General features: G+C 37.3%; 1 protein-coding gene across 2 annotated transcripts; it reads left to right on the top strand.

Annotated features, from left to right (window-relative positions):
- The first annotated feature begins 10,204 nt into the window (after positions 1 to 10,204).
- fhip1aa (FHF complex subunit HOOK interacting protein 1Aa) lies at positions 10,205 to 68,847 on the top strand. 2 transcript variants are annotated; one of them, XM_015344732.2, is made up of 14 exons: positions 10,205 to 10,574; positions 11,749 to 11,787; positions 39,345 to 39,440; positions 44,103 to 44,311; positions 46,847 to 47,503; positions 56,768 to 56,926; positions 57,922 to 58,008; positions 58,624 to 58,791; positions 59,105 to 59,184; positions 59,589 to 59,791; positions 60,322 to 61,317; positions 61,978 to 62,156; positions 64,076 to 64,196; positions 65,774 to 68,847. In XM_015344732.2, the coding sequence occupies exons 4-14, from the start codon at positions 44,207 to 44,209 to the stop codon at positions 66,004 to 66,006; spliced, it is 2,988 nt and encodes a 995-aa protein (XP_015200218.2). In that variant the 5' UTR covers positions 10,205 to 10,574; positions 11,749 to 11,787; positions 39,345 to 39,440; positions 44,103 to 44,206; the 3' UTR covers positions 66,007 to 68,847. The 2 variants fall into 2 exon arrangements, with proteins under 2 accessions (XP_015200218.2, XP_015200219.2); XM_015344733.2 differs by lacking the exon at positions 11,749 to 11,787.
- Positions 68,848 to 70,900: the final 2,053 nt, after the last annotated feature.

Below are 70,900 nucleotides of genomic sequence, written 5' to 3'. Positions count from 1 at the left end.
TGAATCACAGGTAAAACATGTTTTCCTTGCTTGTTCCATCCAGAAATTGTGAGCATGTACAGACTTGTATTTTTGAATTACCCATCCCTAATTCTTTTTAAGGGCTGCTTGCAAAACACTTGAAATAATTCACTATTTGCAGTGGTACCGAGTAGTTTATTCCTCTTAATTTAATTTAATGTATATGCAGCTTCTTAGAAAGTAAGGTGGTCTATTCAAACAATTGTATCATGAAACCTCCACAACCGTCATGTGGAACACCTACTGTAGAAGTGGCACCATAAGGAACATGGATATTTCATGTGTTTAAAGACAGTTTACATCTGAAATAAACAATTCAGTGTGATTCTGTATGGCATCTTAATGAGGCAGATATTGTTTGATACTCAACAGGTTTGAGGCAGCCCCCAGAAATGACATGTGTCAGATCTAGAAATTGTGGTGGGCACATTTGAGGGTATTGTTATCTGAGGATACAATGATTAAATTAATGTGAAAACAGCTATTTCAGCGGCTGTTCAGTCTGACCATGTGGGTTTAGGTTCACCAACATCAGCTATCCATCAAGTGTTGTCCAAACAAGGAACTATAACACAAAGTCTTGTCAGGATTGTTGATGCCCAGGTTGTCATCCAGCACGGATGTACATCCATCCATTTTCTAACTTGCTTATTCCAACACAGGGTCACAGGGAGCCATAGCCTGTCTTGGCAAGCAACGGGTGCAAGGCAGGATACACTCTGAACAGGATGCCAGTCCATCGCAGGGCATTCACAAGACACAGTAAAGAAAAAATATTGACAGAGAAGGAGGGGTTACCAAGCCATGCCAGGATTTTGTAAAGGTGCATGAAATGATTTAGGATATAGAGTTGTCCTTGTCTCCTGAGGTTTATCCATAGAACTTTCTTTCCCATTTAAGAAAATACAGTTTATGATTTCCCTAATAAAACAGGCAATAATATAGAAAAGGACTCACAAGAAACTCACAATTCTCATTTTGGACATTTATTTTTATTTATTTCTGGTCCTTTCTTCTTTTAATATTAAACCTGTTGACTTGGATACATACTAGTCTAAAAAAAATGCATGCAGAGAATACTGAGAATTTCATGAAATCAGGTGGGTTATCTTGCCAGGTAGAATCCTGCCCCAGGCCAGGGTGGTAGGCTGGATTTTAGCAGTGTCCTCAGAACTGCAAAGGAACTGCAGTGGATTAGGGTCTAGGGCTAGGCTATAGGTAGGCAGGACAACAAAGGACAGAAATAACAAAATAGAAAATTAATAAAATCTCAAACATGTCCTGTAGGACATGTGCGATGGCTCTGTGGCTAAGGATCTGTACCTGTGGCTGGAAGGTTACTGGTTTGTATACCGTGGCCAGCAGGGGAACTACTCCTACTCCAGGGGCGCCCTATGAATGGCTGACCCTGCACTCTGACCCCAAGATTCTCTCCGTCGGTGTGTCTGTGTGTCTCATGGAGAGCAAGTTGGGGTATGTGAAAAAAGACAAATTCCTAATAAAATAAATTGTATGTGGCCAATAAAGTGATCTTCTTAAAGTGATAATTCTCACAAAGGCAGTATTATATTTTAAAGACATTCTGAATATGAATGATGAAATGTAGTCCTTTAGAATGAACCATGTTTTCTGAATTTTCCATTCCTAAAGATAATAATTCCATTCAGATTTTGTTTGTAAATACACAAAATAGAATTGATTAAAAATATATGTATCCTCTTTATTTTTCCAAAGAGAATGTATTTTGTCTGGATCCAAAAAGCTTAACTTCTCTTGTAACTGTATGAAACTGGAGTAAAAATCAGCTTGAATATATGTTTGTTGTTTTTGATTCATTATGAGAACCCAGTCTGAATTGAACACATTTTGTAAGATGTAGCATTATATTGTTCTTTAGTTTCTACTACTGCACCCAAAGGAGGCATGTACATATATAAATCTTTATTTAGGATAAGGTCTGTTTCCCTCCATTCCCATCCACAGCTCACCTTGGAAACAAATGTTAATTTAATGCACCCAGTTAAATAAAAAGGGTAGCATTGGATCTCAGAATGACACTTTCAGTAGGCATATTCAGTAAGGAATGCACTTAACCCAAGGATTAAAGCTAGTGGATTCTGTAAGGACTGATAGTTATATAATAATCAAGGCAGATCAAACTGACCTAAGAGTATTTCATTAAAGAATTTAAAGAATGGCGTGATCATCTGTATCAAATACAGCAGTCAATTCCAACAAAAAAACAGCTATTAATAATTGAGGTAAAACACTCCCTCTGGAATGGGAATTTTAGACAACTCTGCAAATCTAAGAGCAAGCACGGGCAGTTTGAGATGAGTTATGAAGTCTTAGAATATGTCTTAACAAAACAAGCTCAGAGATGACTAAATTAGATAAAGGAGGTTAAGACTTTGTAATGTAATCAGTGAAATCAAAGAAGCAAAGAGACTTTTGAATACTGCAGAAAATGAAGACCTCCCATGTTTCATGACAATCAAAACAAAAATGTTTTTTTCCTGAGGATTCAGCAATCTCTTGAGTCTTCTGTATAGTAGATCGTGGCCTGTTGATAGAGATAAAGAACTAGAAATTTAATAGGAACAAGTTATAGGTTTATTCCATGCTGAAAAGAGAAGAAAGAAAACACAATGTTTCGGCCATGGAGCCTTCTTCAACAAATTCTTGTTTTAATTGGTGACCTGGATATGAGGCTACCTAATGCTGTGCACCCATGTAGAATATGTTAATTTACTTGAGTGTGTTTTTGTTAATAGTTTACCAAGGCAAATTCATTTTAATTCTAAAGATTCTCATATCTTCAACCACCACTTGCAGTGCGTCGTGCTGAAATGCTGTAACAATTATCCATCAGATTGTGTAATGCCATACTTTTTTTAAAACTTCAACGTGCTACTTCGAAGTAACGGTGACAATGGGTTCCTCAGAAAGAATGTTTTCTGATTTTTTAAGTAGAATGCTGTAGCAGTGTTTGCTGTAGAGTACGTGCTCATCAAACACAGCTAAAACCACTAGCTGGAGTCTGTAGTTTAAAATGTTATCCATGAAGAATCTCTCCCCTGTTGGTAATTGTCTCTGCCTGACCTAAGACCAAAGGCTTGTTCCCTCTTCACCAATGCCTGAGCTTTTAATCAATACTATGTCTGAAGTTGCAATCAATATTATAATGGAGTTCTTTTCATTGCATGAAAACAAGGCATTTAAAACATCTATGACTTCTTGGTTTGCAACTGAGAAGTGCTTTCGTACTGAGTGCTTTATTGGTTGCACACCATTGATGGGAGAATTCGTCTTTAATTAAGTTTTACTTGTTTTAATTTTGTCTTCCAGGAAAATGTGAAGTGTTGGCACACTAAGGCAGCAGATTTTTAATCAACTTCTGCACGCTTATTTATGTCACACTGACTGTTGATTCAAAATAATTTGAATTTGATAGTTTGCTGTGAGCATGAAAGCCATTTTGGAGGTGTATTCAGTATTTTCATGAAGTACTACCTCTTTGTTGATAACCAGACAGCACTGTAGCATTGCACTGTATATCACAGCATGACCATATTGTCCATTAATAGTTATATGATATAACATGCAGTGGTGTAACACTGTATCTAATGTTTATTCTCATTGGATCGAATCAAATGTAAGTTTAAGGACCATATTGAAATATTGGTGGATTTTATGTTGTGGTTGGTTTGTAAAAATGTTACCTCCCACAGATGGAATGTGTAGAGCATAGTTTGGATATTGAAAATGGAACTTTATATCACCTTTTTATCTATGAAATACAACATCAGCAAAAATATCTGACATCAGTACCACATATCAGCATATCCTTTGTTGATATCTGCCATTGTAAATGACACCACTGTAGTATAAACAGCCATTAACAATTCATTTTTCAATAGTGCAAAAATGGCTTTTGTTTAAAATCTTTCCAACTTTTATGAAATAGAATAAAAATATTCTTATTACCATAAAGACAGGGCAGCCTTCTTATTACAAGTGCAGTAGAGAAAAACATCTGATCACAAAATAAAGGTGTTTTATTTAGCAGGGTAACACTAGATGTCACTATACACTTAGATTCTCCACTGAAATACAAGATCAGCTTGAGATTTATTTCATGCTGCATTAAGATGCGATACAATGTGTATTTTCTTTTTTTAATAGTGATGTATCCTGTTTAAGTACTTTTACTAGCCCTATTGTAAGAAAGTGATTGGTGTTTTTATGTTATAATGTAAGCACAGATCAGTATAAGTTTCCAAGAAATGCAGTGAACATTGCTAATAAGACCTGAGAGGTGGCCATTACATTATAATAAGGAATACAGATATTCCTTATTTATAAAAAAATAGTTGGTAAATGTAAGAAATGTTAACGCGCAGAAGGAAACAAGTTGATCCTGCATAAGCACAACATGAGTGAATGAATATGAGATGGAGTGAAAGGAATGGGGATGAGAACTTGCTATAACTGATCTGACTGGGAGACCTTATTAGACTAGTACTGTTCACTGCTTCCCAAAACCTTAATTAATAGCACTAAAGCTTAATTATAAGTGATATTATAAGTAACGTCTTATGCTTTGTATATTCCTCAGATTTCAGAGATCCCTGTTAATTTCTTAGAAACATAAATATACAGTGCCTTGCGAAAGTATTCGGCCCCCTTGAACTTTTCAACCTTTTGCCACATTTCAGGCTTCAAACATAAAGATATAAATTTTTTATTTTATGTGAAGAATCACCAACAAGTGGGACACAATTGTGAAGTGGAACGAAATCTATTGGATTTTTGAAACTTTTTTAACTAATAAAAAAATGAAAAGTGGGGCGTGCAAAATTATTCGGCCCCTTTACTTTCAGTGCAGCAAACTCACTCCAGAAGTTCAGCGAGGATCTCTGAATGATCCAATGTTGTCCTAAATGACTGATGGTGATAAATAGAATCCACCTGTGTGTAATCAAGTCTCTGTATAAATGCACCTGCTCTGTGATAGTCTCAAGGTTCTGTTGAAAGCGCAGAGAGCATCATGAAGACCAAGGAACACACCAGGCAGGTCCGTAATACTGTTGTGGAGAAGTTTAAAGCCGGATTTGGATACAAAAAGATTTCCCAAGCTTCAAACATCCCAAGGAGCACTGTGCAAGCGATCATCTTGAAATGGAAGGAGTATCAGACCACTGCAAATCTACCAAGACCTGGCCGTCCCTCTAAACTTTCAGCTCAGACAAGGAGAAGACTGATCAGAGATGCAGCCAAGAGGCCCATGATCACTCTGGATGAACTGCAGAGAACTACAGCTGAGGTGGGAGAGTCTGTCCATAGGACAACAATCAGTCTTACACTGCACAAATCTGGCCTTTATGGAAGAGTGGCAAGAAGAAAGCCATTTATCAAAGATATCCATAAAAAGTCTCGTCTAAAGTTTGCCACAAGCCACCTGGGAGACACCCCAAACATGTGGAAGAAGGTGCTCTGGTCAGATGAAACCAAAATCGAACTTTTTGGCCACAATGCAAAACGATATGTTTGGCGTAAAAGCAACACAGCTCATCACCCTCAACACACCATCCCCACTGTCAAACATGGTGGTGGCAGCATCATGGTTTGGGCCTGCTTTTCTTCAGCAGGGACAGGGAAGATGGTTAAAATTGAGGGGAAGATGGATGCAGCCAAATACAGGACCATTCTGGATGAAAACCTGTTGGAGTCTGCAAAAGACCTGAAACTGGGACGGAGATTTATCTTCCAACAAGACAATGATCCCAAACATACAGCAAAATCTACAAAGGAATGGTTCACAAATAAATGTATCCAGGTGTTTGAATGGCCAAGTCAAAGTCCAGACCTGAATCCAATCGAGAATCTGTGGAAAGAGCTGAAAACTGCTGTTCACAAACGCTCTCCATCCAACCTCACTGAGCTCGAGCTGTTTTGCAAGGAAGAATGGGCAAGAATTTCAGTCTCTCGATGTGCAAAACTGATAGAGACATACCCCAAGCGACTTGAAGCTGTAATCGCAGCAAAAGGTGGCTCTACAAAGTATTAACGCAAGGGGGCCGAATAATTTTGCACGCCCCACTTTTCATTTTTTTATTAGTTAAAAAAGTTTCAAAAATCCAATAGATTTCGTTCCACTTCACAATTGTGTCCCACTTGTTGGTGATTCTTCACATAAAATAAAAAATTTATATCTTTATGTTTGAAGCCTGAAATGTGGCAAAAGGTTGAAAAGTTCAAGGGGGCCGAATACTTTCGCAAGGCACTGTATTCATAGCCTAATGGAGCACATTCAGTTTGGTCAGGAAAATGTCTAGCTTTCGGGACACACAGTAATTTATCCCCTGCCCCAGGAAACATCCCTCCTTCTTTCAGAATACACATTCAAGAAACAAATCAATAATGTATTCCAAAGAGAATTGAAAATTCAACAAATGTTACTGGTAACAATACTCATATGTTACAGTGCTCAATATCACCTGTGATAGATCCCTGTTTCAGGGACATTTATACATGAAACCACTCCACATTAACATGAACATGAAAAATTTAAGTTTTATTCTGACTTTCATAACCACGAAAATAAAACAAACATCAGAGCTCTAACAAGATTTCTTATTTTTTCTCAATCTATTATTGCAGCCAGACAGTCAGTTTAGACAGAGATCTCCATCTAGTCTGAATCTACTGCCATATCATACCCTTTAAAAACATTAAGAAAATGTGTTATTAAAGTAAACTGGCTGAGCCTTGTGTTACAAGAATTTCTATAACCAGAGTGCTTGAGAAAGGATTTTATTATTAAAATTCTGCTCTAACACGGGTAGGCAGGTATCATAGAAAAAGTAAATGTTTTGCATTGCCACATCAGCTGTCAGCTGGGAATTTTGAGGATCAGGTTATTTCAAATCAACACATGTTTTTTTTTTATCATAGCAGGCCCTGGCCACCATATTTTCAAGATCTGAATCCTTGTACCTTTTTTTTCTGTGGGGCAGATTTAAGGCAAAGCATGCAGGAATAACCTGCCCACAGACAACTGAAGATCTAAAAAATGAAACATCCTAAACTGAAATGGGCCTTTCAAGTGAACTGCTGGTTGTAGAAATACAGAACATTAAGACAAGATTCATATAATAATGTTCTGAAACATTATTGTATCTTCCTATCTAATTCATTTGAAAGAATCTAGAAAAATACTCTCAACTTATGACCCTATATCTGTCTTAGGTTTAGTCTCTTCCTTACTAAGTTTCAGTGGCTCTGTTTATTTTGCAGGAGAAGTTTTTTTTTTGGGGGGGGTAAATTTCTGTTGACACTGACCTCCTTCTTAAAGTTAATGGGTAATTAGAGAACAACAGTTGTCCATTGTGCTGGACCATAGCTTGGATCCTTTGTCCACCACCAGATAAACTGTGGCTGTCCTAACTTGAGAAAAGTGGAGGCAGCTGCCCGGGTCATCATAGAACATGTGTTCACAAGATTCTGCTGCCCTCAGCGGTTTGCACACAAGCTGCCTTACCCAACTGCTCAAACACCTGCTGACACTCACTGCATGCAGGCCTTTCCCTCCCACTGGGCACAGGTCAGGCCATTCTTTTTCACCATGGGAAATTCTTAGGCATCCTCTCATCGGAGCAAAAGATTTATTCACATTTGATTGGTTGAACCACAGCCTACTCTTCTTTCCCTTTTATGTATTGAGCACAATCAGTTGTAGCCGTGATTATCCATTTGGAAATCTTTGTGTTCATAAACAAATCAGAACCCGACAAAAAGTATCAGAATGATGAAAATAAACTAAATAGCATATTTGATTAAATATCCCTCCATCCGCCCATTTGATGGATGTAGGTTATCCCGTTGACTATAGAGGGTGCAAAGGGGGACACAAAGCACACCATTGTTTCCCTCTGCAAAGAACACTTGTCCATTGCAGGTTATTTGTTAAAACTAAAAACAGACTAGTTAAAATGTTTAGGGAGTTACAGAAATCAATATGTAAGAACTCAGCACACATATGCAATCACATTTGCATTAATACTTCAGTTTAAAGCAGAAAAAAAATGTCTATAGTTGGGCTACAATTCATTTAAGTTAGCATCATAAAAAAAACGTTTTAGTTTAACAAAAGGCTGAGAAAATGGTCTGAAGACTTAAAGGATTCCCATTGCTCTGGTTTGTACCCAGGTGGTAGTTGTCAAGGTCAGATAACATTGTGAAGCTGGGAGAGCTTAAGATGTTACAACAATGAAACCCAGAAGAGACAACAAAAGCATCTGTAATATGCACTGCAGGAGATTTTTCACTTGCACAACCTGTTGAACAAGAGTATCCCAGAGAACATCTGAATAACACTAGATAGCACTGAATATCAAATGGTAATATAATGTCCATTTAAATACCATTGTGTTAAGTTGAATAGTGGTACTAAATTACCCACCACGTTTTGAAAATTAAGTCAGATCCTTAGGCATTAAATGCTGTTTAGGATTTTGAGTCAGCTGGTCGTGTTTTCTCATTTGCTGTATTTTATTTTTCCTTTCCCCTTTAGCTCGGGAATATAGCTAATGCGGACAAGAGTATTTCCAGTTCAAGATTTTCTCATTCAAAAGGGACTATTGCATCATCAGCTATTTCTTCTTATTGATAATTATAACTTATAAGATCAGTTAATTAAAAGCTTCGGTATAGGTTTTTTTTTTAAATAAGCCACTGGGTTCCTACAAGAGGTTCACTTGACACGCTAGCATTCTCGTTGTTGTTTTTTACTTTAGAATTGCCAATTATTTTTTGTTATACCCACTCCAATAAAGTTATTCATATTATTTAAACTCCAGGTCCTGTTTAGACGAAGTACTTAAAAAGCTGATATGTCCTTTATAAGGACTGGAGCCTTTGGCAGAAGACTTCTGTCAGATGGGCACTACACTGACAGCTGACCCAGGGCATGTCTCCATGTTTTGCCAAATAACTCTTTCATTTATGTTCTCTGATAATTTGTTCATGTCAATCAATATTTTTTTCTTTCAGTTCATGCCATTACATTTAAGAGATTCTTTCGCGTTTCCTTGAAAAAGACGCTTTGCTTAAAGCAGTTTAGAGAGCGCGCTACAGATCTCGCACGCCAACTGGTTCCTCTCGTGTTCTCGCTTGTCCGTGGAGAAACAAAATCGAAAGCAGGAAGGAAAAAATCATACATGACGTACTGTACCTAAAACTTGTGGCTACAGACACATAGACACATAGTTGTACGTATTGCAGAGCGTTCTTAGTACCACAACAGACATCATTCTTCCCAGAAATATTATTGAGGACATCTGTTTCTTTTTAGTAAAGTTCTTTTTTTTATATATAGCTGAAAATGTTACTAATTTATGTTCAAATGGTTTATTTAAATTACATGATATTCATATACTCCTGTTGAACAAAACAAAACGTTTGTCAGCCCAAAACCATACGATGATTTTTAAAAACGTTAACATTCATTAAGTTTGTGTTTTAAAATATAATTTAATTTTTTTAACATTTAGTAACAATTGTTTGTTGGTCGATGTCTAGAAGTTGAACTGCACCATGACTAAAGGTAAACTAGCGATTTTTAAGTACTTTAATGTAAAGATATCTTTGATTTACGCAAAACATAACATGCCTTGTCGTTTCCTTAATAGTAATACAATACTCCTGGGTATGATAATTCCAGCAATGCCCTTGTTTTGTGAGTGTGTGTTTGGGAAGGTGGTCGCCATTCTATTAAGACAGTACTAGTATGGTATCCATGCTTTTCCACATCCTCTTCAATTCCTAGTGGGATTTTCATTCATCTCGGGAGGGTCTTCAAATCTAAATTATAACACAATGAGCCGACACTGGTGCAAAGCAACACAAACGTGGTGTCCAAGGCGGTTTATAGATGGTTGGCCCTAAATAGCATCAAGGTATAACTAGGTATTACGTTGTTAGACAAGGCGATCAACAACGATAATTTACGATATACTTTTCTAAAATACAATATCACAGACGTAGAACCCTTCAACTCCATGTTCCAGGAGTTGTGTTTCTGATCAAGCACAATAACAGACAACGCCTTAATTAATAGACCCTGCCGTCTAAGGCTTTGAAACTCGAACATTAATCCCCACTTCCCTGTACTAGGGCGGCTGAAAGGAGGGAGGAGCGAAAGGCTGGACTCAAAACTCACCTTATACTGTGACAGAGCAGCCCAGGTTACTGCGATAAACTGTTTATTTATCAAAATCAAACCTCATTTTTTTCCTAAATGCGGGAAACCGACAATCGAGATAAAAGGTTCCACCTTTGTTCTCACAATTATTTGGGATTTACAGTGTTTTCCAAGGGAAAGAAAGAATTGTGGCTTGCGGAGAATATCTTCGGTTTTTAGCAAACAATAGCTTCAACTTGTGACACCTGGTGAACAGTTTGACATGTTTCTTGCATAATATATTTTTCTTTAAATAAGGCGTCTAAACTGTTGGAGAGTATACAAAGCGTTCAACTGTCGGATTCTTACAGTAAGTAGACTTCTTAATTCTTTACCGCCTTTATTTTTAACAGCTTAGTAACATCTGTTTAGTTAGGGAATCCACTTAAAAATACATTTAAACTTCGTCTCTTAGTGTAATTGATAGTGTTATATATATATATGAACTTAGCTTATATAAAAACTTGCTTACGATAAGAATGAAATGAAACCCAACGGAACTGCACCGCTTTTTAAGCTGCGTGATACTGTAAACCTCAGAGAAACTGCTCGCCTGGAGGCCGACAGAAAACTAAACGTTTTGTCTGCTGGATTTAAAAAGCATTTTACTAAGTGCATGTTTCATCTTATTTTTTTACTTTAATTGTCATCCCATCTGAAGGAGGTGTAGCAGCGACCTTCTCTGTAAAATCCGGTTGTTGTACAGTATATAAACAAGCCTGAAAGGGATCTCCCTTCGGTGCCATGGAAACTCAAGACACATTGATACTAGTTCACCTGGTGGCAGTGAGCCAAGAGGTGAATAAGACAAGAGCTGTTGTGTGACTTGGGGGAAATACCACACTAAATACTAAGCCTTGTCAAAAGGTTGCTGCATTATTTATTAATCATAATTTGACATTGAAAAACAATATGTATTGTAGCCACTTACATTTGTTACATTTCTAATGCTTTTCAGTATATAATACATTTTATTTATAAGTGATTTTCAGAAAAACTTAAAGCACTGTTCAGTAGCACACATGTAATACTCATATCAGAAGTAAAAATTCAAAAGTACTGTATTCAGGGTGTATAATGGATTTGAGGAATGTGTTCCACAGACAAGGTGCTGCATATGAGATTGTTTTACTTTTCATTATGTGGAGCCTTGTCTGTGAGATAAGACCACCTGAATCAGCAGATTTTAGATGAAGTGTTAGACTTAACTCGTGCAGTAAGCCCTTAAGATAGGGGTGTCAGATTCAATTCGTGGAGGGTATAGTGCCTTCTAGTTTGTGTTCCACCCATGTTTGTGATTACAAAGGTGTTTTTTTAATTAGCTGTATAATTATTATACATCTAATCAGGTTCTGTTGTCAGTTCTAGCTATGTTTTTAATGGAGTGAACATCACATACAAGCTTCTGTGAAAGACCTTAAGAAAAATCCTGTATTTGTCTTGTGTATAAAATAATTAGGTTAATTGTTTAATTGACTACTCAGGTTGGAACAAACACCAGAAAACAACTGACCTTCCAAGAGGTGAGTTTGAAACCCTTACCTTAAAATAGCGTGGAGCTAGGTCATTCACAGCAGCAGGAGATCCTTCATGTCCAGTCTAAATTTCACAGAGAGTCTACATTTCACATGCAATTTGCATAAGATAGGAGTTAAATGCTAATGCAGAGTAGATATAGGTAGCACACAAGCTGTAGAATTCTAGACATAGTCAAGTCCAGTTAGTAGCCTGGCAGATGCCACAGCAAATTAGGGGATGAGTTTAACTTTGATTAAATGAAAGCATGTATCAATATTTCAGTGCTGGACAGACATAACATAAGCATGTGTTGCAGATGGAAAGACAATACCTTTGTGACTTTTCTAGTGAGAGTTTCAAATGACAAACACAAACACAGGACTAGAAGTAACACCAAGATATCTTACTTTTGTCAAGGTATTCATTTCTGGACCAACAACAACAACAACACTGGAATCATTAAACTTGCAAAACTGATGTTGGGAGCCTGGGAGCACTCCCCTCAGAGATTTGAAAAGAAAGTTATTTTGCTTCCATATCTGAATATTGGGCAGACAGCTTCTTAAAAGCATCAGCAGTAGTATGTGCATTGGTCTGCAAGTAAATCTGAGTGTCACCAATGTAGCAGTGCAACCCAGGTCTATAATAAGTAATCTACTGACAATGTAAATAGTCACGGGAAAGTTCTTGCACATTTGCTCTGTGAAACATCTTGAGCAAATGGGATAACAACTGATTTAAAACAGTCACCATTTATGAATGGAGCTCTTTTCACCTGATGGGAGCCCAGCCAATGAAGGGTAGTAACACCTGTCTCTTGGTAAATGTCTGTGTGCTTCAGTAGGTTGCAGTGATTGACAGCATCAAAAATGCTACCTGATATATACCAAGCATCAAGGGACACTTATCACTCTATTTATGCAATGTGTTTTAGAAAACTTAAAGTAGGCCTACATGAATTTTATATATTATATGTTTTTGGCATCATTTATTAAATCAATTATTAATGAATGACCATGATACACATGAGTAACCTCACTGCGTAAGATTTGGGATAATTTAACATGCTGAATGTCAAGCCAGGCAAAAAATTAGAATAAAGTATAGAGCGGAACTAATGTGCCTGTCTAATTAAGTGGACAACACCTGCATGCCATCGGTATGTTGGAAGCTAGACCAAGTTTGAGCATAGTTTTTCACTGTCTGGGTTTTCAATGCCTGGCGCAGTGTCAGATACCAGATACAGTCCATCAATGACAGGTTGCAGTCTGAGAGATCACCAGTCACAGAACCTTGCCAAGATCAATAGGCAGAACTAAGTGTGTCTGGCTAGGGGTGTCTGGTCATTACAGAACTCCATTTCTAGTGATTAATAACAACCTGACCTCACTCGCTGCCTCTTCTATAGGCTCATCCTGATGCGATATCATTCCAATAGGACAATGCATGTCCTCACACAGCCCCATTGAACATTGGTAGGTTGAGCTGGAATGATACAGTATGTGATATGTAGGACTCAGAGATCAGTGAACGGGCAAATGTTTGTCCAGGATCTACAAGATGTCAAGATCCAACAAGGCGGCACCTACAATGTGGTCCAAAGCATGCATTGCTTCCAACACAGCTACTTGCATTAGCAGCCTGTGACTCTAATGGTATGGAAATGACTGGCTGTTTCTCTGTTTTCAACTATCATTTAGTATAGATATATCAAAAGTTTGCTGAACCAATCATATAGCAACTAGCATACATGAGAACATTTTAATTGATCATTGCTTCCATACATTTTTAGTTCTTATTTTATTACTTTTTTAAAAACTTGAATACACTCAGTTCAAACCAAACCTGGAAGTAGGCCTTTTCACAATTAAGCTGAAAGGAGCTAATCTGCTGAGTTTAGTTTGTTTGAATGCATAGAAGCTCTTTAAACCCTTAAGGACACAGGTGAAAGCTGAGCTGCAGGGAAATAGAAGCCATGTGCTGGTTTCAGACATCTCTGTACCTCTGTTTTAAATTACCTCAACAACATGTTTACTGCAATAAATTAGCCTAATACTTCAAATAATTATTACTTGTTTCTTAACATTAGTAGAGATAAGTTTGCAGTGATTCACTGAAGGTCTGAACCAGTACACTGACTAGATTTTACAGACCCTAGTGCATTTTGGCAGATGTTGATAAATTGTTCTTCTGTATTGCTATAGAGTTTCTAATTAGAACACACATGCAGGGATTTTATCTTCTAACAGAAGATGAAATGTATGATTGTGTAAGTAAGAGACATGATGGCAAAGTATTGCTGTTTCATCTTCTTGTGCAGGCAAAGCTTGCCTCTCATCTTCTGATATTAAGCAGCAGCTACCCCTTCACTATAAGTACCACACACAGAACAATTGCCGCCTTGTGTGTCCCAATCAACTGGTGTTTAAGCCTCTCACAAATCCTGGCTTCAGCTGCAGCCTGTAATTTAAACTGCTGCGCGCAAATATATCCAAGGAACATGATTCATCTACAACAGCCTTTCTATTCAAAATCTCAGAAGCTTGTAATGTAATAACCTGGGGCACTCAAGTTTATAATCTGCATGAAACAGTATAGATTTAATGTTGGTGATTTTTCAATATATGTGATGAATGTATACGGTACACAGAACAGTCATTAGTCACTGTGTCAGAACCATTTTTGGTAATTAAGCTACAGTATATGGTGGAGCAATGGTTAACATTGCTGCCTCTGAATGCTGGGGTTCTGGATTCAAATCCCGAGGGCCCACCTGCATGAGGTTTGTATGTTCTTCCCATGTTCATGTGGGTTTCCTGCAGGTGCTCCAGTTTCCTCCCACAGTCCCAATGAAACTATACTGGTTGTTTCACTGGCTTCTGGGAAAAGTGCTCGTGGTGAGAGTGTGTGTGTCTGTGTGTGCACTGTGGCGTCCTGTTTAGGGTCTACAGTATTCTTGCACCTGTTGCTTGCTGGGATAGGCTCTGGCTCCCCTGTGACCCTGAGCTGGATGAAACAGTTATAAAATAGGTGGATGGGTTATTGGTGACATGGGTAGTTTCTTTTTAAGTCCCTCTGAGTCTCTTCACAAGAAAAGTTAAATGTTTTCCTGTCACATAATGTACAAAATAGGAAAAAAAATGAAATTCCTATTATCCTCATCAGTGGGACTTTTTAAAATAAATATTTTTTTTATTTTGTAAACCATTAAAATAATTTTATTCTCTTAACAAATCCCAACAATCCTGATCATTCATATATATATATACATTTATGGAATTTTAGTAAACTGTAAATTACAGTGGTAGCTTATCCCTGTGAAGACAGGATGTGGATGGAAAGGCGAGGAGAAGTAAATTTCAGGAAATGGTCAATTTGTTACTGTTTAGGAGAAAATAGCAACCTACACGTGCAGCCAGTCAATCATCCCCTCTCATAGCCTCTGGTCTGGATAATTCACAGTATCACTTTTATCTCTTTCAATTTGGAACCAGCCTCAAAGTTCACTCAAAACACCCATGGGACCTTTCAAGTCAAATTATCAGTGTGCAACATGCTACCAGTCAGCTGTCTCCCAGCCAAGTAATTGTGACGCAAAGTCAGATTCGAATTTAGATTCTATTTGCTATAACAGGGGTCATGCCAGCCTGGAGGGTCTAAGGAAACCCATTTCAGCCCCATGAGAATGATTTAACATATTGCAGTACTTTAATCCACATAACCATCTCTTTGCTGGCTAGAGTTTAAATTGGTTTTATGTATTTCCCACATTTCCCACAAGATGTAGTGTTGTGAAACTGTGTTTTCTCCCTTTCAGGTTTTCAGATTTGTTGCATATTTTCACCATTGAATGTTATTTGAGCTCCATGTGCACGTCCTAGTGTGCTCCATATTTAAATGGAGTTTTAATGAACAAATAAAACCAGAGTCTGGTGCTTGCTTAATGTATTTAGTAAACAAAGTCATCCATCATCCAAGGCCCCTGTGTAAAAAAATAATGTCCCCATAGTTCCGTCAGTTCAATTAAAGGGACAACAAGGGCCAGCTGCATGAATACTTTATTAAACAATCAGGGCTGATGTTGCCCATCTCTGCCCTACATATAACTCACAAACATTAGCTCTCTTCATCACAGTGAAGTCCTCACCACAGGCATCCAGAGGCATGTAATGCCTCGTTCAAACGATATCACACTTGACTTATATTTAACTGTAGCTTACTAAAAACCAAATATACTGTATGCATCCAAAGTAAAAATGAAGGGTCTATTTAAGGCCTCTGATTTAAAGATAGCTGAATCCGTTAATGACTTTAGCGATGTGTTCTGTACTTTTACTACACCATATCCTCCTATAAGGAGTCTTGCTCACTGAAAGTATGAGCAAGTACACAGAGAAAGAAGCCTTTCGTAGGAATGTGTGCCTTCTTTTTATATGTATGGTTAGTGCTGACTGGCAGTGCTTTCTGTGCAGGGAAGGGTTGAGCACTTGTTGAGCCTGGTAACCAGGATCCTTATTTGTCTGTTGTTGGCCTTCCTCATATTTGTTTAGAAAAACCCCAACCTTTACTACAAATAGAACGGCTCCTGTTTGCAGACTGCCATTCTCTAAAATGCCATAGGATCTTTGCTTCTTGTTTTCAATAATTATTCAGAGAAAAAAAGAAATGGACAAATTCCATTAAATACTAAATGCAGGTAAAGAAGATGTTTGTTTTATAAATATTAGTTTTAATTGTTAATTTGCCTGATTATTATTAACAGCTGTTATAACTAATGTAGTAGGTGTACAAACTGTAAGTACTGCTTTTTTAATTAAGCAGTAGTCAAATCTGTTTGTCCTGCGTTAGTAAATAAGAGGACACCCATTCTGTCAAGAAAAAACAAGTAATTCTTATAGGGCTAGGGTAAAGCCGATAAGTGTGCTGAACAGAGATAGTTAGCTGTCATATTCCCCTTATTGGCTTTAATGGTTGTGGTTAAGGGTTTTAACCTTGCAGAGGAAATCACGTGGTGCCATAAAGCAGATATTCATCTACAAGAACAGTGACAATAATAAACTTTATTACTCATCTGAATGCTTACTTACTATAAATACTTTTCCTTGAGTTTATAGTTGTCAGTTTTAAAGTATTTCAGATTAGTAGACCGCCTAACAAATAACATAATTAACCATTATTAATTTATTATTTATAAATAAAAGGCTATTTGATCCATCTAACCCATTTGCTAGTCACTAGTTTGATTGATTCAAGGTTCTAATCCAGCTGTTTCTTGAAGGAAGCCATAGTATCTGCTTCAACCACAAGGCAATGTAGCTTGTTCCATATACTCACAACTCTGGGTAATAAAAATGCTTCATGTTTTCATTCTTAAATGCACTTCCACATAGTTTCCACCTGTGTCCTTTGGTGTGTTTTCACTGATTGAATTTGATTGAATATCTATGTTAGGTCCCCTCACAATCTTCAGTACTAAAATGATTCAGTTCTTTCAGCTCTGTCAGTGTAGGATATTCCTAAAGTCCTGAAATACATCTCATTGTTCATCACTGAACTGATTCCAGAGCAGCGATTCCTTTTTTTAATATGGTGACCAAAGTTGTGCATACAGTAGCAGTCTAAATGAGGCCTCATAGAGCATTGTACAATTTTTACATAATGTCTCTCTCGATTTGAAAGCTGCACTTGTAACTATATGGCCTAACATTTTACCTTTTTTTTACCTTTTATTGTTTCCCCACTGAAGAAAGGTGTTCCCCACATACTGAACATGAAAATAAAATTATCACTCAATTGGTGTGTGTGTTTGGACAAATAAAGCATATGGGTTTTTTAAATATTATTCAAAACAGGCTGTGATTAATTCAAGTGACCGTGAAACACTACTGAGAGAGAAAGGAAGAAACAAAAACCACAGGAACCAATATGTTCCATTTATGAAGAGAACATTGCATTCATGTCCTTGGTGTGCTGAAGGCTTGACTGTGTCGCTTGATGTCTGGGTTGTTCATAGCCAGTTTCTGAGATCACAAGACATTAAATTCAAGCACCATCCAATAAGCAAATACAGTTGATAAACAAATTGCGGTTCAATTATATTCCTCTGAGAGATAATAAGTCATGACACCTCACCAAGACTGGGAATTAAAGTGATTAATAGGCTCATCCTGACGTAATGATAGCCAAGCAGGACAAGCTGCATCCTCTTGCTGCTCTTGTGACAATGACTAGGTCCCATCTGAGAGATTACCAGTCACAAAATCTTACCAAGATCTATAGGGAGAACTAAGTGTGACTGTCTGGCTAGGAGTGTTTAGTTGTTACAGAACTCCACTTCTAGTGATTAATGGCAATCTGACCTCACTTGCTGCCCTTCCTGTAAGTTCATCCTGACATGACATCATACCACAAAGACAATGCATGTCCTCACGCTACTCTTGTAATCATGACTTTCATAAGATGAGGTTGTTACAGTTATGTTGTGGATGTCCTACGCTTCCAATCCCTTTGAACATTTGTGAGATGAGGTTGGATAACATGGAATCTTGGGATCAGTAACCCGTGAACAAGTGCATGCTTAGAGGAGTTGGTCAGAGTCCAACAAGACAGCATTTTACAATCTTTTGTTGGAACAGATAATTCCATCTGTGAAAGGCATGCATCACATATACACAGTTTGTATTAATTGCACACATGCTACTATGCCTGTATCTTTCACAGGACTCTGTTAATGCTAAATGCAAATTATGGTACAATATAATAATACAATAATCATTTATCACCAAGCAGCTATGTTTTACTCACATAGAGACTTTCAAAACATACAAACATTACAAATAAACATTACATTAAAAATCACATTCCTACAGGAATCCACACAACTTTCCAGAACCTGTAGGTCCTCCACTTAGTCACCTCAAGCCCCTATAATTGACCAATACACTTTCACTTTTGCATGTAACCACTAATTGCATTTATTGTGAACTCATTTATTGAGTAATTTGATTGAATATGTAATAAAATAATTCCTCATTTTGTTATGTTTGCATTGAGAGACTCTGAAGCTTCTGTTTGAAGGCATCAGTTGGTGTTCCTTATGCAGAACATGTGAAGGATCAGTGGAGATGCTAACAGCTAGTGTCAACATACTCTTAATAGAGGCATTTTGAAAGTTCTCTCAAGTGGCTGCCCACTATCTTAGAACGCGTCCTTAAGAGTTTGGACATCTTGGGTTTCTGTTGCACAGGAAGATTGCTATACCATGCAGTTATTTGTCATACCTGGTAAAAAAGCTAATTTAGTTAATTGGAAAACTGAAGTTAATTAGCAGTCACTAAAATCAGGTTTCCTGATTGAGGACATTCCTGTCATTCTCTTCATACTGTCCCAGAATCTTCTAGGGTTATTAGCTTTAAATGCTTCCTCCAAATGTGGCTGATGTGAATTTCTTGGTGTTTTCACCAAAGTCCTTATTCTTGAAAGTGAACTTCCTCAGATTCATGGTGTGTTTAATATTCCTTGTTATATATGCCAACATATTATTTACTGTATGTGATTAATTACTGTCAGCTAATCAATGATTAGTCAGCATCTGTGACACATCTGTTCTGTAAAATGTCAATGAATTTGCAACAAAAAAGATTTTCATTTCATTGTAAATACATTTTTAGATGTGGGAGAAGGTAGTTTTGATTACCTCAAAAAAGGGCGAGGCCCAAGTTTAGCACACGATTAAAAATAAAACGTGCCAGAGCAGAGGTCACAGCATTCTGACACTGGCTAATGATCAGAAGGGATTCAGTGTAGGATGCTCTTTCACACTGTTTCCCCAATGTTTGCTTTTTAAAACCAAGCAAATGACAGAACATAGCGACAACAACTGGAGAATGAAGCTGTCAATACAAGCATGAGGACTGTAGTATATGAAAAGGGCCTGTACTCACAAGTTCATTTTAATGGTGATTTCAGTGGTAGATTTGCTGGTTGTCAACGTATCTACTGGTTTCCCATTCAGAACTCTCTACTCTTCAGTGTCCCGTGCTTGGAATTAAACTCAGCCTGGCTGACCTGGGGGTCACTGAGCACAAAGCAGCTATAGAGCAAAAAACAGTTGTGAGAGATATTAAGAGATTGTTAACATAATCCTCTGTGCTTTTGCGTGCTGTTGCATGGGAGAAGAAGTACGTTTGCATAAATTTGTGAGGTCTCAGAGTGCTGCAGGCACTTCTGTGTCATATTTAGAAGCTAAAATCTCATTCTGTCATGGCTTACACAGCATAGATGCATAACAGATTTATTATAAGCAAAGCAAACACCTCATGCAGCCTTGAGAATTGAATTAAGCTGTTTTTGTGATTTTCCCTTCCATTTTTTGACATTTAAAAGTGGAGGTTCAGTCTTTTAAAATCCAAAAGGTGACGTATAACTGCTCAGTTTGTCTTGTTAAAGAGCTGTACTATTCATTCCATTTTATTCTAATGAATAAAAAATATATTACTTCGCATATCATACTTCCTATTAAGTCTCATATCTTAGATTTGCTTGAACAGTGGCATTAATTATAGGTTTGGTCTTGTGAGGTAGGATTTTCAATAGGATTCCAACATGACTGGCATAAATTCTTAAATTCTTAAAAGGTCTAATAGTCTCATAGTTTTTATAGGTCTAACGGCAAAGTAGGTACAGTCATTGTTATTTGTTTTCAGATTGAGAGAAAGTAGTTGTACATGATTTGTATATGTTTTTTTCACTTTTTCCATTTGAAAAGTATTTGAAATACTGCCTGCGTTAGACACATTCAACACAATGTAATTAAAGAATTTGTAACAGTGAAAAAAGGCCTATTTCCTTTAAACTATTAATAATTTTCATCATGACCGTTACGATTTACTGCAGTTTCCATTTTCCAAAAAAAGAATATGAATAACTGGTGTGTGTGTGCTCACTCCTTTCAGAAGTATAAAGTGTCTCTGTAAAAATGAATTCTTATGCCAATATTCTCCTCAGTCGGAGTACTGTAACTGGGCAGCACAGCTGGGGGATCATAGCTCAGCAAGTGAAAACTGGGGCAGTAACATTTATCCGTCTTGGACTGTTGCTGGACAAATGTTGGTGCCCCAGTTTTGGCTAGGTATAATGGGTAGGGCCCTGGCCTTCTAACTGCAAACGTGGGGTTTCAGTTCCCTGTTAGGGCACTGCTGTTGTACTCATAAATAAGGCATTTTTCAGATAGATTAAAATAAAAATAAAATAAGTGTATACAGCTCAGAGTCACAACTCCTCTCTGACAGTAAACAATTTTTTTATGCTGGCCAGTTCCGATGGCCAGGCTATGGTGGTTGCTTTTTTTCTTAGGGTTTGTCTGGGTTTTTGTCCCTGATAAGGTGTTCCTGCTATGCATGGCATTTTACTGGAACAATTAGACTAAAGTATTTTACAGCAGTGCTCCACCCAAGATTGGAACCCACAACTTTCCATGTAGGTGTGAGTTTCAGGCTTTAATCACCACCCTTTTGTTTGAATGAGGAATGTGTTAAACACCCAGCTGTCACGGATGTCCAAAGGGACTAACCGTGGGGAGCAGGAGAGCAGAAAAAGACCCATATGCGTAGCGGCGAGACGGGAAAAAGGCCCGGGCTCATAATGCAAGTTCAGGAATGCCGTATAGAAACCTATGCCCTCAGGGAGCGGACGTGGGGCGCCCTGGTGCTAGGCGGGTCTCAGGACATCCGAACCTCAATGCTGAGCGAGGACAGAGTGCAAGACCCAGAAATATATAGCCCAAGGAAGAGAGGGACAGGAAGGACAGCAGACCGGAAACTAGGGACAGGACAGAGAAGGAGCGCCCTCTGCCTGCAGAGGGCGTGACACCAGCACTACTGTAAATATCCCAGATAATGTATTTCAGTGTTTTTAGAAATGTATGCCGAAATTATCTTTTTCCCAGATGATTCTGTGAAATCCGCTTTATGTACTTGGTGTGTATTGCTTTCCACTGCTACGTGATGGAACAGCAATAGCTCCTGTTTAAAACAAAAACAGCTGCAACAAAACCATTTACTTGGAAAAATGTTAATTTTCTCAACCGTCACCTCACACAGAACAACATTTCGTATGAACAGCTGTATTCTTTAAAATGTAATTCCCTGTTAATGCAGCTGATCCTAGTGCCTCCTCTGATCATTAAGCTTAATGTGCTGAACTCAGCTGTTTTCAGTGGCAAGAATGTAGTCGAGTTGCAGTAGGGATGTGCAAGATACACTTTAAAGATGACATGGGGAATTTCTCATTTTTTTCTCCACCTCTTCAAAAAAATAGAAGAAAATCGGTATCACAACAATCACATTTGTAAAACTGTAAAAAATATTGTGCATTTTTTAATTTTTATATCCTGTCATTTAGCCTCTTAAAAGATGTTTTGCATATTTGTTTTCTTTGTACACTATTATACATTGACTGCACACACAGGAAACTAACACCATGCATGATTCTAGCTGACAACAAGAGACGCAGGTGCTGAATGCTGTTCATAGTAGTGCAGCAAACAGAAGTGAATCAAATTGATTAGCTGTTTAACTCTCCTTTTGTTGCTTTTCAGAGCAATATTTAAGAGTCAATGCAGCTAATCACCTCTTCTGATTATTCACTCTTGTTTCTTCTGGTATATTTGAGAAATTGTTTTAAATAATGGAAGTGATGAATATTGTTGTATTCAGTTGAGTGGCTGAGATGAACAGATAATTTGGCGTTGACAAAACACTGAAACAGCAAGGAGCAGACACAAACCCATCATGCTGGCTTGGTGCTGTGCATTTAGCAGGATGGACTTTATAACCTATAAAAATTTAAAACAAAGTATTTTTAAAAAAAAAATTAGAAGAGTTAGAGTTATTGATGAAAGTTAAAAAAAATTAAGAGATCTCAGGCTGAAGGTTTCCGCTGCAGTTAAATCAATATGACACAAAACAGCCCAAGACCGACAAATCAACTTAAAACACTGACGTAACAGTATTGTTTCATCATTTCTGAAGAAGTCTGAGGGTTTTACATGTATTAAAATCATCATGGAAATTATTCTCAAATTGAGCGCTGTTATGGAGCTGCCCACTACAGATTCATGTTACCATAGCAAGAGTGTATTAGGGAGTTCGAGACACAAAAGCAAATTATGTTTTTGTATAATGGTTGTACGTAATGGTAAGGGAGTGCGACTTCTGTTGGAACTGTGCGATACTGTACATGAGTCTGAAACCCAGTCCGGCTGAATGCTGATCCTTTTCTGATGGGGGGGTGGAAGTGGGAGGGGCGAGAGAAATCCTCTAGCTTGGCTTAGACCCTGGCATTAAGGTCCATTGCAGAGACAGATGGCATGCACAGGCAGTAGAGAGACTGACACGTGTGGGGCGGCTAGCCTGAAATCCAGAGATGACCCCCATCCAGTATAGCCACAAATGTCACCACAAATACCCGGAAAAGGTGAACTGATGTCATTTTTATAATCGTGAAGGCTGTTCTGACCCTGTCCTCCTGGTGCTTGTTGGTATTCATCATCACGTATGATTATTCCCATGTGATGGAAATATGCACATTTGATCCTTCAATTTTATTTATTTGTACTCATGAGAGAAGTATTTTTGGAACTATATGTACAATATAAAATATATATATAAGTATATATGTAGATTAAATTATAGGAATTGACCTTGTGTAATATTTTTAAACATTGAAATAGGAATTTATATCATCTGTCGTGTCACCTAAATGTGTTTATAGGTTTGGGATCACATTTTGTAATAATAAAATTCTTCACATACAGATTTGGAAAATGGATCTTTGCTGTTTTGCATTTAGAACCTAACTGAATACTTTTAGCCATCAAATGAAAAGAGATGATTGATCTCTTGGAATCTAAGCTTCTCTTCCATTTAAGGCACATCAGCAGTAATCACACTTTCTTCACCTGCCTTTTGAGTGCACAAAGTACATTTACTGTAGGAGGGAAGTAGCAGTATCCTGTCAATCAAGCTGCATCGTGTGCTGTTCTTCAAGCTGCAATTTCCGTTTTTTCAGATCTGTGACCACATAAATAGCATTTTTACTGGAAAAGATATTTAATCTGTTTGTGGTAAAAACAATGCACACTGTTTTTAAACATTGTTTTTTTTTCCCTTGAAATATCTTCTTTTTAGGAGCATTTTAGAAAAATAGGCTCAGAAGTTTTATTGTGCAGCTGTTGTCAAGAAGAGCACTTTTATTCGTATGATCCGTATGGAGTTGATATTCCTCTTTGGAATCTAGCTGTAGACATTTTCTTTGAGTTGTACATATACTGTACATTGATCAACAATAAAGTAGTCTTGGTTAGAAATCAGTCTTTTTTGTGCTCTATGCAATAATTAGATTCTTTGCAGAATACTAATCCTTGTAAGTGTAATTACAGGAACTCCTGTGCTTGATCTATTAACTAACACATCATGTACTTTCTTTCTACTTTCACATCCTGTTTGAAAGAACTAGGCCTGCCCCCAAGTGTTTCACGGGGCTTTCTGACTTTGTAAGCTTAGCAATGTGTGATCACGTCATGGCTGTGACTTTGGTAAATTGTAATATGTAAAATATCCATCCAATCTCCAACTGCTTCTACCGATTCAGGGTCACAGGGGAACCAGAGATGATCTCAGAAAACAATGGGCTCAAAGCAGGGTTCACCTTGGATGAGAGTCCAATCCGTCGCAGGTCAGACACACTCCCACTTAGGACAAGTTTTTCTAGAAGCCAGTTAACCTAACAAGATCATGGAAGAAAACTGGAGGACACGCAGGAAACCCACACGAACGCAGAGAGAACATATAAACTCCATGTGGATATGAACACAGGGTCCCAGCTCTGCAAGGCAGCAATGCTATCCACTGCACCACCAGGCCACCGTGTTTAAAATTTAAAATCTACTTCCTTAGAGACAGGTATAGAGTAATTTCAAACTGTATGGCTCAGAGACCTTTAACACTCAGCAGGAAGAAATGATGGACCAACTTTAAAACATGATTCGGTCTAATTGTTTCACAGGTTAAACTTCCAAAGTGATTAGTTAATTTATGTGATTTTTAAATTAAAGTAAAATCAATTTTTTTCACCATTTAATGCCTGACCATCTATAACCTGAATTACAATAAAATGCAATCCGCTTAATACTGAAAAAATGATCATCATAAATCTAAAGGAAATCAGATTTTCAGCAAATGAAAAAGGGACCACTGACATTCCTAGAGCCTTCCTGACTCCAGATTTATATTTAATCCTGTATTTAGGAATGAGGGGGATGATTTTGTAGGCTTGATGCTCTGTTCAGTGCATGCTGTGAACAGGAAGAGGCAAATTCCTCTGACATTTCCAGTTTTGTTTCCTCTTTTAATTTTAAGATATATATAATTGCACTTTGCTAGTAATCTACAGCCAATCTGATAGCAAGGCAGATTGAAAATTGACAAGTTTCTTTCAATTGCAACAGGGTTAAGACATAGTATGAGTATATTCCTCTGTAATTTTGCTTTAGAGCATTTTCAATATCCCAGTTAATCAATTTATTTGCTTCCTCTAATGCATGATGAAAAACAAGTTCTTGACAGTGACTGCTAAAACAAGTATTAGAGACACCAAAACTTCAGTCGTTCTTTCCTGTACATCGACAGAAGTTCAGTCATTAAAACTAAAACCTATTTGTAATTCTCTTGCTGGGTAATTTAAGAAAATAGAAGAATATAATAAAAAGTTACACAAATCCTTTTAATTTTTCCTGTGATTTTTTCCTCTTATACTTGTAACTAATATACTTTAAACTATAGGGAAACTGATCATGTAGCTTTGTCAGAAGCATATTCTCAAAGCCTGTCACCAGTGTGATTTTCATAACTTTGCATCTCTTGCAAAAATGAATTCAGTCTTATCTTTTAAAAGTGAAACGAAGCACTATGAAATAAAGCATGGAGCTCTGTAGATCAGCATCAGATACAAGGATGTTTTTAACAGAAGACAATAAGTGAATAGACCATTGTGAATATCACATAGGATATATATTTTCCACATCGAAATAAGATGGCTTTAGTTGGTTTGCATGTGTTCACATTTGAATTTTCCATGAACAGTTTACACGGTTTACCTGAAAAGGCTGTTCTTTTCTTCACTGATTTTCACAACCACACACTTGTGAACAAAGAACGCTTTCCTTAAGACTACATTCGTTTGACCTTTATAAAAAAACAGTTCCCTTTGCAATTTTTTCCAAGAAAAAATCTGTAATACAAATGTAAGCATATTATTTTTTATTTTTCAATTGTTAATATTTTCTGCAGAGGGGTTTAACCCTTTTCAATAGAAAGAAAGGCTCATGAATTTAAGATTGTGCAGTCAAACATGTTTTAACTTTTTTATACATTCTCAAGTATCCATATACTTAAGCAAAAAATATTACAATGAAATGCAAATCTTTATGTTCATACAGTTGATTACAATATGTGTGACCTAACAACTAAATAAGTACTTTAGAAAAAACTTGTGGGTTCTGGAGGCTGAATGTTATACAATGCTCATAAAAGATGGCAGAGATATTCTGAATATATTTAGGTATTACTAAGAATGATCATACTGCTTTTGTATTTGCTATCCGAGCAATAGGAAACAGGAAATATAAAGAAAAAAATGCTAAGTATGAAACTAAGAGCCTTGCTAACTGAGAAAGGCAAGGAATTTGCCCTCTTATTTTAATTGCAATCAACTAAGCGGAGTGAAGTATGAGCTACTGCTTATAAAGGCTACATTTATGCAAATAAAGTAGTAACTAGGCAAACCAAGGACAGCACAACAAACTAGAATTTTCACTTGCAAGCAATGTGTGGTCAAACAAATGCAAGTAAGCATGCACAGAGACTGATAAATGCCATCCCTTGGAACTGCATTTCTAGGATCTCAGTTTTTTTTAATCCCTGATATAGGGTATATATAGGGAGAGAGCTTGTGCTCTCCCAGTCTTGATCCAGGATGAGCACTTGGAATATTAAGCAGAAGTGACCTACAAGAAATATTTAATAAATATTTGCTAAATTGAAATGAGGGGAGAAGAACTGTAGATAAAAATCTAGTGAATTAATTATACACTTTAACGTTTCAGAATAATACGTATGAAATAGAGCAGTTTCATTTTCTAATGTTTGAAACGTCTGTTACTTCCTTCTTTAGTTGCTATTATTGTACTTCTCAAAAGTCTTTTAGATTTTATTCCGATGGTTACATAACTTTTGATCATTTCAGATATGTTAATCCTTTTCTTAAATGATTTAAGTATTTAATCCTGTATTGCTGTGCATATTTTTTCTATGCTTTAAGAACCTAATAACTCTCACAAGTATCAGAAGGAGTTTTTCTTATGCCTTTCAATTCCCAGTTGGATTGTTTTCATGGGACTTGCCCAGTTTGACCAATCAAATGCAGTTGTTTATAATTCAGAATAATACTTATGAAACAGAGCAATGTTTCATCTGAACTACTGTGTGAAGAAGCAGCTTCATCTTAAGAACATAAGGATGATAAATGCACTGTGCTTTGGTTCTTATGAAATGGATTTTGATCCCATTGGGAATGTTGAGGGAGGGACAGTGTTGCAGTGGTTGGCATTGGGGCCCTAGGTTCAATTCTGGACCTCAGATTCTATCCGCGTGGAGTTTGTATGTCCTCATGTGTTCACATGGGTTTCCTCTGTGTGCTTTGGTTTCCTCCCACAGCACAAAGACATACTGGTGATCAAATTGGCTTCTGGGAAAATTGACCCTAGGTGTGAGTGTGTGCATGTCTATGTGCCCTGTGAGGGACTGACTCCTCTGCGACCCTAGATTGGATGAAGCAGTTAGAAAATGGATGGATGGGGATGTTTGTCTTCTTTTTAGTGCGGAAATAGCTCACATAACTAAAAATTCTTTGGTCTCTGTATTTGCTTATGCAAATAGAGTGGATTATCCTGTCTGCTGCAGTTCCTTCTCCTCTCAGAGCTTCATTACTAATTTCTGCCACCAGAAACAGGCCACAGTTTTAAAGTGCAAACTCTGGAAATGGCAACTAGTTACTGCAACCTGTATTATATACATATATATAATCAGTGTCTTCAAAACGTATTCAGCCCCCATCCCTTTTTTTCACACTTAATAATCTCACGGCCTTGAATTATTATTTCGAAAGTTTCTTTCAATTGCGATATTATTTTTTTAGAATGGGAATTTTTATTTGTGAGTCATGCATTCATCTTTACAGAGTCAACCCAAAGAAAGATAATAATAAGTTAATTACAAATAAAAAAGAACTACAATCTCATACTTTATTAAGTATTCACCCACCTTGGTCAATATTACCTGGCAGCTATTACAGTTAGTAGTCTTTTTGTTCACCTAGTTGAAGCAATATTTGTCCTTTCCTCCTTGCAAAATGGCTCAGCCTGGGTCAGGTTAGTTGGGGAGCGGCGATGGATAGCACGTTTGAGGTCTTGCCACAGATTTTCAAACGGATTAAGGTCAGGACTCTAAACTGGGCCAGTAAAGAACATTTATTTTTTTCATTGTAAGCCACTCCAGTGTTGCTCTTGCAGTGTGCTTTGGACCATAGTCCCATTGAAAGACAAACTTCCTCCCCAGGTTGAGCTTTCTGGGAGAGGCATTTGTCTGTAATGTGCACCATTCATCTTCCCATCAGTCCTGACAAGATGGCCAGTCTCTGCTTCTGAAAAGCATCCCCATAGCATGATGCTACCACAGCTGTACTTCACGGTGGAAATTATGTTACCTGGCTGGTGTGCAGTGTTTGATTTGTGCCATACAAGTGCTCCACTTTAGTCTCGTCAGACCACAAGACTTTCTGCCACATCTCTGCAGTTTTTCTAGATGCCGTTTTGCAAACTCTTTTTTTTTTAGCCAGGGTTTCTTCCTTGCAACCCTCACATAATGACCCGTTTTGCGGAATGCCTTGGACTGACTTCTGTAGCTCGTTTACAGTCACAGTTGGCCTTGCAGTAGCTTCTCTGATAAGTGCCCTTCTTGTCCAGCAACTATGTTTAGTGTGGGGGCCTGATCTAGGGAGGATGGGTGTAGTTTCATACTTCTTCCATTTCTGTACAATGGACTGCACTGAGCTCCGAGGGATGTTCAATGTCTTGGCATTGGTCTCGTACCCTTTCTCAGATTTGTGCCTCTCTATATTCATATATCTGACTTGTTTGGAATGCTCTTTGATCCTCATTTGGAGTTTTTGTTTTTTATAGTTTCTACCATACTGTAGGGGTATTTATTTATTTATTTATTTATATTTATTTATATTTCTAAAAGAACTGATTACAGATGGTACACTAATTTCTTACACAAGTGGAGTCAATCAACAAATTGTGACTTTTGAGGTAATGTATAGCACCTGTGCAAATTTGAGTTTGCAATTACAAGGGGTATGAACACTTTTTAGATTCCATCATTTCTGTTCATTTCTATTTTTCATTTATAATAAACTGTGGAAAGTTTTTGGAACATTTATTTTGTATTTACATGGTACTCAATACTTTCTAGATCAGTGCCAAAAAAATCCTACCTCAGTGTAATTCAACTTCACAATCACCGGCAACAAAATGTGAAAAATGTGTTGGGGGCTGAATACTTTTTCAAGACACTGCATATATACGGTATGTGTAAATTCTCCATATCTCACCTTTTTTAAGTTAGAGTCAAGAAGTACTGTGTAGATGAATGTAAATGGTCATTAACAAAAATTGTAACTTTCATTTCTTTTGTTCTCTAGTGTTGTTTGTAGAACAATTTTAAGGTTGAGAAGCGTGGAAGGTTGTACAGTAGGTTCAAGTCCTAGGTGGTTCCCCTCAGAAAAAGGTATTACACTTTGACTGTTTCCATTCAAAAATACCCTTTTGTATAAATTGATTCAGATGTAAATAGCTCTGGATAAAACTGCCAGATGAAAAAAATAAGAATAATAAAGTAGTGACAGCTGTGTAGTTACTGCTGCAAAATAGAGGTTTAGAAAAGATATGTTAACACGAGGCTGTGGGAGTGTGGACTAAGGTACCCAGCCATGTTGTTGAATTCGATACTTTGGCATCATTCAAGAAACAACTGGATTGGATCCCTGGATCAATTAACTGCTAATTACCAAATGAGCTAGAAGGGATGAATGGTTTCCTCTTGTTTTGTTACCTTTCTTATAGTCTAATGAACTGAGACCCTAATAGAAAATAGAAAACAATTGCTTCTCAGTGCTGTACAATAGCAGTTTTCCAAGGTCTGTTACTTGTGAATACTTCGATATGGTGATGCGAGAACACAGCTTTACAAACCGGAACAGTGCAGGACTGAACACCGTTTCTTAGGTGAGGAGGGTGATGTGTCAGTCTTGTTTGCCACGTTTGCTTTTTCCTGGCCTCCTCGGGGCGTTGTGGTTTCCATGAAACAAGTGGGCTCGTCTGCAGGACTGTGGAGTCTTCCGCCCGAGCAGCTGCAGCGGCGCGCGTGTCTTCGCAGGCCCAGCGTCGCTGTGCGGGAGGCATGGAGCGGACCTGGGGCCCAGGAGCTGGAGGGGCTGCAGACTCATGCCGCTGTCGAGCACAAGGCTGACGCACTGTCTCCTTGTCAGTCAGACTCCCTTTCTTACTCTGGCGGCAGCTTTTTCTATAAAATGTTCTATAAAAGCTTGAAATATGGTGTAGGGGAAGAACTCATAAAGAAATACATTGACTGTTTTAGTTTTAGCTCGTTTAAACATTTCATTAATGAAAGGGAGCGTTTATATTCAGTGACAGAGTAGTTACATTCCCGTTTTCTAAAAAGTGTAATAATCCTACCATTTAAATAGGCCATAGGCATAAGTAAGTTCATCAAAACTCACTGTGTAAAACAGAGAAACTCAATGTCTTAGTGTCTGTTGTTTCCCAATCTTTGGCATCAGGTTTCAAGTATGTTGTATTATTTGTTGAATCTGACAAGAGGTAAAAGAAATATATATTTCTAGATTTATATGGTAAATCTGACTGAAATCTGAAATCACTTTTCTTTAATGTGAGAGAGACTCTGTTACATCAAATGTCTTTTACATGAAACCAACCTGATTTTATGAGTATACTGACAAATACTGATTTAAATTTGTGTTCGGTAGAAGCAATTGCTCAACAATTAAATTATTGCTAAGTAAGCTATTGCGATTGTAGTAATATTGAAATAATAATACAGTTCATACTGTTAACCAATGTTGATGTTCTGAAAACAGAAATATAGTATTTGTAGATATTATAGTTGATATACTATTATACTATACTTGGTATATTATAGTAATTACTTTACTTTATAGCCATCTGTTTTGCTTTACCTTATTGTATATTTGCTGTAATAAAATTCATAAGTAATAATATATAACTTACTTTTTGCTTTTTACTAGTATTTTTATATTTAATCTGAATACTAATGTATCTTTGGTAATCGTTGTGTGCACTGCCTTAGCAGCTGGCATTTAGGATTCTTGAAGTGAGGAAAAGGTTAATTTTTAGTGAAATTTAAAAAAACCTTGAAAAAGCTGAATCGTAATTATATTTTGACATAGTAATTAGACCTAATGCTGGGAAAAGCTTGTAAAGTATATAAGTATAAAGTATAAGTTTCCTATGAATAGCAATCTTTTTTCTACAATTATGATGTATCGTTATGATGTAGGGTTTGTAGGGTATGATGTAGGGAACTGCACAAAAAAGCTACAGTATTATCATATTTCATATTTTACTTTTTATAATTAAATTTGATATACTATAAATTATGGATTTTAATTTATTTTCTCAAGGATGGAATAGGTAGCACAACAAACATCACATTCATATTTGAAACATTTTGCCCTAAAATGCGAGCTCTCGGTATTTTCCTTTGCAAACTTCAGTGTACTGAAGACTAGAAATAACCGCAATGTGCTCAGGCTCACGCAACCTGTAAATATTTCAGGAGCTTGTCTCTGCAGTCCCCTGTTACCATGGACATTGTACAGGCTTGAGATCATTGAGCCTAGCAAACAGTTTCCATACAAAGACCTTATTACCTCTTCGCAGCCGATGTGATTATATTAATAATATCTTATAAAAACAGGTAATACTGGGTAGACCGGAATTGCAGTGCTGAAATTTGAATGAAATGTGAGGCAAACTTTGTGGCATAGTGGCGCAGTAGTTAGCATTACCGCCGGACACAGTTGGCACCCTGGGTTCGATTCCTGCCCTCTGCGTGGAGTTTGTATGTTCCCCCAATGTTGGCGTGGGTTTCCTCCCACAGTCCAAAGGCATGCTGGTAGGATAATTTGTGCTGGTGTGAGTGTGTGCTTGAGTGGCTGTTTGTGTCTGTGTGTGTCTTGCAGTGGACTGGCGTACTGTCCAGGGTGTACCCTGCCTTGCGCATGATGCTTGCCAGGATGGGCTTTGGGTCCCCTGCGACCCTGAACAACCTTGAATTGGATACAACAGTTAGAAAGTGTGTGGTGAAGCAAACATTTGTCAAACATTCTCTGCCTAAACAACTTGCAAATAAGTGAAATTAATAATAATTTACATAAGTACATTAAATATAAGTCTTCCTAAGAGACAAGAAAGACTAATCTGTTTAGACTGGTAAATTTTAGATCATTTATCTATATGTGTGATTTTAAAATGTACTTTGTCTCTAAAAATAAGATAATGGTCTCATCTTCCCTTATCTTATTATAGTATTATCGATTCACACCACCAAGTTGAGACTGATTGAATAGTGCTTCCAATCATAAAGTTAGCTTTTCAACCTTCACTTAAATATTTAATAAACATGCAAATTGGAAAAATAAATTACACCACCATCGTCAGCTAATGGAATACAGTCTGCACTTCAGTGATGAGGTATCCTAAACATCTCACAGCAGTTCTTTAAAAGTACTGGTGGAATGCTGTCAGACATTCAGCTGCTGTCTAATACAGTAGATGCAAAAATTACTGCATTAGTGCAGAAGTCTTTAGGAAGCTAATGAAATGTGAAACAGCATGAATGAACTATGTTGTAGCACTGCCGTTAGAAAATACTGGAAGTATCAAACACTCTAAAACATGATTAAATTAAGGAGGACTACTATTTGAATATCTTTTTTAGAAAACCAAAGTATTCTTGATACTTTAACAAAGCTCACTAGGTGTATTTCTTCACAAACTGTTATTGTTCAACAGGAATGTTTGGACATTGTAATGTAGACATTATGAGGATATTATTAATACTTTAACTAGGATTGACTTCGTTTTTAGATTAAATGAAAAACCTGATGGTTTTATTTTTAAATGTAAATTATTGAAATACCTAAATAACTATTTTAAATATTGTCCTGAACTGATCTTAGAATACAGGACACACTGACTTCAAAACACTTAAATTGAAGTAAGTAAAGAATTCTGTTTTCCTAATGCTATGATATCATGATAGTGAAAAAAGACAAAGCTGTTGATAACAGCCATCAGCGCCGGTTGCTTTGTTGTAAAGGTTTTTCTGTCTCTTTACACCTCAGAAATAAATGGAATACTTAAAATTGGGTATCTGGCATAGTATGTTATGTTTTTACTCTTGTCTTTGACTTTCTCTAAAAGTCTGATTCCTCTTCCCTAGCGAACTTTTCTGCTACTGTATACTGTGCAAGTGAGATTAGGTGTGGTTGGCGTTGTGTGCTGTGTTTGCCTTGCCTGTTCACGTGAAGCTCAAGGCTAGCCCAAGAGTTCCAAAGGACTGGGATGACTCTGGGTGTCTCCTTACTCATTTTCCAACTGCAGAATGTGTTCATATACTGTACATTGTGTTCTTAGGCAAGAAATAAGGCATGGCTGCTCTGTATGTTGTTTAACTAGTTTTACCTTCTAAGTGTTATTTTTTCACCTTTGTGTCTTTGCAGTAATAACAATCAGCTGTCATTACTCAGGAGGTGATACACCATGGACACACCTATAATATTGTTTTGAAAAGTTGAGGACGCAAAGAATGATTGAAGCTATATTAAATTACATAGCAACAATACTGGTATTTCCAGAAAGTCAAACAATTCTGTCTGATCCATACAGTTAATTCATATTAAAGTACATTCCACTGTATTAAAAGTGTATCTGGAAGACATTGTGCTTCTATATACTTGTCTGTGTGACAAAATAGACTGTGGTTGGAAAAATGTTCTTAGGGGAAGTAGGCAGCTGCTACCTTCAACTGCTCAACACTGTAGCGAGGAGATGTATAGTTTTTCATTTGATTTTGCAAATGGCTTTATACAGACTTGCTTGCTTTTTTCAACATAATACAACATTTCAGACCTCTTTAAGAATGAATAACAAGTATACATTTCAAGTATCATACTGGAAATTCTCTGAATAGGTTGGTATTGAGATTTTATACAAAATTAAATCCTGTTGAAAAATTAAAAACATTATAGTTCTAGTTGGCAAGTCTTTTAAAGATATTTAAATGTTGTGCTGTGCTTTTTCTTTTGTCACTAATCAGCCATTAGAATAGATCATAGAATTGCTGTGATAATTGGGATAGTAGTTCATTTCAGTTGCCTTTTTTCAAGCTTCACAGTTTCATATCCACTAAACTGGATCTGAGCTGGAAGGCAGCTTTTATTGTTTTATCCGAATAAATAAAAGATAAATACATTGACTTCAAGTTTTAAAATCTTCAGATAGTTCCTCTTAAGTCAGGGGATTCTTTAAATTCAGCACTGTGTTCTTGAGTTATATGAGCACAGAATTGTATGTGAGCAGAAAATAATAAAGCATTATAGTCTACATATTATTATCTCCATTTGTCATAGTGTTATTCTCTCTGGTTAAAATGGTGTTCTTCTGAAATCTGACAGTTAAGACTGAGTTGATGATTCTTCTAAAGTTCTGCACAGGTCACTGCCAGTTCTTTGTATGTCACTAAAAATTAGGTTAAGATGTGAAAGCCCTTTGTCGCAGAGTCATAAAAGTTCCAGATTGCAGATGGGGTTTTAGTTGATGGACTGCAGAAATATTATGCTTATGTGTTACATTTATTACTTTTCTGGTAACATGCCAGACAGCATTGATTTACTTCTGCAGAGGAGAAAAGCAGCCTTAGCACAAGAGCTAGATTGTTTCAAATTAAGTAGTTTAAATTTACTTGGGATGGCACAAAACCAGAAACTCACATTTTTTTTTGTCTCAATATAATTGTAGCAAATAACACATCCTTTGAATGACTGTTGGACAAATGCACCTTCAGGCTGTCCTCCTCTTGTTGGAGAATGAATTCAATTGAGATACTAGAAGTAGTTTTGCTGCTTTTTATAGAGCTCATTGCACAAGTCAATAACAGAACAGTGGCTGTGAAGGAACCTTTAGGATTCATTAAGGGGTAGCATATGTTATTGTTGTTTTACAACCTTCCTGTTGGTTGGTTTCATCATAAGTTTGTTGTAAAGATTGTTTCTTCCTTTTTCCCCGTTTTCTTACATTATGTCTTAGAAGAGCTGTTGTTGTAAAGTTAGTCTTTACATTGCCACATTGCCAGTAGCTTTTTGTGAGAGACTTAACATGCTTAAAACACACAACGCATCCATTATAATGGTGGAATACTTTCAAACTGTTTTTGGAAAAAATATTTTGTAATCTTTATTTTATAGGGATTTTATTTTCTATGAAATCTGCAAAACTGTTTCTAAATTTTCCAATGAGCACATTATCTATTGAAGGTAAACTTCCTTATCTGAAAAAAACATGAGCTCATAACATCAACAAAAATTAAATGACAGTCTGAATGACAGTGATATTAAATATTTGCATCACCATGTACTATATAATAAATTACAGCTCAAATTGTTTTGGTTGGGGGTTGTACAACAGAATGTTTCCACATCTTATTTTTCTGAGTATCATGAGGATTATGCTGTAAAGCATTTATTGACAGATCCTGTTGTTGCTGTCTGACAGATACTATCAACAAAAGATGTTCTTTCTTGATACCTGGCTTAGTGTTATCTCTCCTGAGGAGGTCGAAGTGGTTGTTTCTGAACTTTGGAAAATATGTGTGCTATTGATTGATTAGGCTGCTCTTCTGTCACCAGCAGGCTGGAGTAAATTGCTTGTTATTGATAGTATATTCGTGTTGTTTCCCTTCAGAAAACAATTTGGTTTTTCTTCTTTTTTCCATATTACTCACAGAATATACAAACGTATATTCTCTTATGTAATCAGAATAGGGAGGTAATGGCATCAACTTATTTGCTCAGGTCAAATTGAGCACTGTCTGGATGTGAAATATAGAAACAAGAAAGCAAATTACAGTAGTAACGTAATCACACGTCGATTAATGAGTTAGTCAAACAAATGGTATGAGAAAAAATAAACAGAAATGTTGTAAACAGTATATGTTTTTAAAATTTGAATCAGTTTTGATCTAGACCTGCTCTGATTTGAAGTTTAACTATCACACTATCATGAAGGCAGCACTTTGCTTCCACAGAATTTGTTTTGTCTCAGATTACTACAGATACATTCCAAAACTCTTTTAAGCAAACCATTTCTCCCTAGTGTATTGAGTTTCCTGCTTCCTGGTTGTCTGGGACATTTTCTACCAGCTGTGCAGTAGCACTCATTTATTGGGGAAGAAAAGACAAAAATGAGGCCATTGGCATTTACATTATCAGGCTTTCTAGGGAAAAGAAAAGCTAATGTATTATGAGATGCCCTTGCACTATGGATCTCTAGAGAGGTGGTCTTCACAGTGCTAATGTCCTACTTCCTCTGAATGAGAGCTCTATTTTTAGGAACTAGAGCATCTTTTCTCGTTCCAAAAGATCTGATTCTCTGTCTCTTGGGCCCCCCTGAGATCTTAGTTTTTCATCCTGCTATTTTAATGTTTACATTCAAGATATGCATTGAGGCAGTCTGCATCAGTTGAAAGCGGCCAGGTAGTTTTGTAACATCAGTTTTTATTTTCTAGTCTTCCTTGAAAAGGTGTGGTGATAATGAGTCAATCTTGTCCACTTAGCTTGAGAAGAGTGCTAAACCAAAGTGATTCATTTCAGTTGTCTCGGCAGTCATTGCATTGTGTCTTTATTAAGTGCACAGGAACACACTTCAATAATAATGTTATGGAAATAGACACAAAATATAAATGATTTAACGATTTAAACATTATAATACAGGCAAAGTTGCCACAACTGCAACTTCAGTATTCATCCTCTCCCATTTCAAATGAGGCACACACATTTTTAAGGGAACATTTTTAATCAAAACTTGGATTCTCAAACCAATGGGGAAAATAAATGATATATCGCCAAAAACTACAAAGAATAATCAAAAACTGAAAACTGTTTGCAGTAGGTAATGCAGGTAATGCAGAGAACTTTGTTCCTTCAGATTTCTTGGTATGGTTTTACATTTTTGTCAGTTCATGTCAAAGACAGAGGTTAGAGCTGTCAGTCTCAGCATGCTATTGTCTTGATTTCTTGTGTGAGTGTACTGTATCTTTCACAGCTCACTGCACAGTGGGCCTGTGGAGCAGACGTTATTTAGGGGAGCAAAAAGCAGATGGGACGTCAGCGTGGGCTGGGGTACTTCTAGGGGGTTGTGGCAATTAAACAGCAGAGGAAGAGAAGGGCAAACTCAAATTACAACAAGAGCGACATCTGGCATGTTGCATCGAAGACATTTCATCTACGGTTTTTGTTTTTTAAAAATATATATTATGAATATATGATTTATATTTTTTTTCTTAAACTTTTGTGTTCATCTTTTTCATACATTTTCATACAATTTCTCTCAGGAATTGTAAATGGTGGTAAGAAAGGAATTGTAAATGAGTTGATCCATCTAATACAGTAGTATCTATCTCTGTCCAATTAGAAAGCAAAAAGCTGGAAAAGAACAGGGGGTACAGATTCAAGTCATTTCGCTAACCTGGTGGCCAGAAAATGTGTACCCAATATCATCAGCCAGTATCATGGAGGATTTTTAAGTGTTGTATTTGAAACTCTGTTTAAAGACTAAAGCAATGTTTAAAGTTCTAGACGTGGGTGAGAGAGTCTCTGTTTGAATCTGATACTGAGTGAGAACCCAGCTGTATCATGGCAGTTGAGGAGAGGGACAGAAGGAAATGAGGCTCAGGCTTGAGATGGGCTTTGCATGAAGCTATCCCTATTAGTGTTTATGAGGAAGGCTAGTTGTGAACACTCATGGACATCAAAGGTGAAAGGTAATGTGTATAGCCTTGACTGCATCTTTCTTATTTTGTGCAATAGGTGGTTTTATGGAAATCCAATATCGGTCTCTGCTTTAGATAAGCATTGATGTTCTGTCTTACTCTGAGTAGGTCTAAAAGGATAGTACTCAACATGCTTCTTGTCTGTATTTTAGTGGTTATTTTCTTATTGAGACTTATTTTTGTCTTACGCTCTGCATCAAGACTCTCTCTTGCTCAGATCTTTAGAGGGAAGATCACACCTACTTGTGCCCGTTGTATGATGGAGCAAAAATGAGCAAACTGACATCTATATCAGAGAAACCATTTTGCAAGTGCAGGTGAAAGAGGACCAAGGTTTCCAAAAGAATCATATAGCTATGCAGGTAGCATTACAAAGAGAAACAACCGTCATAGTACTGAGCAAAGTAACAAGGTGGAAGGTTAAAACCTCAAATCCTTTTCAAAGAATTGCAGCAAATGAATGAGAATGACATGAGCATTTTGTTTTTAATGTGAGTGATAGCATTTCATATCTTTAAATGCAAGCTATACAAAACTATAAATAAAGATATGTTCAGTTTGCATCTACACTGTATGAATTGATCAGCATGATTTCATTACTAATACTAACAAATCAACAAAGCAAAATATCAATTGGAATGATTTAGTCACAATTTTGATAATTGGATTGGACAGTGATGTTCTGGTTTTGGCAAGATTTTTCGAAGTTAGTGGAATGTTCACGCACACGAAGCTTGAGCCATTTCCCACCAGTCAGTGTTGAAATGTGCAATCACCAGATTAAGTCCCTGGTGAGAGCTAAAGTTACAAACTGGCTAGAGCAGGGGTGTCCAAATCTGGTCCTAGAGGGCTGGTTACATCTGCAGGTTTTCAAGGTCTCCTGAAAGCAACAGCATCTGAAGAACTGGGAGAAGCTGTTAAATTGGTGCAGATGCCAGTAAACAGCTGCGTTAGTTTGTTAAGAAATGAGCTGGAATGAAAATCCACAGACACAACAGCCCTTCAACACTGGACAAGATTGGACAGTCTGGGCTAGAATGTAAAAATGTCATGTGAGGTGAGAGCTGATCCCCCTAACTGAGTAAACTGAGTCTCTTAAGATTTGGAATTTCTTATTCCGCACTGTTGACTCACTTCCTTAAAGAGCTTTCTTGTCACCATTTGTGAATGCAAGGCCTTTATTCATCCATGTCTGAAAAAGAAGGGACACATTTCTGTGTAATAAATTAGCTTAAACTTCCGGATGACTTTTGTTTTCACATTTTTTCACACAGGACTTTCTGTTTATAAAGGTGGATTTCATAATAAGGATCTTTGACTGATAAAGAAAACATATTCTGGGGTGAAGGCGCAGCTATGATCCAGGAGAGGTAAGAATTTTAATTTCCCAGAACCATGGTCATAGACAATCTCCATGCAAGTTTCAAAGGCTCTTTGAACTGTAAGCTGTACTTAAAGTTAAAACAGATGTGAGTGCAGTATGTAAAAATATCTGCCTTTCTGCCGAGCACTGTATTTTTCTTTTCACTGTCTGGAATTTGAGAAGTTTGCTTTTCAGACATTTGGCATGGAGACTGCACAGTTGCTGGAGCATTTCAGTCACGTGAGAGAGAGCAATCTTACTGACAGGTTGCTGGAATCTTCAACTTCAGCTACATGCATTTCTACTAATTACTGTACCTTCTTTTTTTTTGCTATTTTAGGCTACATACCTATGACTTCATTAGAGTACTTGACCAAGTATTGACATAAGCAGATTGTATAGAACAGTTCCATAGACAGGATATTTGATGTGCAGTGTTTTGCTGTAGGTTAAGATCCCATCACAGAAATCTGTAAACACACATAGTATGCATGTGGCATTAGTAGAAAATTTCAGACAGCATAGAGGCCACCTCAGTTGATGTTTTTTTTTCCATTAAATATAGTGCCGAATTAAAAACAGGACCGTTGTTTTTTTCAGACTGATCTTATGTGATGCTCCAGTATCATTTAGGCAGATGATAAGTTGGAACTGTTGCAGTGCTTCATTTTTGGAAAAGTGAACATTAAACTGTTTTAATCACATTCAAGCAATGCTCACATTTTTAGTTCAGGTGGGTAGCTGCGTCAGCATGCGTAAGCTGCAAAGGAACAAGTAATAGGTTTATTCCATGCTGAAAAAAAGAAGATAGAAAACACAACGTTTCGGCCGTGGAGCCTTCTTCAGGTGTGAGGTGAAGGTGTGTCACACCTGAAGGAGGCTCCACGGCCGAAACGTTGTGTTTTCTTTCTTCTTTTTTTCAGCATGGAATAAACCTATTACTTGCTCACATTTTTAGGCTGGGGTGTGAGACAATGGTCTATTTGTGCTACAGGGAGCTCTAGTTTTCCTTCCATCCTAAGATATCACATATTAATTTACAATATACAAAATATATTTATTTATTTAGAATGTTTAAGGTTATTTATAATGGTCAGTTTAAAATATGTACCTGAACCAAGGAGGTACTTGCAAAAATTCAGAAGACCTGCAGATAAAAAAATAGTCCCAATTAATCAAATATTTAAATCAAATCGAGTAACGTAGTGCAAATAAAGCTATGATGGCTATTGAAAAATTAAATTTTATTGCTCTTCAACTGAATGGAATAGATTGATGATCTTCAATCTTGCAAGCTTCAATTATTCTGAAAATTGTACTCTAAAGATGATTGTGAAGAGAACTCTTCAAGTCCTAATGTGTTATGTGGTGGTATTAGATAAGATAAGGTAAATTTGTTGCACTTCTATTTTAATAAAATTGTAATTTAATCCCTAATCTGGAATTGTGAATTCTCTACTGGTCTCTAGAAATGACTCTACCACTGTGATCCCTGTACTGGTATTGTATGTGGAGATCGCAGGTATCTGGCTGGTCCCATGACCCACTGTTGCAAAGATAACTGAGTAAACCCTGGCCAGCTAAGTACTACCCAACACTGGTGACACACAGTCGGCTGAATGCTGCTGTTTGATTGGGAATCCCATTTCCATTCAGCTAGTGAGAAGGCCCAGGCTTAAAGTGGCAGCTCCTGGACCATAGTGCTCCGTTTTCGCCAGTGTTGTACACATACTGGTAGAGAGACTTGGTAGCCCCAATCATTATTATTTGAACGAGGATGAGAATGTTTATTATCTAAATAGAAACTGTTGAGTATTTTTCTTTTATAAAAAGAAATCACAGCTGCCTTCATAAAATTAAACCATATCAGCACTCTCTATTACTCTCTATTAGGGACATGAGATCTGTAGTAAGATATTAGAAGAATGTCACTGTTAGAGAGAGCTGATTTCTTGAACATACCGAACAATGTAACAGGACAGCAGGAAAAGAGTCAGTGGTCGAAGACAAACAAGGAGCCAAATCAATTAGGCTGTGACATAACAACCCTTTCCTGTTCCAAAAAATCCATCGGAGACCCTCATGCCTAAAAATAAGTTTTCTGGAGATTGCAGAAATTATTTTTGCCGCACCCTGTCTTATTGTAGTTGGGATGAGGTACAAGAGTGTGTGTTCCTCTTCAGAAGCCCTGTTTAACTGGGGTCAGAGTAAAGCACCTCTGATTGAAGTTTTCAGCATTTTTAGAGTAAAATAGAGTACATCACCCCCCTAGTTTTTAAATGTATTTGTAACAACATATAACTGCATGCTTAAGCCTAGCCACATTAATGTGTATATAAGGTACAGTACCTTCCCAAGAGTATGTGGAATATGGAATAAATATTTCATTTTTGTAAAGAATGTTACAGGATATGCTAATCTTCCAAAAATAAGGAGGTATGTGACAGACTTCTCTGTTGCAGACAGCAAAGGCCTGGGAAGAAAAGTGTTCCTTTCACTGCACTATTTTTAAATGAGCGTGTAGCCTTATCAGTCCCTGACACTGTCTGTTCCTGGTTGGGGACTGATAATGCTTTTGTCTGTAGTAAATCTATGTTTTTCTGAGTCTTCAGCTCCTACAGAGCCACAGAAGGCCCTGCCCTGAGCTGTCGCCTGCCACACAATTAACTTGTTACCATTTCAGACTCGGTTACGTCAAACAGCCAGCACAGGGAAACCACATATCAATTAAAGGACAGGCAGCTCAGCTATAGCAACTAACTGCATGCAAAGAGAAGTCTCTGTGTTCAGTGCATTTGTAATGGCCCTGGACATATACTTAACCATTTTTGTGGGCACGTAGGAGAGTTTGTAATTAGATATGTGAAAATTACTTACATGACAAAAATTGTAACATTTTTTTATCCACTGTAGATTCTTGTCTCTTTAGTGAATATATTACTTCAGTAATACCTGAATTTAGATTGTATACTGCATTGTCAAGGCATATATTACAAACCTGTTTTTACTCATTCATTTCTTGCAATTTAAATTTAAGAGTATGTGTCAAAGATAGAGTTTAATCCTAAATAATCAGATCTTTACTGTTTCTGAAAAAAATCAAAGAGAAAAGCATATAAAAATATAATTCAGTGATCAATTCAATTCCAATTTTATGAATTCCTTGGAGGAAATTTGTTTTAAGGTAGATTCCAACACAAAATTACAACAAAGATAGACAAACATGTCCAAAAAAGAATACAGTACAATAGTGTTTCAGGACATAAGAGATATTTTACGTTGTTTGGAAGTGACATTGCAAAGGGGATGAAAGCTTTTCCGAATCTCTTACTTTTATACCTGGGGACACAGAGACGTTTCCTCTCCCAAAGTAATGTTAAATTCACAGTGATTCCTACACAATGACAAGAAGACCTAGACGTTCGATGTGAAGATGAGCATTGGAAAAGATGTTTATAGACTCATATGTATATTTCTCTTTATGCTATACATTGCTTGCTTCAATTTAATCTCTTATACAGAATATGTCTCTCTCCAGAGAGACTCCACAAAATGAACTCAAAATGGTCATAGCATTGCCCAAGATGTGTGACAGAGACAGGTACCCTTCAGGTACACGTTTCGGTCCTCCTCAGCTTAACACATTCAGGTTAACACATTCTGGCACAACATAGCTCAGACACTTTTTCTCGTGCCCTCATCTTTCTGGATCTTTGTCTTGCACTACTGGGTGATGAGGCTCTGTTAGCTAGAGTTGGCATGAATAAAGTTGGATTTATCAAGATGTCAATGAGATCAACTATTAAATTATTTGGAAAAGCAGTGTTCCACTAGGTGTTGCAATGTAGCCCAAAGAGAAAGAGTCATGTATACCATGTGAAAATACCTCTTACAGCTTGACGAGAAAGCCCTCTGTTTTCTCTAAGGCTTAGGATGACTTCCTTGACTTTGTAAACTCTATTAATTCTTCTCAACTGCATCAAAAGTATATGATTGAAAACCTTTTCTATTTTCTCTTTCCCAGAACCACCATCCCATTTTTAATCATTTATTTATTTTTCTAATTTCCAATGGGAATCTACAGGTGCAAGGATTATATACAGTATGACCCCCTATAATGGTCTGCATTTAGTGGCGCATTGTGTACACGATGTCTGTAAATATGTAAACATGTTTTTTCATTATTGTTAATGTATTGTGATGTATTAACTGCCGCTAGTACTGGGGAGGAGGGAGGGTCTGCTTGTCATCATTGTGAATTCCATTGTCTTTTTCCTTCATTGTTTTTTTGAGAAAATCCTTAAATAATATAAAGTTTAAAAAATGCAGTGGAGGGGTAAGCTGTACACTTCATAATGTTCTTCACCTTTAGAATGCTGTGTCTGTATAGAACATTTCCAGTAGATCTGATCCAGTTTGCCCTATTAAGTTGGCTGCTAATAGTTTATTTTTAAAAAATCAGTCGTCGATACCTGTGCTAGGCTAGGATTGGTTCCCATCTAACTATATTGTAGTTTTATTAGTATAAACAGTCATAGATAGGGAAAAAAATTAAGGGGACTTTGTAGGCCTAACAGGAACTAACCTCTTTTCCCTCTCTTTCTTATTTTCATTCTTCATACTTTGCTTCATCCTTCTTTTCCTGACACTGAGTTTTGTTCCTCTACAGGTCTCCAGCAGACAGACATGTTCCTGGAAGTGTTGTGATTCGGAGCAGAAAGCCTCAGTTCCTGCTGCCCTCCACTATGGTCTAGTAGACACACAGTGGACAAGATGGCTTCTGCCGTTGCCAGTGGAAACAAGGATAAGCAGTCCCTGACTCTGAATGGGGTGGATCCTGAAACATGCATGATTGTGTTTAAGAATCACTGGGCTCAGGTAAACCCTTGTCTTTCTCTTCAGCCACGTCATGCGGCCCTGTGCAGGACAATGGGCTGTTGCGTAACGGGGAGGTTATGATGTGTGGCCATCTTGAGTTAGCTGGACGATTTCCATCTGTCCTCATTTAAACTCTCAAATATTTTGGCAGGAATTTGGAACATAAATGAGGACATCCAGTTTGGTAATACAGCACAGCTCTTGGCCTTAGAACGCTAACACTTTTTAAATTGCTTTCCTTTATGTTCTTGAGGGCAAGATTTATAACCCACATGGGCTTTTGTTCTTGAAGAGACAATCCAGCCTGAGCTTGTAATTGAACTTGGACTCCAGTATTCCATGTCAAAGATGTATCGGTTAGGAAGAAATCACAGGACTGGCAGACAAGGAAATCAAAGTAAAAGCTGATAAAACTAAAATGTGTTCATGAAATATATTTTTTTCTTTATAAATCGAAATGAGAGAACATACAAGATTTCACAGAAGCTGATTGATTTAGTAAGAGGACAAGCCTTCATGCTTGGTCATTTATTGGTGAGTGAAAATGAAAGGTGACTGTTGCTGGTAAATCCAATTATGTTCGCCCCCAATTTGGGAAAGACAGGCTTTCATTTAAAACAGAAATTGTTACTTGATCACAGAATGCTTTCTCATGCAGTGAAGCATATGGTGTGCCAAACAAAACAAAATAAGCTATTTTTATTAAAAACAGAAAAAGTACAAGCCTAGAAGATTACAATTTTATGGTTTAGTGAAATGTGTTAAATAACAATAGTAAGGCATGTACTTTTGCATTATACAACAAATATTAGACAAGTTTTGATTTTGCTGTATCTTCAGAAAATGCCTGTATTTTTGCTAATTCAGTATGAGCATGACAAATGTCTGAAATGATAATGTATATTCAGCCTAACATTGAAGCTGTCCCAGGAAAGGATCTCATTGTATTACATTCAATGCACTTCTTGTCAGAATTCTTTATGAGTGTGTTTTTTCCATCATTTCTAGAGGTTGTTCTGCTTTTCCTAATATTATTGCAGATCTCTGTGTTCTGCTGGGTAATAACATTTAAAATAGCTGCTGAAATCCAGAAACGTTTTTATTTATGAAGACTTTGGTGATGGTGATCTTGTCTAATGCTAAAAAGTTTGAATTATTTCATTATTCAAATCATATGCTTTCATCTGAAAATGTAACTTTTTTTGTGAAGTAACAGAATCTGCTGTCTTGTTATTTGTAACAAGAGTTGTTCCCCTCATATTTCACAGAGGAGCTTCAGAAAAGCTTTAAGGACATTAATAATAGTCTGACTTGTGAATGGGAATATTTACAGTGTCCTTGTTACTTTCCTGTTCATTACCAGATTCAGCAATTAATTTTCTCAGGTAGATACACTGGTAGGTAGTCTTGCAGCTGTGGCCTTATCTTTATTTGTTTATGCCAGCACTTTGCTGTGGGCTCACTCTGTTTTGTAGTGTTTATGTACAGTACTGCTGAATAATTGTTCTTCCACTTTGGAGGGTTTTATCCAACTGTGAGGCCTATTCATTCATAATTATCTTGTCTCCACTTAGTCCCTAATTATTTAAGATGGAAGAAATCTTCCTAAGTCTCTTCCACCTTAAGAAAGAACAGAGAAATAAAGTCTTTACAATCTTGTGTACAAATCTTCAAAACTCATACTTCTGATTTGATATTCAGTGAGTGGTTTATCATCTCTTCACTCGCATCCCTTTCTGCTGTAATCTTTTATTTTCTTTGTCTTTATCAGTAGGAAATTCATCTTTCTGTGGGCTCATTGCTATGACATCCTGTATCTTGGATGTAGGGTTTTGTAGGTTAAAGGCACTTAGCTAGTTGTGGGGTCCCAGCTGGACTTTTGAACAAGAACGAAGGCTACACAGTTTAATAAGTAAACCATTGACTGGAATTTCTTCGCGTTTTGTGAAAGTGATAGCAATGTAAATTTAAGTATTTAGGAATCTCTGTGTGGCCAGATATGTTCAGTTGCCAGAAAGGATTGGTATTTGTAATATATATGAACCTAGTGTACTTTATTAGGGTATAGCACTGGCAGAAAATATTTATGTAACAACATTAAAAGGCTTTGGCTCCAGTGAAGATGTCTTCAGGACTTTTAAATAGGCTACATTAGAAATTAAGCAACTATGTTAATATTAAGTTTTAAAAAAAATTGTTTCTTTTCTCTGTTAAGGCCTTGTCTGATAAGATTTGCACCTTTAGATTTTTATGACTGCCTTTAAAATTAGGGAGCATATTTTGCACAGGTGCCAAACAATTTGGAAAACATGCCCTTAGTGTTATTCAGTCTTGAATACCACACCGGCTGACAGCATCTGTGGTCTTGTGATTGATCTGGAATATCTGTATCGTGTAAGTGGGTTTTGCCATATGACATTGAGTTGCCTTCATGTTTGTATTATTGTACAAAACTTGATTGTAAGTGCAGGACACTGTTCCTGCTGCTCAGCTTCTTGGCCCTGTGTTCTAAGTGACCTGTGCTTCTCCCTGTAGGTGGTGAAGATCCTGGAGAAGCATGACCCCCTGCGTAGCACTGGAGTGGGGCTGGGGGGCTCTGGAGGGGGCACCCGTTTCATGCCCATCCCAGGTGATGAGGCCAGTGCAGTCCAGAACTATGTGGAGCACATGCTGTTTCTTTTGATTGAGGAGGACAGTGGGCGGGAGGGCGCCATGGGGCCCATCCTGGAATTTGTGGTCATGGAGAACGTGATGGAGAAGCTGTTTGTGTGGAGCCTGCGGCGCGAGTTCACGGATGAAATGAAGATTGAGCAGCTCAAGATGTACGAGATGCTGGTGGGCCAGTCCCGCCAGCCCCTCCTGCACCACAAGCCTATACTGCGGCCCCTCATGATGCTTCTCAGTTCCTGCTCTGGAGCCGCCACCCCTGCTGTGGAAGCCGAGCTGGTCATTCTGCTCAACCAGCTCTGCTCCATCCTGGCCAAGGACCCCTCCGTGCTGGAGCTCTTTTTCCACACCAGCGAGGACCAAGGTGCTGCCAACTTCCTCATATTCTCACTGCTTATTCCCTTCATTCACCGTGAGGGCACTGTGGGGCAGCAGGCCCGCGACGCGCTGCTCTTCATCATGTCCCTGTCTGCTGAGAACAACGTCGTGGCCAAGCACATTGCAGAGAACACCTACTTCTGCCCGGTCAGTGTTTCCATTCTCCCCCTTTGAGACTCTCTGTGTGCGTGTCTCCACTCATGGTTTGATTGTGGTGTGCGTATACATGTTCTCAGGTGAAGGCGTTAATTAAACCACACGTAGAAGGTGTAGAATTTAAAAACCTTTAGGCCTTTGTAGTTACTTGGGTTGTGGGTTGGAATAAATTATTGATTTATTGAAATCTTTCAAAGTTCCTTTTAAACATTATTACCTAATGGAGAGCCAGTTTTTGGTGCAAGAGAGATATTTACATCAAAGTTAATAGTGCAGTGATTGATTCATGTTATGACATACGGTGGATTTTTATTTTGCTCATCATTAAGTCAGGATATTGCTATTTAAAAGACGCTTAAAGGTATTAATAAGTACTGTTAAGATACATTTTTTGGGGGGTATGGATTTTGTTATGGGGTATCAGGATATTTAGGTAAACACAGGTATTCATTCAGTCCTGAGGAGTGAAAGGAAATTCAATGAACAATTTCACCTGTCTTTGGATTCTTGAGAGGTCTGATTATTTTGCACTGAAGACAACAAGAACATTGCGCAGAGAGATAATGTCACTAACCGTGGTTTGTTTAGAACTGTTAGTAATCTTTGAAATTAGAATTATGTCTGTAGATTAATGCATTTATATTTGAAAATATTATCTAACTGTAACGTATGCAAGTTTTTTTATCACCTTTCTGATCTTGTTAGGCATGGGGTGAATATTTGATAAAATAATCATTTGGAGTTTTCAGATTTGATTTTGAACCTCAGAAAGAGAATAAAGGGTTCTCTTGGTTTCTCCACAACATCTGTCTGTCATCTGATCTGAACCAATTAACCAACTAGTATATTATCTTTTAAATTTCTAAAAGATACACAGTTTACACAGAATGTGAACAAAAATACAGATCAGATGATTATGTTAGGTTTTCGGTCTGAAATGTTACACACTGAAAACATGTCAGAGTTAGTACTGGGTATGAGCTCACCCTGAGCATGAACACGATCCTGGCAGAGCTGGTGCACATACTGTATCTCTGGGCGGCCTGCAGTGGGATGGTCTGCCACTTTCTTCTGCAGACTGGCTGATCGGGGTTGGCATGACTGGAAAAACGTGGCCGCCGGCATAATGTTCACAACACATACTTATGTATGGTCTTTCATTAGACTCATCGAGTGTCAAATGGCACTGAGCAAGGAATACAACACTCCTCCACTTGCTCTGCTGGCAGGACAACAGTTGTTAGCCGAGCAGTTTTGGCTCAGCTGACACTAGGGGTGCTTCAGGCCTCTATTGCCTGTAAATACTATAGTTTCAAATGTGCTGAATTAGTTGATTAATTAGATAATTGGTGAAGGGATGAAAGTCACATTCTCTCTGGGGTTTAATTTAAACCAAGTTTGGTATATACTGTAAAGGGACTCATGGTGACAGCTGGTGTTGGGTTGTGTAGAGTAGGTTTAGTTTTGTATAGTGCAGACCCTTATGAAATAAAATCTCTGTGTACTCAGGCCTCACAAGCCACTTGAAGAGAGCTGGGCTTTTCACAATGGCTCTTGGGTTATTACCCATCAGTGGGCTCTGAGCATGCAGATCATTTTCATGCAGACAGGTAGTTGTAGACTTCTTGATGATACACCAGCTATTTCTTCCTGGATCTTCTCTTGTTGTAGCTACTGCAGTCTACAAATGGTAGAATGGAACTGATGGACTTGACTGTCCTGGGCCGGTGTGGTGGTGGCCTTCTGCCTTTTCAGATGTGGCCTGTCCCTCACAAAGCCAGTTTCACGGTTTCTGAGGACTAGTCTGCTGTACTGTATGTTGAGGTAGAACTTCTCATTTTCAGAGCAGCGTCTCTAAAAGAAAGGTGATCTTCATTACTAAAGCAGGGTATGGTCATTACTTTTGCTGTTCTTCCATTCATTAAAATAGTCTTTTTTTGGCTATTTGTACAGATTCTTAACTTATTTTGGCAGTTTTCTCTCAAGCATTAAACACTGACCACCTGTCATTTTTTTAAATTAAATTACGTGACTTTAACTTAGCATTTTATTATCCCAATACTACACACAAATTAACATAACTTTCTGGTCACTAATTAAAATATAAATAACATTATGTGCCCAATGACCTGGTATTATATAGCTTATGTATCTTGTTTTTTCATTATGCTTCAGTATGTAAATGAGTACACTGTCCTTTTACTCCTGTGGTTAAAATGTTATTTTATTATCATGAAATGCTTATCAGTTTCATGGGATGGGTGTTGAAGTTCAGTATCCTGTTTACATGCCATTTTCAGAAAGTCAGGCATTTATTAGAAATCCACAGAGCCAATTCAGAAAGAATATTTGCCTGCTGTTTTGATTACTGTTTGCATTCGCCAGCACAATTTAAACATCCTGCTAAAAAGCTGCTTTTCTGATATGACAGCCAACAAAAAGATAATTTTTCTTTTTGTACTTGACCTTTAAGGATTTCTTTCTATGCTCTTTAAAAAAAAAACTAGTCTTTTATTAGTATTATGTTATTTTTGTATTTCCCTTACTAAGCACTGCACTTTGTGGAACCTGGCAAGTAAATCTTGACAAAGTTTACGAAGCAGAAAGTACAGCTGCAGTTAAACCTCAGATTACCTACTGTACAAGTAAAAGTCAAGCTCAGGTCCCGAATGTTATAAATGAAAGGTATGCAATTTGAATGCCTTATACTTTAAATAGACATGCCGTTCCATTGCTACATCAAAACCAAAAAAAATATTGTGCAGGGGTAAAGACCAAGTATTCCTTGAAAAATGCCACTTCCTAAGTGCAGTTAATTGGTCCATATATATTACATTTTTGACAATTTTACCGTTTCACTGAAGATTGCTGGATAATTTCTAATTAAAGGTTAAAAGTTAATTCTTTCCTCATTCTTACTGTTTGGTAATTGCACTTTCACTGGTACATTTAAGAAAAGAAATTGCGTCTCTGTGTAATTCATGGCAATACACAATACCTTTTAGTGGTGTTGCCTCTGCACATGGATAGCCAACCGAATTCATTTTTCCTTGTATTTAATTACCTATTTGACACAAATGTATCACCATTCATAATCACTCATTAGCTTTCCTACCAGTTTAACTGCATTTTCTCTTTTACTTTCTTGATTTGGAAGTATGCAAACTTAAAGGCTTCTCTTATTCTTTTCTTTAAATCTTTCTAAATAACATCACTGTAGCTGGAACAACAATTGATGCTTGCAATCGATAGTTTGCGATTACGTGAGATCTACACAGTCACTGATAACTGATAACGTGGGACTAATTTTCTCATCTGAACTTCAAGAAATGAGGAAGAAAGACCTGTTTTTTTGAATCGCCAAACTCTTTTTACATTTCTTTATTCTGGCATTGATTGTCAAGAAAGAAAAGGAAAAAAAAACAGACATACTTATTTAAGACTTTGTCAGGTGTTAAGACTTTTTAGAGCCAGTAATCATTTTCTGTGCAGTATGCTCTTGGGCAAAGTTGTCATGGTTTGGGAGAGAAATGTACCTCAGGACTCACAGGCAGTTGATGGGCTACAGGTGTCAGGCTGTTGATTGTCAAACAGACTTAAGGCTAAGGCCAATAATGCACTGTTGCTTTGGAAATCTCACCATGAAAACTACTGGCTCATGGTGAAGCCCAGTCTCATGTTGGCTATGTCCAGACTACAGTGCTGTCCTGTACCCTGAACACACAAGGGGAAGTGAACACAATGTTTCCAGCAAATAATTTGTTGGAATACATCTGGTTCACTATCTCCGTGCAGATGATTACCAGAATCCTATTATTCCCTGTTAATATCTTAGTCTTTTCAGTTGTGTATTCTTGCAAGTACACAATCATTTTAGTACTTTATACAAGTATTTCTTATACTGTATACTGTAGAGATGTAATCAGCCAATTACAAATGGTATATGAAGATAACTGATAACTGTAGAGAAATAATAAATTATCACAAAGCCATAAAATTAAGTACCATTTTGGTTAATTGCCAAAATAATATATATTATCTTTCTTGTGAAAAGTTTTGCTGAATCCAGTAGTACTGTATATTTTCTTTGCCCATGGATTATGACCAAATGTAAGTAAGTCAATACAGGAGGATGGTTTATACTGTAAATGTTCACCACAAGCCATGGTTTCGTAGAGGAATTTAGGAAACTAATAAGAAGAAATTAGAGAAAATAATAAGGTTGGGGTACAGAAAGAGCACTTGTGAAAATGATAGGGAGAAAAGCTGAGAAAACTTATAACAGCTATAATGCCATCTACTCAGAGACAAAACCAACAGGGTGCCTCTCTAAGCATGGTTCCGAACAGACAGCTTAAACTAGATTTCAGTCACATCGAATTGCACTGGTCAACTAACAGGTGAAATTGTAAGTATTGGTGATAAATGGGTTCAGCATGGTAATAAAATTCTTTCTATTTACCCAACTTGAATATAACAATTGTATTTGTAAAAGAGGGAGGTTGCAAAAATTGAATTAACAGGTAGTTCATTTTCTTTCAAAATGTATATTATACTATAAATAGTCTTATACCAGTTTATGTTTTTCATCTTTAAGTTTTAGATTTTATTTAAACTTGGATTTGGGTTATGGTCAAGGCAAATGAAAGAAACGTCTGCAGGCTCTGTAATCACCACTTACATACTTGCCACTATTTAGTCTAGGGGTCTGAAGTTCTTAAGTTCTACTAGCTCACATCTTAAAATCCTGAAGGGAATTTTTTATTATTTGCCTTAATTTAAGAGATGCTCGCTCATCTCTAGGTGCATAAATGGATGGTAGGGTTTTCTTGCTGGAGTCCACATTTTTAAAGATATCTGTCACATTATAGAGAGGTTGAATATTGTGGGATTAAAATTAAAACGGTTTCCTGCAATTGCTGCGTTTGTCCAGATAGGGAGAAACAAGAACAGAGCTTGTGAGGCAGCTAGAGTGTATACAGATATATGAAAACAGATTGCATTCGAAATTTCTGTCATCAATCTTCAGAGTATTCATGATTTCTGTGCACTTGGATCATTTATTTGTTTTTGTAAACATTTTACAAGCTAAACTCAATCATTATTTTTTGAAAACCAAACTTAATTCAAAGGAAACTAATTAGGTAATTTGGAAACAGTTGATTATACAAATGGTATCTGTTGCTGTGAAATGATTCAATGTGAGGTGTGAGTTAGGGCCGATTGTGCTTGACTGTAATTACCTTTAAGGTGCTTACATTGGAACATGAATAACACTTTCATGCCTTGGGATTTGGGATTAACTACATTGTGTGTTGTTATTCCCTTGGGTTGAGGTGACAGTTGAGTTCTCCAATTAAGAGAAGGTCTGTGTCCGTCCATTTTTACAAGATGTCCCTGTAAAGGTTACCACTGTGCTGAATTCATATTTAGTGCCCTAACAAAACTTAATTTTGTTTCAGCCTCTTATTTTCATGAAAGAAATTCACTTTGAGCTGCCTACCTTTATTGAAATCTGAGAAACTTCACCGATGTGGGACATCTGTTTCTTCAAGTCTTAAATGAATGATGGACGATGCTGATTTACAATTTAAGATTGTACTTAATTTTGAAAATCCATAATCCTGCTTCATAATTATACAAGAGGCTTCTTTATTTGTAAGGTTTGGGGTTTCGTTAGTCTGCTTTGTCATTGTTACACTGAGCAGCACAAATTGCAGATTGCTTTCTTTACCTACATGGTGAAACTGCAAACACCAGTCTCCGTGAGTCTAAAGCATGAGTTTAGTTATGTCAAATGGGGACACAAGGGAAAGGGTTTTGTAGTAAATAATGATTGCATTAGCTATGTGTTTAAGCGATACACATTTCTGAAAATTCATCATTGAAGTGAAACATTGATTATCTGCACTTACATTTACTTTTAAATACTTTAATCAACAGATCCTTTGTTTCTTTCTATTTTCTTTATTTTTACCTGAGTATTTACTTGCGTCCGAGTGTAATCTGTGTAGTTGTTATTTATTATGCTCGGTGACATTGTTGCATGTGGTGGTTGTGAGGAACACCACAAAACTACTGTTGCATTCTCATTTCATTATTAACTCTGGTAAATTAATGAGAATATTAAAATAGCAAGATGCTCGGCAGTCATTCTTGCATGTGAAAATATCAGTTCATCCAGTGTATTTACTAAAAAAATGTTTTGCCACTTCATACACAGACACTGATCAAAATAATCTAAACATAGACAGCATCCAGTACTCGTCCAGTTACACTTGTCAGCATTGGTTTCAGCTTGTAGAAGGGCTGAGAATGTGGCTGTAATTTGTTGCAGTTCCAGATTAGCAATTCCCCTGCACTTTAAGGCATTATTGTGATGAAACATGCTTTACAATAATTCATACGTGTTTCTCAACTGGATGTCTGTGACAGAACCAGGGGTGACCTTAACTGCAAGAGGCAAATTGGAGTTGTCAGTCAAACTGTAGGGCATTAGTGCACAGTATCCTACTAGATCTGTTATTAACCAGAGGGAATAATACATCCTTTAAGTGAAAATTCCTTGTAAGGCAGTGAGGGTGAAGTTTTTGAGCTGGCCTTGAATTGCTGGGAGGGATTATGTTATAAAGGCAGGTTTTGCACTACAAGAATGGCCCAGAGCCTAAACAAGTTAGTGCTGACATATGAAAGCCTGTTTGCGTGCCAGATTTGAGTTTGCCCTTTGTTGTGACAGTGTGCTATAGCATTCTTTGAAGTTTCTCTGCAATGACCAAAAACACAGCTCACACAGCTGATAAATGGAAAGATTGCTGTGTTTAGCAAGCATTCAATTTAACTTCGGATTTTCTATTCAGGTAGTGACTTTTTAAGTGTGGGCTTTACAAATCCATTTAACTCCTTTGTAATGAAAAGTAACAGAATGGACAGTTGGAGACATAGGTAGATAGAACATCTGAGTCAGTGTTAAAAGGAAAAGTAAGAGTGAACATGATTTTTGAAATAATGTTTTAGCGATGTTGATTTAATTCATGCATTTTCTGTACTGTGGTTTAAAAATAATGTGCATGGAATGTACAAAACACATAGTTCAATAGTGCCATGAAAATAATATATATTATCAGCATAAAAATTAAACATTTTCATGTTAACACTGTGTATCCAACAATCATGCCAATGTAAAACTTAAAAAAACATCTGACTCTTTTAATTGAAACGACAAAACCAATACAGATAATCTGATTGGGATATGAAGTTCATATTATTTCAGTGGCACATGAGGAAAAAATCATAACCTGATAGACAATAAAATGTATGATGTGTTAAATGTTAAGCCATGTTAAAGTAGTCTACTGGACTACTTGCTTTCATGAAATGCATGGAAATATTCTTTAAATCTGCAGCAATCTTTCAGGATTAAGTATTTTACTTCCCATTTAAATTTTATTTCCTAATATTTCTGGGAGTTTCTGCTTCCACGCGCTATCTTTTGTTTTCCTAGAAACGAAACTAGAGGAATTAGATCACAAGATTTTTTATAACATTTCACCATGAGTCATGTTATACTTAGGATACAATTATAAAGCAGTCTTATTACTGCTTGTGGAATGTTTCTTCTTCTGCAGACTCTTTTCTGTGCTCCGCTTGATGAAAGAGGAAGGCTTTCTTTGGGACTTCACAGTGTTTTTGACATGTGAATGTTAGTTGGAGCAAGGTTGGGATATCTGATGGTATAAATCTGGACACAAATCAAGTGGGAAAAAAATTATTTATTTCTCTTCCACTCCAGATTTTGAGTTCCAATTCCTGTAGTTTCATTTCTGGGAAAACTAAGGACAGCACACAGAATCGAAACTCCCAGAAATATATACAAATACAAAACTCTGACAACTTACATTTTGAAAAGAAATCTGTTTAAAAGGAAATCCACAAAAAAGGGAAAAATAGTAATTTGTTTTTCCCCCTGTGGCCTACAGGTCCGGTGTTTAAAGCTTTTCTCGTTTGCTTCCCTGAGAAATTTGGTTGAAAAACCTCAGCTGTGTTTCTTCAGATTCACCCCTCTTCCTCAGCAGGTTTGACATACACACTGCACTAAGGCATACAATACATCTCCCAGAGGCGCCGCGCTGATTGGAATCCAAACCAATTTCACATTTTAGTTTGTACTTTCTCCTCTGCTTTGGCTGTGGATATGTCCAGTGCTTCTGTCTATTGGGATATCATCTGATCCCAGGCTGATTGGACACACTGTGAAATGTACTGTCCTCGTTAACTCCAGTTCATCAGATTGTATTCATATTTAATCTTTTGGGAATCATGTTTCTGTCATTTTGAGTCTGTGTGGGATTTTTCACAGTAGCATAGCATTAAGAAAATAAAAATGACAAGTAGGCTCAGCCAATTGCATTCAATTACAATTACAATCCACTTCCAGGACAAAGCCTGCTTGAAACGGAGAAGAATCTGAGAATGGGAGGAAGGACATGTATTTTCTATCAGAATTTGTACTTTATCTTAGGACAAGTTGAAAAGGGATAATTGATTACTAATTTTTTGGTAATCAGTTATAACACATAGTTCTGAAATACTATAAATCACTGGGGATCTTTGCACATCTTAAGAAACACCTTAAGCACATTGTAAGAAATATTGTTTATGGCATTGTTTTGTTTGCTGAGGATCTTAAGATGCTTGGTGCTTGCAGCAGATGAGTGAAGCTGTTTGCTTGCCCCACTGTAATTTTATAACATGAAGTGCTGCAGTTAAACCTTCAGTGAAGGGACTTAAGAGAAAGGTCATATTTCTATGAAATTTTTAGTTTCATTTAAAGAACTCAATTTATCATACTAAGGAAAAACCAAACACAAGTGCAGCATTGGATGAGGGTTAAAAAAAATGGAAAATCAGTGTATTGTAAATATATAGCACCTAGGACCACCCAGGAGTAATTATATGACCTTTATATACATAGACACAGGCCAGGTGCCTTTATATACAATTCTTTTAAAAAGCTGCCTTTATGATGAATATCAAATGGGTTCCGACTAGTAAATGAAATGACCGAGATGTCTGACCACCAGGGACTGTGGTTCTATTATTTTGCACTTTAGGTTTACCTCTCATTTGTCCCAAGTCTTTCCTCACCGAGTCTGTTTAAAACGTCTCCGCCATGGCTAAATCTGCCTAAGTACCACACTTTGAACAGCCTACAGGAGCCTGTTGTACTGTGTCTCATGTCCCCGTTCTCCTGCTCAGGTGCTGGCGACAGGGCTGAGTGGCCTGTACTCCTCCCTGCCCACGAAGCTGGAGGTCCACAGTGAGGAGTGGCACTGCCTGCACAGGGAGGACTGGATGCAGGTCCCTTCACTGGTGCAGTTCCTGAACTCCCTTGAGTTCTGCAATGCTGTCATACAGGTGACGTCTCCAGCCTCTGCGACCTTCACCGTCTTCCAGAAGCTATTAAATATCCCAGATTTATGAAGAACAAAAATCTGACTTGACTTTTGTTGGTGTCATCAAAAATATCTGACTACAGAAGATGAAATTTGGTGCTGTGAGCTATAATTGGGCTTCCATATACACCTCAGCATGTGCATTTCATATTTTAATGTCAGCTGTCCCTGTCATTTATTCATTTATGTCTCCAGCTATAATGAAGTATGAATTGACTGTATTAGTTTCCTTGCACTGGCTCCATGCAGGATTTCAGAATAAGATTCAATATACTGCTTCAAGGGCTTGAACTGTGGTTCCTGACTACAGGAGTGAACTAACTCCATTTACTCCTATACTCCTACATGTCATTTGCAATCTTTGGATTCTGGGCTTTCAGTTCTGAATGTGAGGCTCCAGACACCAGGAGCCAGTGATTTCTGTTTTGTTTTGTTTCCTTTTCTTTCTCCGAGACTTCAAAATAATCTCCTAGTCCATATTAGATCCTTTATTGTAAATCAATCAACTCTTGTCATAAATCTCACTTTTACAATCTATTTCTGATTCCATTTAATTGTGTATACCTGTCTTTTGTTTCACTGTTTTATGGAACAGCACCTTCAGATGAGGTACCATGAAAGGAGTTATTTAAAATAAAGGCTGTTGTCATCATGACTATGATTCTGTAATATGGACTAATTTTCACTTGAGATTGAGATGAAATCATCCACTTCATTCCACTTTGATCATTCTTTGTCCAATTCTAATCAAGATTCGCAGAGTTAAGTATCAGTGAAGCTCTTGGCCTAATCTCCAGCACTGCATGGCATGGCTGAGGTTTGCTTATTTACTCTGGAACAGAGAGGCAACAAAGCTGTTGCTGGGATACTATACGCTGTGACTCTGCTGCTAAGAAGAAGGTGTTGCTGCCTAGCAGACTCCAGAAGTGTTTAATCATGCTTGTGTTCTTGTCCCAGGTGGCACATCCTACTATCAGAAACCAACTTGTCAGCTATATCTACAATGGCTTCCTTGTGCCTGTGGTGGCACCAGCTCTTCACAAGGTCAGTGAATCTTCATACCAAAAAGCCACCGATTCCTGTCTGAACTTGCAGCAGTCAGTCAATGTTTTATTAATTTAGAAGTTCAAATAAGGTTTAACATGCCCATCAACAACTTCAAAATAAAAAAAAAATCTGTAAATTTTCCTGTGTGGTCACATTAACATTAAGGTTTAACTGCATATAATTCATGCTTTTTTCTGATTTGAGCAATTCCCTTTATTAAAAGACCAGCCACTTGTCATCTATATTGTACTCTAACAGTATGTATAGAAAAGAATACTCTTTTGTTAGAGAAAAAAGTTCACAGGGTAAAAAAAACAACAAAACAGCAGAATAAGTGATGAGTTTTGAGGATTTTTGCGTTTGTTCGTTCCACCGATGCAGCACTGCTGATCATAGCTGGGAACATACAGGAAATTATTTTGAAGGTCACTTAGCTTGCTTATGTTGGATGTAAAGGAGGACCCATTCTTTCACAATCTTTAAAGGATTGAATTTCTTATCATTTATGGATGTATGAAGTGAAGGCAGTTGATGAGACCAGACTTGTTTTGGACTTTGAATGAGCTGACTGCAGCTCTGATAATCATAACAAAGAGGCTGCGTCTCTCCTAGTTGACATTGGAGGAGGTGATGACCACGACGGCCTACCTGGACCTGTTCCTGCGCAGCGTCTCTGAGCCCGCCTTGCTCCAGACCTTCCTCAGCTTCATCCTGCTGCACAAGCACGAGAAGGTGCACATCCTGGACACGCTGGTCAGCCGCATCAACACCCCCTTTCAGGTCAGGGATTGGAGGTGGTGGTGGTGGGGGGCTTTTACGTCTATAGGCGATACAGAATGTACAAAAATATATCAATTATATTGTGACAAATGAAGACTGAAATAAAATGTTTTTTCATAAAATTAAAGTTAATATTTTGGCATATACAGTACAATAGCAATGGCTACAACTAATTATATTGGGTTTGTGAATACAGTATCTACCTTTACTAAATCGTGAATGTCAAGTACTGTACTTTAAGTGATTTTTGTCACTAAAGACAGAAGAAAGCAGTTTGCACTTAAAAATGATGTGTTATTATGTTTTGTTGCAGCTTGGCACTGTCTCTCTTGCCTTGTTTAGGACTCTGATTGGTTTGTACTGTGAGGATGTGATGTTACAGCTCGTCTTAAGGTGATTATACCCCACTTTCTTCCTTATTGAATTGTATTTCTCTTCTGTGAAATAATGGTTTGTGACAGTAAGCCATTTTTTGTATCAAATGGTCTTCTGAAACAGAATAAAACAGCTATTTGAAAATGTTGGAAGTATTTTTTTATTTTTTAAAACTCTCACAGATTTATTGTAAAACAATCTTTTGCTTCTCTTATTAACCTGTTATTCTTTGCTTTTTTCTTGGGGGTTCAGAAGCAGTCTCTGAAAAATTCTTATTTCAGTTTGAAGATGAGTTTATACAACATGTCTTGACAGGCAGTTCTCTCATTGAATTTAATTACTTACACTCCCCTTCAAATATAACTGCTCAAGCACAGCATGGTTTGCCAGGCGATTCAAGAAAGCTGCTTTTACATCTCCAGGTACCTGATCCCTTGTAATCACATGATGCTGAGCCAGCGCAGAGTGGTGAGGGAGAGGGATTGCTACTCTGTGTCTGCTGCCAAAATCCTGGCCCTCACTCCCTCCTGCTGCCCTCCAGAGCTCAGCCCGCTGCCCCGGAAACAGCAGCTAGACTGCATCCTCTGGTCAAAGGGCACAGACAAGCCTCAGGCCAGCGCCAAGGGTAAGATGACAAGAGCTGGGAATTACACACTTGAAAAAAGTACAGGAACTGTGAAATGTTCGAGTTAAAAAAACAACACAGGTGTTATGAGAATAAGTGTGGAGTACATGCATGTGGAAACATCCAGGACTGTGATTTATTGCTGTTCCATGGAGAACAGGATTATGTTACGTGATTATGATCTGATCTTATCTAAATTCCTCATCAGATTTTCCTTCCCCAGCAGCTGACAAATCTTTGTAATTGCTTTCGCATTCCTTTGTTTCTAAGGGGGGGGGGGGGATTATACTTCAGCACAATTAAAAAGTCATTGTCTTTTTATCTTGGGCATGTTTAATCTCTCCATCAAACATATTTTTTTTTTAATTGAAATATTTCAGATTCATTTCATCAGATACTAAGAGAGTCATTCAATTATTTTTTAAAGTAACAGTTCTGTTCAGGGTTTAATTTTTTCCTCTGGTTTTGTTACTTTACATATGTATATATAAACCAATTCCTTTAACATTTCCATCTTATTTAATATACAGAGCAGCCATTTTCAGATGATGCCAGCCAGGAATATTCTTGTATCATGGGCTCTGAGACTGTCATGGATGTCAGTTACTTGCACTACTTGTATGATGCCCGCAATGGTATAAAGAATTGCATTAGGGCCTGCAGAGTCTGGTCTGCCCCCTATGATGGGAAAAACCCACCTCCTGAACAATACCAGCCAGGCTTAGGGGAGGAAGCAGGCAAACAGCCGAATCCAGCACTGGCCCAAAGAAAAGGAAGGAGCCAGGTGCCGTCGGACCTCAGCACCACAGGGGAGAGGGCCATTCCACTGGAGCTGGAGTGGGATGATAGTTATGACACTGTCCTGTCCCCCGATGGGGGCAAAAACGTCCTTCACAGCCTCCTGGAGGAGAAGGAACCTTGTCCAGTCGAGCCACCCAAGCACATTCAAGAAATGAGGAAGAATGCCATTATGCTCATCAAGGGATCCTACATCGAGGAGGGAGACTTTCAAGATGACGTCATGGTGTATAACCTCATCGCCCAGAAGGACGCCCAGGATGGCGCGGAGCACCGCACAGCCTCTAGACCGCCGGAGCCATCGACTCTTCCACTGAGCAATGGCCTGGCTCCTACGCAACAACCTGGCTCCATGGATGAGCAGAACAGGAAGAATTCTGGCTTGAGCTCGGAGGGGAACTTGATCAAAAAGAATAGTAAAACGCCAGCTGATCACAAGCTCTCTGAGGCAGACCACAACTCCAACCTGCACACTATGTGCCTCGGTGGAGAGGACCTTATCTCCGAGTATGATGAACTTATCAAGACACTGGGGGTGGAGCCTGTAAGTCCAGTTAAAGGGGAAAAGGAGTTTACAAACCCCGTCACTCCTGTAGAGGATGATATGGACTTTGCCTCCTTTTCTGTTGACACTCCAGAACCAGAGAAAATACCTTCTCCGTTTGGGTCAAAGAATCACACAGGATATTCTTATAGTGGGAAAAGGAGCCCTGGAGTACCTTTCACTGGTGAGATTTTATGCGCTTTCGTGATAATATATGAAATGACTGGATTTCAATATTTCAACATTAGTTTTATATAAATGCGTATTTTACTTAAGTAAAGCAAAGGCTGTTTTGAGGATAACAATGGTTAATTCCACTGCAAACATTGAGGCTGTTGGCAAATATTGAATGTAGTCAGATACAGGTTCTGTAACTGTGTAAGAGAAATACAGTTTTTGCTGGAAAACCTTTTAAATTATGCTGATAATTACAGCTAACACTGGAAGAGGCAGCCATGGGTATTTTTTTAATAGAAGCTGCACTGCGAGAGACCATAACAAGAATTTGTTTGTTGTCTGTCACAGAGGGAGGGTCACAGTTTTTTTTTTTTGTTTATGATTTCCCTCACCTAACGAGGACTATAACAGCTTAACTTCTGACCTGATCAAAACAGTGGCAGGAATGTTATCACTTTCGATTGCTTCAAGCATCTTGTCTGAAATCATTAAATCATCCATTTTGCTGTCTGATGCTTGTGCAGCAGTAAAATATTCTAACAGTGATCCTACAGGATAAAGGCAACATGCTATTCAATTGACATAACACCTGCTGTGTGCATCTCAGTGGCCCAAGTTGACCAGAAACACTTGAAATTCATCCTGGCCATGTTGTGCTCTTCTGCAGGGCCATTCATCAGTGTGCTGCTCTCACGACTGGAGAACATGCTGGAGAACTCGCTGCACGTCAACCTGCTGCTCACAGGGATCATCGCCCAGCTGGCTGCCTACCCACAACCCCTGCTGCGTTCCTTCCTGCTCAACACCAACATGATCTTGCAGCCCAGCGTGCGCTCACTCTACCAGGTACTGCTTCTCTCACTGCTCTGCCCCAGGGGACTCAGGAAAAAGCTGCCTGTGAATCCCAGCAGACTGTTTGAAGCAAAGTGCAACAATCAGATGAAATAATGCAACTTTCATTATCCCAAACAATTATGGAAACGAAGGGACTGTTCCCATTTAAAATGTAACTCGGGTGTTTATTTTTAATTTTTTTACATTTTCTGTATATATTAAGGGACATTAGATTAGTAAATATATGTAGATGATTAAATGCTAGGATGACCAATAGATCTTTAAAGGAAACAAGGCTTCTGCTATAAATTGTGTCTCTAGACCAGGAGTTTGTTTTTATTGTTTAAACTTGGTTAGCTGCCTTACATGGTTAAATAAAGGACTGAATAAAAAAGGTTCACGTCAGTGGTGAACAAAATAAATCTCCTCCTGTGAAGCATTTTGCGATCCTTTATTTGAATTATTTTTGAAGTCTTACCTATGAATGTAAGGTTACAAACGTGCTTACAAATGTTTTGTCAATATAGGAATGAACCTGAGTATAATTTTTTGTTTGGTTCCTAATTCTAAAAATAAACTAAACTCTTCACTGGAGAGAAACAGTTAAGAAGCAAAGTGTATTAGATAAGTGCATTTGTTTTGTTTTTTTGCACCACCTACGATGTACATTAAGAATGCAATTATAGAAGCAGACAGCTAAATTAGAGTGAGCTAAACAAAAACATGAACGCTTTTGAACATACTCAGTGTATACTAGAAGTTCAAACCTGGTAAAGCACGTTCATTTCAAAATCTAATTGCTGCTTTTCTGTGGTCTCATGTTTCGTTAAATCAAGTATTCCTCTGAGCCCGTGCCCAGAGATTTCTGTTTTGACTGATGTGGTTTTTCTAATTGATGGCATAAGCCTTCAGAGGAATAAAAATGCATATAATAAATATTAAGTCTTTCAAGAACATTATACATAATTGACATTATGTCTTCTCGCTTGAGATTATTTTCTAATTTAGGACATAAATTGGCTGTATCTGTCTGACAGCCATGTGTACACGCAACAATAAACCACTGACTGCCTTGAAACCTACAGCTATCCTCACTGGTGCTAGCAGTGAGACACTAACGCTAACATTGCTATTACACAGAAGGAGTGGGTTTACAGGCAAAGCACATCAGTGTAAGGATTCCTGCAGTATGTGTTGTTTTTTTACATTCATCCAAATTAAACAGTCACAGACTTGTATAGATTGGCATATTAATGATGCAGTAAATTTTATACATTATAATGGCTGATTCTGTGTAAATTCAGTTAAAGGCCAAGCAACATGCAACAGTTTGAAGTTGCCAAACTCTGTGAATCCATTAGATTCAGCTACAGCATTGTTCTCTGTATTTACTGCAATATAAATGTATGTTATGGTTATTGATGAAACAAGATACTTAATTTCAATTCTCATCCACAACCTCCTGAGTAAGCAGTTAGACTGGATGGCCTCTGTACATCATGTGAAAACACAAAGATGAACTTGTTCAAGCTTAACTTACTGAAATTGGACATTCAGTTAAATGGAGAAATTTGTAATATAGTCATTTTACCCATCACTTTACATCTCCTGAAAGTCTGTATTGTCTTTCTGCAAATGTTGACATTGTATTCATAATGATGCTATGAATTTAATAAACCTGCATTGTGCATTTTCACATAATGTCCATGCAACCATTAAGTCATAGCTGCTTATTCAGGATATGATGGACACTGTTTTAAAAAAATATATATCTCGAAAGCAGCAGCATGAAGACACCTTTTTGAATACTTCTGTGGCAGATGCCAGAACGGTTTAATTGCAAGGAAAGACCTTTGTGCCCACACACGATATTGATGTTTGTAGGTTGTGTCTGCTTGCTTGAGAGGTAATACTGTATGTGTGATCCACAGGTACTTGCATCTGTGAAGAACCAAATTGAACAGATTGCTTCCACAAAGGCCGACTTCTCCGAGCTAGTGAAGGATGCACAGCAGTACCTGCTTTACCAAGAGGCTGCGCTTAGAAACAGAGGTTAGCTTTATTTTTACTGGGGTTTTATTATTCTGCGTCAAATTTATCTAGATTTTCTTACTGTCACCTGAGGTCTTGTCAATGTGACAGCTTTTAGGTAGTATTAGAATATTCGAAAGGAAATAAAATCATGTAACCTTACACTCTGTGGTGTCTTTTGAAAATATCAGTGCAAGAAAGCAAAAGTAAATAATAATTTTATCAAATCAGCAAAATCATATTAATCACAGATTATTAATATTATGAGCAGTAGTGGCACTTATTTAAAATTTTAACAGGAGTAGCTTACTTAGGATATAAGGTCTGCATATTTTCTCACACAACTAATAACTTGATGAACCCATGCAATATCTGTAGGGCTGTGACTTGGCATTTTTTCATTGTTGCAGAAAAAACAACATAGAAAGGAAGACCTCAGCATGGAAGTGTTGTCAAGCTAAAATAATGAAAGATTTATTGCTGCTTCAGTGACATTTATGGTTAAGTTGGCTTTGTCAACTTTTCCTTTCTGATTCAAGAGTAAATCTCCCTTTGTCCTAGACCTGAGCAATGTTTGACTGTCAGCAGTATTTCTTGGTTTCAACAGCTGACTGATTGCTCATACCAGAGATAGGCCTGCTGCTGCACCTACCTTTCCATCGGTTGGCTGGAGAAAGCACTGCTAACATTCAGTGTTTTCTCCAGTGCTTTCAGTGCTTTGTGGAAGGGGCTGATTGTAGGTGGCTCTTAAAGGTGCTAACATATTCACAAGGCCTTGTGGTGAAATACTCCACAATTACAGTTCTTGGATCTCATGGAGTAAACTGCAACTCTTTTTGCCATGTCCTACTCGTTTCACTCTTTGTATGGAAACAAAATCCATACACATTTAATGGCAAAGTTGTGCAGAAACATCACCCGTTTTATTTTAAACTTGTGGTTAATTTTGATAGGCTGCTTTTTGCAAAACAAAATACTGTGCAAATATTTTAGCTTTAATGGATGTGTAGAGAGGAACAAGTGATATTTATGCTGACAATGAATCTTTTAAATTCAGTTGTTAAATTTGATAGGTTACAGCTCCTACAACCCTTCAAATTTGCTTCTTAGATTAGACATAATCTTATTGGTTTTTAAATATTCTGATCAATACGAGTTATATATTTCTACATGATGAACATGTTCTCACCCAAACTAAACTGTAATTAATCAAAAATTGTATAATAGTAGAAAATACAAGTGGAAGCTTGTGATCTGAGTCATTCAAAATAACCCTATCACACCCCAGCCTGATATATTAATTAGGCACTTACTGTCCTATCTGTTGAATTTTTGGCAATGGGACATCATTACAAAATGTCTCTACTCTTTCAGATATATCTTTAGAATAAAAGAAATCCTTATTTTTAATGAAACGCAGATGGCTTTAAACCAGACTCAACAGTTCAAATGTGTTTAAGCAGTTCCTTAATGCTGTTTTTTAAAACTGTGGGGTTGTTTTGTGGTATTTCTCAATAATATGCATTATGACTTTTTCTGAAAGTTGGAAATACACTTTCCAGCTCCTTCTAAAACCCAATTGTATGGCTTTCTTAAAGATCTCATCCAGGACCTCCTTGTTGTGGAGAACGGACAGAAGCTTCAAGAAGAAGAAACCAGAGCTCAGCTGTTGCCTACCAGCAAGACCAGGAAAGCCTCGCAACAGCCCAAGATTCCCCCACAGGCAAGAAACGTTGTGTTTGGAACTGTCCTTTTTATGGAATTTCTTAAAGAACTTGCAGCCATTGCACAGGAGCACTCGATTTTATCATACATTCCAATGGAAGAATAGAGTTTTAATCAAAGCTTGTTTTTATGCCCATTTTGTATCTGGATATTTTATACTTTTTGAGGACTTCGAAAGTTTTATTTTTATCTCATGTTCCTGGCACTACTTGATGAAGAAGATACCTCTTTGGTGGATGGAAACCTTTTTTCTGTCTTAGACTGGAAGAGACCGGGGATTTACTTAAGGCTGGTGAATCATTCCTTTCTTATTTTACCATTTCAGAGATGTCATAAACCTCTCACTTTTCTGATAAGCAATAACTTAAGACACTCTCTCAGAATGGACGGCTGTAGAGTTGCATTTGTTAGACCTCTGATTATCATTCTACTGAGGACTTGCATTATGAGCTGGATTTGTGCTACAGGTTGACAAGCTAAAGACTCAAAGGAATACATTAACACAGTTGATGTGGTATTAAGATATACCTTCTCAACTAAAGGAGACATATTATTTCATCAAAAAACGATCCATTAACTTTTCTTATTAATTTGTGATCTGTTTCTTGAGATTTACACAATAAGGACTCTAGCTTTCTTTAATTTGTGGTCTTGCACACTACTGGTGGTACTCATCTACCTATGTAGATCACAGAAAATCCTTTGTGTTTCATATGTATTTTATAGGGTAGTGACTTTGACTTTGATTTTACAGCATTCAAGGGCTTAGTTAAATTACGTTTCTCCTGGAGAAAACCCGGTGTGTTGTAATGAAGTGATTTATAATTTCATTTGCTGAGCTGAAGCAAAGCCCTTATAGAAAGGCTATAATATCATTGACAATGAGTTCAAAGGATTTTCGAGAACTGCAGTCTCTTGAACCTGCTGGTATTCGTTCATTGAGCTGCTTCGTACCACCTCTAGTATTGGTTATGACATTCTCAATTTAAAAAATTGACTTCATTTCAGATCAAAATGTGTTTGATAACAGACTGATTTGTTTGGATTTGATTTATTTGGTAGCCATTTGTTGGATTTTCTTTCAGGTGAAGGAAGTCAAAATTACATGTAGGCTTACTGGGCTCAAGGGAACCATTTAACTAAGTACATCAAATCAAGGAACAGTGCTGGATAAGACTCCGCACCGCTTCTGTCGTCCTGAAGGATACTCACAGATGTTATGAAGAACATTTTTAGTTGTGTATTCATTATTATCACAGCTATTGTATGTTTTAGATAAGACCAAATTTACTAGAGCACAGTAGCTACTTAAAATCCCTTGTCCAGTGTAAGAAGAAATGGAATTTTGAATCATGATCCATCGATCGCCTAAAATCAGAAACTGGATTTGTAATCCTGGTTACAGTTATCTACTGAACTTGAGTTTAAGAAGCCTGCATGTAAACAGAGAAAGGAAAAATTCTACAAGTACACCATCACAATCACTGTAAACAACCTCACCACTTTCCAAGGAAGTGAATGAAAGTAAGTGGGCTTTACAAACTGCAAATGCCTTAATGTTAAAGAGTTTTGGATGATGATGACTAAGAGCCTCTCTGGAAATTTGGGTTTGTCTATGCAGATGAAATGTATTTTGGGTTCTATACTGTACATGTAAGCCTTATTTTAGTGCTATTTGCACATGTATATTGTAGTAAATAAGAAAACATCTATGCAAATTCTAAGTAATATTATTGGGGAGAGATTTTACTACATTATATTTCTTAGATGGGGAAGGGTATTTAAATGTTTTAGTTTTTTTATAGAGAGCAATCAAACTCACCTATTTTTCACGTAAAAATCTGAAAATTGTTTTGTGAAGAAGCATGCCCTTTATGTTTTACGTGCTTTTCATTTTGTAAGTATAATGTTGAGGAGTATTGTACAGAGGGGCAAAAGACCTTAATGTGAATTCAGTTCAACAAGAAGGTCTGCCTCACTTTTAATACATGAAAATTTCAAACTGATCCAGTTGACAGAACTTTAAACTCAATGTCGGTTATTACAAAATATCAAATGCAATTTGTCCAAATATAACCATAGAAGGTTGGTTCCTTGATTTTAACCAGGATTTATACTGACATGAAGAAGTCCATTTGACAAAGTACAATAAATATTTAAAATGTGGTTCTATTTTCTCTGAATCATGAGATAAGTTAAACTTACCAAGGAGCTACCAAATGGCCCACCATCTTTTGGAGAACAGAGTGGCTGTTGTAGAGGTTGCTGGTTCAGATCCCCGCTGTGTGGGGCTATTTCAGCAGAGAAGTGAAATACACAGCGTGGATATTTGGTCTTCCTCTTTGTGCTGGAATGAGTGTCAGAGAGGTAAGCTGAATTGGTCAACAAATTACAGGTCAACATGTGTGGTGGGAGACTACACTCATAAAAATGGCAGTTCGCAAAATCTAGGAAAAAATGGGATCTGATTCATTTGCACATTGTCTAATTCCAGCACAATGCTGATAATAAATTTTGACTACATTGTTTTTTTCTACTTTTGCTGCCATCACCCATATACCAGCTGTGTAGTGCAGGGGGAAGAAGACCACCAACATGATGAATCTGATCATGAAATCTTATGACAAGCTGTTTTTTTTATTTATTTTTATTACTTTCCATTATTTACTTTCCAGTGAATAATGTTTATTTCAGGAAGAGAACGCTGCGTGAGAATACAGAACTTTTATTTAAAAAGAAAATACATTTTTAAGTACGTTTCCTACCTACTATAGTAACAACTGTGTAAGTTATTTTATAGAATTCATTCCAAATATTTCCCTTCTCCGGATTTTATCAAAACATTTAAATGTCCACTAGAATAAGAGGTAACCAACAATTCATTTCTACATCCCAGTGTCATGGTCTCAGAAATCATGAGTAAAACAATAAAGTTTCCGTTCTAAAATGTTGTGTATATCAGTTATTGATTCTTGATTGATGAAACTGATAAATATAAGTTTTTCACTCTCTGATGTGCTGTGAAGTACAAAAAAAAGCTCAGAGTTTTTTGGGATAATATGAAGAGCAATATCTGTTACAGGTTTAAAACAGTAAAAGATAGTCTAAATTTACAATTTCAGTCACAAAGATACAAGACATATAATGGTCTTCTGGAATCTAGAGAAGAGCAAACAGATACATACTTGAGTTGAAAGGAATGTCTTGCAGTGACAGGCTAAAACATTAACCTGGTTTTTAAAATCAACCTCATCTTGAACTGTGGAGACAACAAGAGGACCTGATTCACATATTTAAAATCAACAGTTATTGACAAGCTCAGCCTAATATACAAAAAGACAAGTGAAAACAAGGTGGATGCACATTTAAAACTGACTCTAAAACTAAAAAACATCTTCACACAAATGTTGTGTGAGTATGGTATATTCCCAGCTGTACCAGCTTCTGGTATATTAGTTGTACTGAAATGGTTGAATAAGATACGTGGATCATTTAACTACTGTACAAATTAAAGAAACAAATTAATTAGATGGGCCAAATTGCAGCTTCTTGTCTGAAACCCTTCTTATGTACTAATTGGATTAGAGGAATGGGTGAGTATTAGGATAGATTTCTGTTTCCTATTACAGCCTTGCCTGAGACACAATGTTTTTAGTAATTATAAAAATAATTTGTAAAATGTTCATAGTAATAAACATGAATCAACCTGTTAAATTTTATTCAGTAAAGAAAAGTTTTTGAAGGCTCCATATCAATTTCTACTTTGTGAGTAAGCTTGCCCTAATTAGTGTAAACACTGCTGTACTGGCATTTCTATTTGTCAGATCTTTAGTTTAAAACTACAGTAGGTCTACTTTAAAGGATGCAATAATGGGCACTTTATGAATGGGGATTAGTGCACCCATGTAACTGATCCTCTACTGATTTTCCATTTAACCATTATCACAATTTTCTTGATCATAAATGTAACTGAAAAATGTGACCTAGAAAAAAAGTACAGTAAATGAACAAAAATCCTTTTAGATGTGAGGAGTTGGAAGAATTCCATTGTCCTAAACAAAACTGGAACCACTGCATCATAAAGCCATTTAGAGTTCTGCTTTCAGAGCAGTGTCCAAAAACACCTTCCACTGGCAGAATCATTGATCTCAGTGTCTCCTTGCTGTGCTCTCCTGTGTTTTTTGGAAAGTTAAATTTGGATGGAATCCCACTTTCCTCACTTAAGGTTAGCAAGTGTATATTCCAATCAGGGCCACTCTATTTTTAATAGATCCTGAAGTACCCTATGCTGCACGTCAGGAATTTCCAAATCCATACATTAATGAAAATGTATAAAATTGATTTGCATTCGCTCAAACCTCATACTCTACTTACTGCTTGGATCTGATTTTTAGTTTTAGAACTGTAAACTGTCACTGCTACTGGCTTGCACACACTGAAAATCATTTTGAAGCGGAGCTATACTGAGCTACACAGAAGGAAGTAACCCATTTTACTTCATCACTTGCCTTTCATGTTAATTAGCAACCGAAGCAGGTGAACTTGCATTTCTGTGTTTCATGCTTCTGCACGTTTAATTAAACTTGCAATTACCAAGCAACTCTAAACAGCTTCCAGCAGGCCTGCTGTTGCAATAAAATGAGAAGTGGCTTTTGAAACATATCTGTGATGACTTTTTAGTTTTTCCTGTAGCTTTTTTTTGTGTGGGTACATTTTTTTAAAAACATTATGACTTCATTTCTAAGAGTTATTTCTAAGTTTATGGAAAAAGTGATCCAAAAAAACATTGAAATGGCCTAATCACACAACTGTTTTCTAACTTTATCACAAGTTACTTTTAAAACTGAAAATTTTGCAACGAAATTAAACATAAATACTATCCTATATCAAACAAATTATGCAAAATTAGGGAGCATATTTACAAATTCCAAAACAAGGTCTTGCTCCAAGACCTACACTATTTAGCTAACGAGTTCTGAAATGAGAAACTGTAATCTCTT

The sequence above is a fragment of the Lepisosteus oculatus genome, chromosome 1 (genome assembly GCF_040954835.1).
Source record: "Lepisosteus oculatus isolate fLepOcu1 chromosome 1, fLepOcu1.hap2, whole genome shotgun sequence".
NCBI lineage: Eukaryota > Metazoa > Chordata > Actinopteri > Semionotiformes > Lepisosteidae > Lepisosteus > Lepisosteus oculatus.
This window is presented reverse-complemented; position numbering and strand designations above follow the sequence as displayed.

Coding starts and splice junctions, on each gene's coding strand:
- fhip1aa (XM_015344733.2), top strand. CDS start 44,207: ATGGCTTCTGCCGTTGCCAGTGGAAACAAGGATAAGCAGTCCCTGACT. Junction 58,009..58,623: donor TGGCACCAGCTCTTCACAAG/GTCAGTGAATCT, acceptor CGTCTCTCCTAG/TTGACATTGGAGGAGGTGAT. Junction 58,792..59,104: donor GCATCAACACCCCCTTTCAG/GTCAGGGATTGG, acceptor GTTTTGTTGCAG/CTTGGCACTGTCTCTCTTGC.